This window comes from Nymphaea colorata, chromosome 9 (assembly GCF_008831285.2).
Source record: "Nymphaea colorata isolate Beijing-Zhang1983 chromosome 9, ASM883128v2, whole genome shotgun sequence".
In the NCBI taxonomy this organism is placed as follows: domain Eukaryota; kingdom Viridiplantae; phylum Streptophyta; class Magnoliopsida; order Nymphaeales; family Nymphaeaceae; genus Nymphaea; species Nymphaea colorata.
In genome coordinates, this window is record NC_045146.1 from 20,438,277 (window position 1) to 20,509,443 (window position 71,167).

General features: G+C 41.1%; 7 protein-coding genes across 8 annotated transcripts; 1 reads left to right on the forward strand and 6 right to left on the reverse strand.

Moving 5' to 3' along the window:
* Window positions 1-5,702: 5,702 nt before the first annotated feature.
* On the reverse strand, window positions 5,703-7,835 carry LOC116260982 (EIN3-binding F-box protein 2-like). Its single transcript, XM_031639539.2, has one exon. It carries the CDS (start codon window positions 7,726-7,728, stop codon window positions 5,989-5,991), a length of 1,740 nt encoding a protein of 579 aa, XP_031495399.1. The 5' UTR covers window positions 7,729-7,835; the 3' UTR covers window positions 5,703-5,988.
* A 10,694-nt stretch (window positions 7,836-18,529) lies between these two features.
* LOC116259948 (uncharacterized) lies at window positions 18,530-20,652 on the reverse strand. The gene is made up of 2 exons (XM_031637981.2): window positions 19,001-20,652; window positions 18,530-18,869 (listed from the first exon to the last, which is right to left on the reverse strand). The coding sequence occupies exon 1, from the start codon at window positions 20,408-20,410 to the stop codon at window positions 19,388-19,390; it is 1,023 nt and encodes a 340-aa protein (XP_031493841.1). The 5' UTR covers window positions 20,411-20,652; the 3' UTR covers window positions 18,530-18,869; window positions 19,001-19,387.
* A 3,576-nt stretch (window positions 20,653-24,228) lies between these two features.
* On the forward strand, window positions 24,229-25,203 carry LOC116259949 (auxin-responsive protein SAUR32-like). Its single transcript, XM_031637982.2, has one exon. It carries the CDS (start codon window positions 24,539-24,541, stop codon window positions 24,869-24,871), a length of 333 nt encoding a protein of 110 aa, XP_031493842.1. The 5' UTR covers window positions 24,229-24,538; the 3' UTR covers window positions 24,872-25,203.
* Window positions 25,204-31,698: 6,495 nt separating this feature from the next.
* Window positions 31,699-39,721, reverse strand: LOC116259819 (GRF1-interacting factor 2-like). Its single transcript, XM_031637758.2, has 6 exons — window positions 39,502-39,721; window positions 38,991-39,370; window positions 35,483-35,559; window positions 32,897-32,984; window positions 32,391-32,814; window positions 31,699-32,157 (listed from the first exon to the last, which is right to left on the reverse strand). Exons 2-6 carry the CDS (start codon window positions 39,264-39,266, stop codon window positions 32,141-32,143), a joined length of 882 nt encoding a protein of 293 aa, XP_031493618.1. The 5' UTR covers window positions 39,267-39,370; window positions 39,502-39,721; the 3' UTR covers window positions 31,699-32,140.
* A 3,028-nt stretch (window positions 39,722-42,749) lies between these two features.
* LOC116260009 (uncharacterized) lies at window positions 42,750-47,191 on the reverse strand. Its single transcript, XM_031638061.2, is given in 8 exon segments — window positions 42,750-43,605; window positions 43,801-43,871; window positions 43,968-44,087; window positions 44,228-44,348; window positions 46,436-46,557; window positions 46,560-46,592; window positions 46,763-46,852; window positions 46,944-47,191. Coding segments are annotated over 8 exon segments (915 nt in total). The 5' UTR covers window positions 47,061-47,191; the 3' UTR covers window positions 42,750-43,364.
* Window positions 47,192-49,043: 1,852 nt separating this feature from the next.
* On the reverse strand, window positions 49,044-53,170 carry LOC116260111 (transcription factor MYC1-like). Of its 2 annotated transcripts, none has more exons than XM_031638204.2 (2): window positions 51,357-53,169; window positions 49,044-49,355 (listed from the first exon to the last, which is right to left on the reverse strand). In XM_031638204.2, exon 1 carries the CDS (start codon window positions 52,829-52,831, stop codon window positions 51,374-51,376), a length of 1,458 nt encoding a protein of 485 aa, XP_031494064.1. In that variant the 5' UTR covers window positions 52,832-53,169; the 3' UTR covers window positions 49,044-49,355; window positions 51,357-51,373. The 2 variants fall into 2 exon arrangements, with proteins under 2 accessions (XP_031494064.1, XP_049935379.1); XM_050079422.1 differs by lacking the exon at window positions 49,044-49,355 and adding an exon at window positions 50,292-50,768 and having other exon boundaries at window positions 51,357-53,170.
* Window positions 53,171-57,408: 4,238 nt separating this feature from the next.
* On the reverse strand, window positions 57,409-63,304 carry LOC116260417 (rho GTPase-activating protein 4-like). The gene is made up of 6 exons (XM_031638753.2): window positions 63,038-63,304; window positions 62,484-62,942; window positions 59,101-59,221; window positions 58,865-58,984; window positions 58,305-58,535; window positions 57,409-58,212 (listed from the first exon to the last, which is right to left on the reverse strand). The coding sequence occupies exons 2-6, from the start codon at window positions 62,885-62,887 to the stop codon at window positions 57,646-57,648; spliced, it is 1,443 nt and encodes a 480-aa protein (XP_031494613.1). The 5' UTR covers window positions 62,888-62,942; window positions 63,038-63,304; the 3' UTR covers window positions 57,409-57,645.
* Window positions 63,305-71,167: the final 7,863 nt, after the last annotated feature.

The window sequence follows — 71,167 nt, forward strand, 5'->3', positions numbered from 1 at the left end:
ATTACTAAATTACATTTTCTCAAAGAAGATATTAGACAATTATGCTGCTGCTCCCGTTTCATAATTGTATAATATGTAGCAAGAATCAATACATAAATGAACTCAAAATGTATGCTGTATGTAAAGGTTATGCCAAACTGAAAGACCAAAAGTAAAGAGTCCAATGTCCTAAGAATTTGAAATAAATACATTGTAAATGAAGTTAAGCCTAATTAATCTTAACTTTTCATTTGTAATAATCTACAAATAAATTTAATAAATGAACAACAATTCTAAATTCTTATATTACAGTAAGTTAGAAGATTCATGCAAAAAATAAAGTAAGAAACAAACAAATAAATGACCTTATTAATGACAAAATACAAAGTATATTGCAGAGAACAAGCGAGTTTCAGCAAAAAAATGGGTCCCGCTACTGGGTGGAATTGGTAGAGGGCTGAAGCAACTGAGTCAATTTGAGTTGGCGAGTTTCTAAACATTGACTCAAGCTGGATAGATCCTCTGATCCACTGGGCATTCACATGAGGCTAGTGAGCAATTCCATGTGCACCAAACACACCTTAGGAGGATACTTAAGTTTAAAAATGCATTTCAGTTAGATGAATGTTAAAGCCTTCACGACTGGGCATATCATTTTCCTCGTTGTCTTTGCTACGGAAAGTAAAAAAAGGTGAAAAGATAACAACACTTCTCTCACACCAAACCGTCGCTGTTTCGAGCTTTTTTAGATTATAGGCAAAATAGTATTTTGTCGCTCACTTAACAACAAACTTGGCGAACGATTACTTGTAGATCTTTGTGCGTGATTAACCCTGAAAGAGGCTTATGTGGACCCTAAGCTTCTGTTGTTATCTTAAGAACAAACTTTACAACTTTCTAGTTTCCTCGGAATCTCACTGTTGCAGATAGCTAGCAAATAAAATTTAATTAAAAGCAAAACTAAATAATTCAGGGCGGCTCCAACCAAGAAGAGGAATAAAGATCTGCAAGAAAGCTAAGCCTCCATTTGAAACATGCATTGTACGTGAAGTACGATCACCTACAAAGATGCAAAAGGCCATGAATTTAAAAAGCAAGGTCTGAAAAAACAAAGCAATCGACAAGAAGGTCAAAGTACGGGGATGATCATATTATAATTATTTTAATCAGCAATGTATGATTGTTCTAATATTCAACACTTTAATCTTAAGTAATACGATTTCATTTGTGGCGACTGCGAGTTCGAGACGTTAATAGAAATAGGAAAATGCAAAATATTTTACAAAGAAAAATGAAAACGCCGGATCTTTAGTTAGTATTGAAAAAAATCGATCGCAATTTTCAACATTATATTTTTTATTAGCGCTTGCGAACGTGCGTGAAAGAATGAGATACTGGTTACATTTGATGAGATCATGAGCGAGAAAGCAAATAATTGACTTGTAACTTTGGCGGAAGAGGATATGGTATCCAATGGAGAGTTTAGTCCAAACATGAACTTTTGAAAATGATAATTTAATTAACGAATCAAATACACTAAAAAGCAAATGACGATACAAAAATATGCACATGGATTTTACTACCAATGCTAATATGCTAATTTGATGCATGCATCCATGCGAATTAACCTTAGCTGTGCCATCTAAGTCATGAATACCTTAATAATCATGGTTTTTATAAATTTCTTTATAAATAAAATATGTTGAAAGATTGCCCTTATTTGATCATCTTTATAAATATTTCTAGTGATGTGTTCATGGGAAACATCATCTTGAAATGTTACCTAGTAGAATTTCGAAAACCGCGCGCAAAGAAGTGTTTTCAGATCATATATAGTTCATGCATGTGTTTCCCTTAGTGTCATGACTTTTCGAGGAAATACGTTTCTTACCACTTTTGATGGGAATTTTAGGGTGATTAATGTTGAGGCCATTTTGTAAGCAACAAGTTTTTTTTTTAAGTTTCAATTGAACCGTCGTTTTTGTATACATCTGAATGACATTAAGGTTAGATGGAAGTGGTGATTACTAGTTGCATAATCTGACAACTAATTTTGCAAAGGACATGAGTTGTTTTGTCAATTCAGAATGGCTTACATGCTTCGAAAGTGGATTATGACAATGAAAAGCCTAAAAAATTCACAGAATAACAAAAATATGTTACTCGAATGTTGTAATTGCTCGCCTGGTTTATGTTTTTAATATATGTCAAACATAAAAGAGTGACTTACAGCTGAACTTTAAGAAGCATAATAGTTTTGCAACCCAATAGTTAAGCTGATACTTTCTATATGTATAAGGTATACAAGCATTTTTAATTAAAGTTACACTATAGATCATATGATAAAACAAAAGGGGGTTGTATCTTTGGTTAATTTGCATGGAAGTGCAAATATGTACGATTCAGTGCGTAGGGACAAGAAGTTAGTCATAAGTAGAGATAATGATTTTATCGAGGATGCTTTATAAAGTTGAACAAAAGGATGCAAAAAAGTATATTAATTCTGTTGCAACTGAGTTTTCAGAGAAGGAAAGATTAAAGAAATAAGAAAATAGTGTCAAATACTCTTTTTCATATGCTCCTAAAGTTCTTCCAAATTCAACTTGTATTGCTCAAAAATTACGAAGTCAGAGTTTCGATCAAGATATTTACTTAAAAATGGGTAACACTAACGATGAACATTTCTTAGTTTATTTTTGTGTGGGTTGTGAAGATTTAGGTGTTGACGAGTCATTCCTGAAGCAAGACGAAGGAAAGCTATTGACAAATTAATTAAAATAATTAATCATGAAGAATGACATGGACAAATTAAATAAAATTATATCAATTGGTACGAGTTGAATCTGCAAGGCTAAGAAAAAGTTAGAGCTTCTACAAACGGAAGGTCAAATCAATGTTTATGTTGTTAGTTTATAAGTCGTTCAGACTCGTTATTTTTTCTGACCACTCCAATTTCCGATATTGAAGTGAAAATTAACAATTCCGTCTGGGATATTTTTATAGCGTTAAAATGAAATTAGCGTTAAAATGAAATAACTTGATGTTGCCCGTTTTGCTTGTCGAAATATATCATATTTTAAAGTTCTCAAAAGTTCTTTTATGAAAAAATTGCAAGTTAGCAATAACTTGGGCCGAGCTCAAATTAAATAAATAATATCTTGTTGATTGATGAATCATCCAGCTTATTTCAAAAGCAAAGTTGGAAATGTTTGCAATTAAGTTCACTTGAACAAAGCTAGACTTTTCATTACCAGGTAATCCGTATATTAAAAACCCAAATCAACATCATTTGAAGGTGGTCATATCGCAATCAAAGTGGAAGTTCGTCATCAAGAACAATAATATAGTATTTCACGAATTTTTCATAAAGATTGAGTATTTCATGAATTTGTCCTAAAAATTGTGGCATATTAATAAAACATAAAAACATAATGTCACAAAATTAATTTTCCTCAGTTTTTGAAACATAGTTATGAAATAAGCCCCATACAGGTCCTACAATGTTATGGTTCATTCATCATTCAAGCTTCGTGAATTTTGTACTATTCATTAGAGACGCGGCATTGAAAATCAAAGAAATGATGCAAGTTAAGTATTCCAGGGCGGTTCTTACAATATTTAATTAGCGTTTAAATGTCAAAAACGGTTTTTACCAACAGTTGATTTTTTTCTTTTCCACTTGTGAATTCATCTTAATTGTAACCTTCCCACTTTTTAAAATCTAACACGGTAAATAAGAAATTTGAACAATGAATTCGGGGAAGGAAACATATATTTTTCCGTTAGTGACATGTATCATGTGCTCACCAGCATGTCACGCTCGTCAAAACTACTTGGTTAAAGAGAAGGGATACATTTTTACAGTCAAATGATCCACGGGCTCCCTTATTATATATATCCGAATGCTACACTGTTAAAGTTTACTTTCGTATTATTGATTATTGTGAGAAATCTTTAAAAATTTATAATTTTTTTTAAGTGATCGATTGTTTTGGTTCAGAGTATTTTTTTTTTTTTGGTGAAACCAAAACTTCTAGGAGATGGGTTTAGGTTTGTTGAATAGTTGCAGTGGTATCAGAGCTCATTCAACACTCAGACATCCCACATCCATGAATCTGTGTTTTTTATTGAAGAAGAATTGTAATGCTTCAAAAGTTTAGTCCTTTATTGAGAATTGTAAAAAATTTTGAGGGGCTTATAAGGTGAGTTGTTAAGTGATCAGTTGTTTTGGTTTCTAGCCTTTTCAATTTAAAACAAAGATTTTAACGGCGCGCACTCAGACCGGAGGCCTAAGTTTTGTATGATAGTGGGCCAAGTAGTGTGGCATAGAAAACTAAGGCTGTTTAGTGTGGGGGAGGCCAATGAAGATGATAGGAATGTGAGACTACTTGCAGACCAAACGTTGGGGTAGAAAGGGACACATGAGTCGACATATCTCACCCTATTTGTGGCTCTTCTCGATCTTAATAAATGAAGCGAAGGCCCTCCTACAATCCGCCAAACTTGAATTTCCGTCGTTTGGGGGACAATTGCGTGCACTCGGAATACACCAACTGGTTAAGTGTAGCTGTTTAAGAAATTTTTTGATCGTTTATATTTGAGAAAACAGTCGCCAAATGTTCCTGCGCTCCGTATTTTTCTTTCTGGGGATAGCTACGTGACACGAACCTCGCTTTTAAAATTTATCATTTCGTGATATGCGAGAATTTTCCGGAACTTTTAAAGAAAAATATCTGTTTGCTTTTGGGAAAAATGGTGCGCTCAATTTAATTGTCCGGCTTGATTGAGCTGGAAAAAAACCATATCTATTGTAATATACCGGACGATTATGAACCTGACATCCATCAACTAAAATTCTTTGCCTACATTATCTATCAAAGAAGTTTGCAGCAGTGAGAACGCATGCATGAATAACAGTACTTATCATCAGTATCGGTACAAGATCGGGTTTTCATGTCTAAGTTTTTCTTTTTCTTTTTGGAAACTTGTATTATTTTACACTAGGTTTTTACAGCTTTTCTGCATCGGAAAAATAAAAGAGGCCGAGTCAGCCTGAATTCAAGAGGACAGTTGATTTGCACTGGAAAGAATGTTCTCCTTAATTTGTTGGTTTGAAGTAGGTTCGATCTTAATTAACCAGGAAGGTGAGCTCATGATCTCCTTCAAACCTTTTGAAATGACTGAACCACCAATTTATCAGTTCTAAGTAGCCTCATCGGCGACGGATCGGTTGGTTTGGAACCAAGAAGTGGGAATGTACCCGCGGGCCTTAGGTAGTCTCCAGGATGAAATATGTAGTGCTGTAAGCCTTGGTCGGTGAAAGTACAAGTCTTGTGCGGATAACTCATCGTCTTCCCCCTCAACCGCAAGTTCAGAAAACTTCAAGTACAGGTTGCGTGCCGGGCTACGGGCCACGTAAAGCACTCATGTCCATTCAATGGTGTGGGGAAAAAGACAACAGATTTACAGGAAACTTTCTGCCGTTCTGCATCAACTTTCACTAGCCCCGAAGCAGTAGTTAAGTTGACAGTCCTGGTTCCCTGTCGTCTTTGGAGAACGAAGGAAGAAAAGCAGTAGGCCAGTTTAAGTGATGATGACCCCTTAATCCCGGCATACTTTGTGAAGAATGATTGTTTAAGCTAACGGCCTCGATATATATATATATATATTTTATAGGGAAACAAATGCAAGCCAATATTTTATGTGAGAGCGCAAAAGCAAATGCGGGTCTCTGTTTCCTCTCCACCGCTCCCAGCAAATGAGTATTGTATTTATAACTTTGTGCTCTGCATAGCAGGACCATCCTTAGGTCCACTGCGCAACCACAAATGTAAATGAAGGATTAAGCAGAAAAACAGCGAAGACCAACAGAAGTAGGAAACAAATGCGCAGAAATCCTTTTATGTCAATCCCGCATCAAGAAAAGGCTGCGGCTCCCTCTGTACATGAACTCATTCTACAACGTGACTGTACTTTGATTTCGTAAAGACTGCCACAATTACCAATCGTCTAACAAACTAGGTCGCATTCAAAATGGCTCAACTCGAAGGAGTCGATCGCCTTCTGGCTCAATCCGGGGCAGTTCCTTAGGTTCAACGTCGTCAGCCACAACATTTTGTGGAGATGAGCCAAGTCTGCATCCGTAATAGTGCCGCCTGAAACGTCTAAATCCCTTAACTCCGTGCAGTAGAAGGCAATCACCCGCAGACAATGGCCACTCAGCCTCGGGCAGTCACCAAGGCTTAGTGACTTCAGCTGTGGACCGAAGCAACGACATATCTCAGAAATGGAAGAATCAGTTAAGCCTGTACAGCCATTTAAGGTCACCCTCTCAATGGGGCGGACTTCCAGACCGGAGCCCATCATCAGTAGGCTGGCAAGACCTCGATCCGATACTTGCTCCAGGCCAATGAGCTCCACTTCGCGCAGGTTTGAGCAAACACTTCCTATCCAATCCAGGAAAGCGTCCCCTAGCAAAACGCAGCATCCCACCATTAGGGTTTCCAGTTTATTGCAGGAAGGTGGTGAGTTTAAACCTGCCCATGATCTGCTCGTCTCTACAATGGCGTTGCATCTTGTCAGCGAGAGGCTCTTGAGGTTTTTGGCATACCCAGAAAGGAACTCCACCAACCCACTGAAAGAAACCCGGTGGCACGCCTCCAGAGCAAACTTCTCCAATGCACCTACCCCTCGACCTATTGCCACAAGACCCTCATCGTTCAATGCCCAGCTCCCGCTAATGGATACGCTCTTCAGATTGGAGCACTCCATTCCGACGGGCCTAAACCTGGCCAAGCTCCGCAAGTCAGGAGAGTCGAGGAAAGCAACATCTTTGTTCTCCACGTCGGCGCCGCTGGCATTCTGGGTTGCAACGTCGAAGGAGTAACCTTCGAGAGAGAGCGAGGCGAGGGCCCTGCAGTGCCTCACTAAGGCCAGCACAGCGCGAAGATTCGCGCGAAGCTGTGCGAGCTTGAGCCTCTTGAGATTCGGTAGTCCTGCGAGAATCGCGAACACGCCTTCGTCGCCGACGAGCCGGCAGCCCTTCACGGAGATGGAATGGAGGGTGGGAGTGTAGGCCCCGAAAGCCTTGAGGCTGCTGTTCCCGATGTTTCTGCAGGACTCGACGCTTAGTGTGGTCAGCTTCCTCAGCCCTCTCGCCACCGCCACCATCCCCTCGTCCGTGATCAAGGGGCACTCGCACAGATCGAGTTTCTCCAAGAGAGCACAACCTCTGGACACGCAGACGAGCCCCCTGTTGGTTACGTAGAGACAACCCCAGAGGGCGAGCGACTTGAGGCAAGGGAAGCCGGAACCGACGATATCGAGGCCACAATCGGTCACCCCATGCGGCACTCGAGTCGAGTACGACGCCGCCTTCCGGACAAGGAAATCCCCCCTGATGCTCAGATCGCCGACGATCCCCTTCGCCCACTTGCAGACGGCCATGGCGGCCAGCCTCGTGTCCATGGCATGGCTCCCCTCTAAGCACCTCTTCATTCGGTCTCCCGCGCCGGACTGGTTGGCCGACTCCTTCACCTTGAAATCCGATATCTTCATGTGAGCTTGCAGTAGCAGAAACTTCTTGCACACGGCGGCACACAGCCATCGATCCGTAGGGTCGGGGTTGTAGCTGAATATCTCCGCGATGCACTCGTCCGGCAGACGATTAAATGGGTTCTCCCTGTCGTTACCTTCTCTCGGCAAACCCCTAGTCTTCTTCCTCCTCCTAACTTCTGCTGCCACCACCATTTCATAGACAAAGAGAGAGAGAGAGAGAGAATCGAGGTGTAGGGAGGCAGTAGATGTGGCTATATAGGGAAAAGGAATGGTGCAGGATTCATTATGAGCCAGGTGTGTGAGGGAGACTCCCGGGAGGGAAAAAAAGAAAAAAGAAAAAAGAAGAGAGAACAAAGACGGGGCTGGGAAGGGGGATTATAATTTCTGAAGATTTCAGAGAAACGTGGGGATCAGAACTGGCAAAAAAGCTAAACGTGGATGGTCATGAGCGCACGGTTTTCAAATTCATACCCCATCTTTGGCACATGCATTGAGTGCTCTCAGTAGCCTTGTCTTTTTGTTATCGTCTTTCCTTTTTCCTCTACCACAAGGTGAAAAAAATACAAGCATGATGAGATTATTCATCTCGCCCTGCGATCCATACAACTAACAAAGGATGGGCCTTCAATGTTCCGTTCCGGTTGCTTCCTGCTCTTGAATTCTGTCCAAATGAACAAGTACTTCGCCCCTTAACAAACACTTTTGACACATTAGAGTCCACAGGTCCCACTTGTTAGATGGCATTTCGGACGTCCTTTCGGCGCATTCCCGGCTCCACTCATCACGTTCTCCAAACTCAAAGTCAAGCGATCTCGGTCCACCCTCATCCTGACAACCCATCAGTCTCCTTCTCAAAGTTTTCAATCCATGCATCACGGGCCAAAAGTCTGTTATTTATTGCGAGTCCGAATAAAGAGCTTGCTGAGCGGCTGACGCAGTGTTATCCACACCAGCAGACGAACTCTTCACATATATAGCGAACACAAAAGCAGGGTCTAAACGCCTATCTACTCAAGCCTGCTCACAATTTATACCTATCAATGCTTGACAGCACTCGGTTTTAACTTAACGTGGCCTCGCCTGAGCTCCGTTCACGTCGCTCATGAAAAATGCGGGCGTCGAGTTCAGATCACACAGAGGATCAGCTGGCGCACTGATTCTGTGGGACGACCTAACTAGCTTTCCATCTACCTGCTGTCGAGAACCATTTTCCGCTTGGCTATATGGTATCTGTAATCATCTCTACAACGAATTACTCTCCGGCAGCCCGGGTAGATCCCCAAAACCGCGTGAATAGTGTCGGAAGGGACCGACCTGAGATGTTTGACCGAGACGATACAGCCCATCGGATTCTTCTTTTAGTTGTTATTTTAAAAGATTTTCCGGGCATGAGCCAACTTGAACAAGTGGATTTCATTATTCAAAGTGGTGTCGTCTCAAAAGAACCACTGGAAATGGCATTTCCTTCCCCCTTTCTTTTCGCAGATTGCAACTTGGAGGATTCCCTGTCGAGAATTATGGGAGGCTGGATAATAATGATCTATAGTAGGTAGATCTCGGAGAAAAAGAAATGGAAAAAGGAGAAAAGTATTGTGGGCATGAGAATTTCAAAACTAAGAGAAGGTTTAAGATAACAGAGATATCAACCAATCATTTGGGTCGGCAGATTTCATGGAGTTTCCAACAGTTTTCGTTCGTAGACAAGGTGCTTTTGATGAGTGAACCTGCGTTGGGCCAAGATTTAACGAAATGAGCACGGACTACAGTCGGTTTTTCTTCACACATAAATATATGTTTGGACCAATCTCGATACTTTCCAACTTCCAATGTCGTTTACGAAACATAAAACCGATTTGATGCATAAAATTCCAATTCTCATCCTTTTGAGATTAAAATGGTAATCTCTCTACAATGGAAAACAAAATATATAATTGGAAGGAGCGGAATTGTGTTTAATTGAACATCAAGCCGACACGGGGACCGGACTATATTTCTGTGTGTAGTCGGAAATTGGTCAGGAGAATTAAAACTTGATCAAGTTACATTTGGGCAATCTGCGTCTACCAAACTGGGTCTGGAGAGGATTGACTAGGCTTCTTCGCTTGAGCGGCACTGCGTTCCGGAGTAACGCTTCCGACTTCGCTTACTGCCTTTGATCGCATCGTCAGCATGTCAGCCGTCGCTCAAGATTCATGCAGCATAAGTACGACTACGGATACCAATGATCAGTACTCTCCTCTTCTTAATTCTGCCTACAAATTATTAATGTTGGACTTAACAGACTTGAACTAGTCGCTGCCTGGGTCAATCCACCGGTTTTTTTTTTTTCCTTTTCCTTTTGTTACATTATGCACTTGCCATAATTTTTTTTTGCCAATAACAAATGCATTTCGCTGAAGAATTTAGGGTTCGCCAAACATCGAGATTCTTGCCATTTCGATTTTATTCCCCTCCCTCCGATAAGCCTAATGAACGGCAGCCATTGAAGATTCAAAACTGAACAACAGGAGAGAATGGGATTGATGACATTTCTTCTTCTCTTCCCTCCATTTTCGTCTTATTCCGAGCCGGAACGCCCTTACAGCCACAGGCATCCTTCATTCTTAAAATAATATTATATTTTGTTGTTGTATTCCCTTATCACTCTGCACATACACTCGATTTGTCACAAAAGACAAAGCAGCATCCACGGCAAGGAAGTAAATGAGACTGACCGACTTCCGCGCATAAAGCTTCGATGCAGAGAGTCCTACAGTGGCACGCTGTTTGGCCGCGTGAAGGCCCCCGGCCAGAGCCCCAGCTACTCGATCAAGAACACCAATATTCTATCATCGCCTTTACGCCTTCCACCATCCCTCCTACATGCACTTGGCCCTTATGTGTGCTATTCTGCATTTATTGATAATTCTGCAACTTGGGAGACAAGCCAACTTTATTCGAGCTCTAGTTGGAAGAAAAGCATTTATTCAGTCCTCCTGTCGTCACATACTATTGATCCCTGTAAGAAAGATGAGTTTGGTTTAATTTCACCTTATTCTCGCTATCGAAATTAATAGCGTTTACTATTGTTATCATATGAAGTCAAGGCCAGGGTGAAACGACTGGCCTGCGAAATGTTCTCCTCATCACGCTGAAATCAGAGCTTGAGATGGTGCACGCAGATTATTTGATGCGCCTCAGAAAACTTTGTGAGAAGGTTGCCTGTCAGGAGAGGAAAGCTTCTCCTTCATCTTCTTCTTCTTCTTAGATATTATCTATATATACCACTTTGTGGAATATGATAAAGAAGATCTCCTTCATCTACATCGTATGTATATGCAGATCCGATCTTTGGCTTACCGAAGGTCTGAGATTTCCCCCCCGTATTGTTAGCATGATGGAATTACCAGAACTTTCAACTTTGTATCAAGATATGCAGTGTATCGACCTTCGAAATTCCAGGGTCGCCAATGGAGTACTCTGTGCCACTCACAAGTTGAACATACATCCTTACTGTCAAATAAATTTCAAAATTCCTGCTATTTGAGTCCATGAACTTGTGTTTTTTGTTATAAAAATTACCGCTGCTATTTTCCTTTTTTTCTTTTACCAAAAAAGTGAGTCTGTTTAGCAAAACTACCATTTTAATCATTATTTTTTGCGTCCTAACAACTTCATTTCACTTGTTGCTTCTAGTGCACTTCTCAGTTCTCATAAGACTTCAAAAGATCTTCTTCTCTTCCAACCACCCACTTATATATATATATATATATATATATATATATATATATATGAATCTCTAATTCGTAAGGACTTTCTGCTTGTCGGATGCGTCTCCTGTCCTTTTCTCATTTTTAATAATTTAAAATTAAGTAACGTCTGCATCTGCTCTCTAAAATCGACAATTTGCTGGTTTGTTTTCCTTCATTCTCTTACAAAATGACTGTAATCTGGGGTAATGTAACCTACCACAGTGCCGGTCTTGTCCTCACATGCTTGATCTGAAGGGGACCCATCTCTGATTAAATTGTCAATTTCAACTTCTAATTGATTGAGGGACGTGTATATACTTAGATATATATGCCCCTTCCTTCCAAACTGATGTGACAAGCCAATGTCGTCGACGACGAAAATGACCGAATTCATGGCCTGTGTTAAAGATGCATGTCTCACGACGTACCCCTCATACTTTATTCAAACACATCGTTTGGTGCATCTGAATATCGAGTGCAGCCTGTCGAACGGTAAGGGATCTTTGATAAATCTTGGAATACAGAAGTAAACCATAAAATTTTTAATTTCATAATTTTCTCTTGTCGTTAATTATTAGGATTTTTGTGACAAGGAGTTAGATCTCGAGAAACTCTTTACCTATTAATTCTTGCTAAAGAGTGGGGACAAGCATTTAAAATCAAGCCAGATTGCAGAGCTTTGTTTTGCAAAAATGAATAAAAAAAAGTGCAACTGAAGAAACAATTGTTTCTAATGATCAGTAAGTTACATGCTTATTTAAGAAGAAAGATTTTAGAAATACGACACGAGAGGGTAATTAGAACGCAAAGTCCCTTGTATAGGAATAATTGTGCTAGTTTGGAAGCAAGAAATTGAACGTAGTATATTAGAGCGAGGAGCATTATTTGAGGCCGCCTTCAAGAGTTGCCTTTTCTAACTGGACTTCACAATAGTGCCATAGATGCCCACAATGAAGATAAGTTTGGAGGCAAAAATTTCAGAACTGGAGTGTGTGGGACAGATCACTTGAAAACGAAACTCAAACATATCTACGGAATTCAAATTGTGCGTGTCCTTTGACAGCCAGTCCTTTTCATCCGGTGGCTACAAATTGTTCAAAGTGAGAATGAGCAAGGCAAGACGATGGGAATAATTAGCATAACTTTAATTCAAATAGCATACCCGTTCTATCACAGCCATCGATATTGATAGGCTTTGTTTATGTATACCATGCAAATTCATTACACAAATGTCCTTTTTATGTTCTTTAGATATAGAATTGTTGTTAATACCTTTATCTCCTTTTAGAAAATCAATCGCCTTGTCGATTGAGGCAATCTCTTAACTTCTTTTGCTGATAATGATTTCGCTTCTAACAGCAATGATCTTGCGCTTTTAAGCATTTCCTTCCCAATTACGATAATCTTGCCCCGCTTTTTACTTTTATCTCTCTCAATCTGGATGAAGAATTGTTAAGTCTTACCATTCTTTATGAGAGAAGATTGCTTTAGGCTCACTTGGCATTAGAATAATTCCTTCTCTCGTTAAAACAAGTTGCAATGATGCCTGCGAAATATTTCTTGAGACCGTGTAAATAGAAAAGGTGCAAAGTTAATGCACTCAAGGAGAAAATGTTCAAACAAAGGAGCAAAGCTGTCGTAGATAAAGGGAAAATCATTATCGACAAAAAAGGCAATAGATTGTCTCAATCATAAAGGAGATCGATATCCCAACTTGCAAAAAGAATCTAAGAAGCATTCGCATCAATTCCGTAATAGAAATGCAATCATATTTAAATATCTTTGTTGAATAGATTTGTATTATATAAATGAAGCCTATACTAAAACCAGCTAACAAGGTTGATAGCTATGGCCTTCCATGATGAAGGTCGAGATTTTCACCTGATTGTTAGGATCATCTTCCCCAAATTTTAGGGTCGTTTGAATTTGTAATTCTTTAATTTTGTGGCAATAAAATGGGATGGTAGACCACTCTTCCAGCAGGCTTGCATTCGAAGGTTGATAGATACGACCTTCTGAGGTGAAGATGAAGGTGGAGATAAAGATGAAGATGGAAATTTTACTGTTACCACATGAAACCCATTCTCTTTTCTAACTTGTTCTCATTTTTCATATGAATACGGAGCAGGGCACTTCCGAAGAAGATCTAAGTTGCAAATGGGTAGTCTGCAGATTCACCAATCCATGGATGTGAGGTTCATCGAAGGTAGCCTGTAGGGGGGCCGGAAAAGCGCATCACATACTGATTACGTTACGCCCAGGACAGGACAATTGGTGGCGTGCGTTGAATGTCACTAGGTTTGGTCATATTAAATATGACGAGATGACTTGTCAAACTTTATCCAGTACTTTTAGAAGCAACAGTTTTTAACTTTATGGATTGTCCGAACGTCGTTGGAATTGAAGTAATGGAATGGGATACTAAAAGGAAATCTGGGAATAGCCTGGAAATATAGATACTGGATAGCACCATCTCGCTTTTTCAAGTTTAACTATTTTAGAAAGTTTCTAAGCCGGCCACATGTTTACAAAAAACATGATTTGTGGAAAGTTGGTAAAAACCAGGTACAAAATCCAAGCCCATTAAGATTAGTTATTAAAATATTGTTTCTGCAATCTAAATAATCTTATAGATACTATCTTAAGGGTGATTTTAGTGAGAAACATATATTAAGTTAGTCGTTTTCATTTTTTTTTTACTTTAACAATTCCTTTAAATAATCGAGGAACGAGCTACCCTCTAACATCAAATTTTATTATACTAAAAAAGTCAAAAAAAATTATAACAATAACATGAACTAAAATATGATTTATATAGAATTAGTATTTAAAAACACGAGGAGGTTCATATTTTATTTAAAATATGTTTAACAAATTTAAGAGGTTTGGTTTTTATCCCTTTGATACTTACCAATTAGTCCAAGATTTGTACCCAAAGGTTGACTGTGAAATAAGTTGATAAAAAAAAAAATTGTTTCGATGTGACCATGTGACCCTGTCATCTGGCTCAGTCATCAGCCAACCAGAGACACACCAGGTAATAGGTGAGCCCGTACTACAATGACTTGGAAAAGACACGGGAACTTCACTTGAGGAATTTGCATTGGATCCGATTGACGGGCAGCTACATGGCAGAGTTAAAAAAATTATTTCAAATTGAAACATTTAAGCCAATGAAGCACTTTCAGGAGCAATCAAAGGAAGAATTCTTCCTAAGGACATTGCAGTTTGGGAAAACTCTATGTTGATCTTTCTTTTCCCCAATAAATTCTTTCATCCACCACCTTGACCATCGAGCGCAAGGGCGGCAGAAGGCATTTGGAGATGTTAATACCTAGCAGTAAACTTGTTCAACGCTTGAGATGTCATTAACTGTTATATTCCACACTTTGTCATAATCACAGTCACCCACATGCATGAAAATGACGTCGTCAGCTCTAAGATATTCCACATTCCTCAATTAGAATTGTGGCTAATGAAGGTAATAGAGGCAATAAACAATAAGTGCAGGAATGGTCATGTGATCATTTGCGGTTGTTTTTATTACCGTAATCGTTGATCTTCTTTATCTATCAATAATAGTAAGCTACATAACAATCTAATCATCTTCTGCGTATTTCAATGGTTATATATTTTAAATATGGAGCAAAAGATTAGGTTTGGGTTCTATGTATGGGAGTCATGATGAGCAGTACTGGGAGCCCACATGGTGATTGGGGAAAGCGAACATACCACGAAAGAGAAAGACGCCAAAACCGCCCGTTGTTTTACAGAATCCAGGGCCCTTTCTCTCGTCCCCCGTCGCGTCCTTATCCAGAGATACCGCGAAGTGCCTCCAACCCAAATGCGACGAGAAGCCCCCAAAAGATTTTGCACCTCAGGCTGGAGAGAACGATTTAATTATGTCCTCTGCCACTCTCATCCTCTGGTTCTCATGGCTGGGCCGCCGTTGTCGTCCGGGCCATCTTATATATGGCCGGCGAGTGTTTTGTCGCTTGGACAAAGAGTGGAGCCGGAGGGCAGACGCAGACGGGATGGGGGGTCGGCCTTTCCTTTCTTTCTCTTACGATCGTCACCACAACTGAGCCATTTGCAACTGCCTGCAGGCAAGTGGGTACAAGGGCAAGTGGTCTCCTGGACTCTTGCCTGCAGACTCCCTCTTCTTCAATCCCAAATCTCTCTCTCTCGCGCTCGTCATGCTTGTGTATCGCTGACGCAATCCACTTCACGGTCACCGTGGAAAGTAGCGCCTGCGCCGCCCTATAAACTCGATTTGGATCTATTATCCAGCACATCTGCTTCAACACATCAGCTCAGATAAGCAAAAATTGTCATCATGTTAAGAAATAGGATCCGATTCAGATTTAAGAAATGACAAATGGCTTGGATGGACTTAGTTTTAAATAAATATCTTATACCCAATGTTCATACATTTTGAAAGTCCGTTTAAACATATCATGATAATGTAGTTCAAATTCAGTTTGAAGGTCAGATTGGGATTCAGATGTGCATTTGAAAATCAGCTTTGGATCGAATTCAGATAGTGAATTTAAATTTGGATTCAGATAATCAAAGATATCATACAGCCCTCACAATATACTTAGACCGTGCCCTGTAGGACATATCTCAGGGATGCGTTATAAAGATGAAGATCATACATGATATACACATCCAATATAATGTATTTGAAAAAAAATGAAGTTTTAAATTATATTATTTGGACATAAAACATGAAGTGATATCTTTAAAAATCGGGACATTGCGAACCACTGACTTTTCTGCGTACAAATTACTGTCATTCACGCGATCTAAAACTTGTTCTCCGCTAAAATGTTTGTGAATCATATATAAAAAGTTGGATGAACTACCGATCTCATCATTTTTGAAAAGGTCATAAAACTTTTATCAGAAGGTATCGGCACTCCTAATAGCACCTTTTCCTTGCTATAGTGAAACTAGTTTTACCAATAAGTACTTTATGAAGCAATTTACAGAACTCGCTCTAATATTTCTCTTTTAATGAATATTCACTTCTGAACATTCCACAAAGAACAAGATTTTTTTTTAAAAAAAAAATCAAATATACTAAATCACATACTTTATGTAAAACAGAGTTTTTGATTAGTCTTTTTTTTGTATCCATGAGCTTAGGATGTCCTTTTAAAGAAGTCAGTTTAAATTCGACTAAAATATCTGAGAGATCATCTTACTCTTAACAATGCAATTGACATGAAATCGTAGACCAACTAATAGAGCTCATGTCTTTCTACTAAATTTCTTAATGATAAGCTCAATATATATGTGCTCTTTTAGGGTTGAATGATTGAATCATAAGCCAGACAAGTTCCTGATAATTGGATTTTTTACTTCCCACTATTCCCATTACTTACGACCAAACCAAGTTGTGAATGGACATATATATAAACTTAGACAAGCATGGATTGCAAGCCGAATCGTTCACCTCTACCATCGATACATGGAAATCGATCCAATATTTGGGAGTTGTACATGGATTCTGACCAACGTTCTTAAAGTTGCACTCGCATGTGCCACATACGAGCCCAAATCTTATTGGATAAACAGCTTCATATTTCTTGTGGACCTCTTCATGCATCGATTTGATCTATTTGTATCGGCAATGATACATGTGCCGGAGCACAATAATAATTGCTAGATTGATTGTAGTGAATCCTAGCAAAGTGGTTGTAAGCATGCAGCCGTTGGTGATAACATTAAGGGCTGGCTAACATGGAGATGACGGCCACACCTTTTGTGGGGAGAAACCCAAACGCGCGGAACACTTCCCCTCTAAGGAAATTCAACAAACACTTTGTATGCACATATAATAAACTCTTGAAGAAAGCACACGCCAAACATCCATCACCTCAATCGATGAGAATACAATACGAGACCAACAGCAAACCATAAAAGAGATCAAGCAAATGAAAGAGAAGAGAAATGAAATTAATGTGAAAACCTTCTTTGGAACAAGAGGGGAAAACCACAAGCTTACCGCAAGAAATGCACTGTGAAAAATGTGAACAATAGATCTTCTCAAGCCTTCAAACTTGAACAATCACCACTCTATTTGCAAGAGTTTCTCTTTCTCAGTCTCTCTCTCACGCCAACAAAGTCAAAAACTTCCAACCCCTTTCTAGGAAACAAAGATATATAAAGGAATTCACACGATATAGACAAGTTTAGAACACCTGAAATACGAAGATGACTCAATAGAAAATGGATCCTCGCAAACAAGGACGGACCCAAATCCAACATCCATGTGCCGTTCATAAGCCAACTCTTTACGAGCTGTTTTTCACGCATGGAACCTTCATGATAGATTTATACTATTAGTATCGCCTAAACATGGAAAGGGAAGAAAAGGGAAGAAAATTCAATTCGGAGGTGTGAATCAGATTCGGCCGATGTACAGAAAAATAAAACTTATGTTTGTCAGTTCATAAAATATGATTCCTTTTCGAAAAAACTAGCTACATTTTGCATAAAATTGTTGTCAAAATGGGATCCGTATATTTTCGAAATCCTCATAGACAAGGTATGTGGCAGATATATATCTATGTTGGCTAATTATTCTCGATTTTATTTACAGGTAATAGAAAACCATTTCAAGCTAAATAGGAATTAGATATTTTACGTACCATTTTAGACATTCAGCCTTGCTATGGATTTCCGGGAAACGAACAGAATTTTGGGAAAAAATTTATATGAAGTACAAAAACTGCGAACCAACCAGGCGACCATTATTAATTCCCACAGTATGGTATTCTGTCATAAAATATATATATGGTCTACCATTGTTTGCCGCTTTGCAGAATTTCGTGCGGTTTTGTCGATTTCAGTCATGAACTTTTGAATGCACAAATACGTAATCAGAAAAAAAATCATTGAACTCCAACTTATGAGTAAACTATTTGAGCCCCATGTTTTGTTAAATTTAAGTCAATGTAAAACGATTGTTTTGAAGCTTAATAAACCAATGCGTCATCAGATTTGAAACGTTTCTTTTCAGACAACCCACGATATGGACATGATAAATATCTGGTGCCAAATTCCTGAATCCTACACACACACACACACGATCCCGCCACCCACTTTGCTTATGCATAATTGCCGTTCCTGCTTGTCTTTTATTTTCAACTTCCTTTTTGTACAACAGTACACATGAATTCTTCATGCTTATAAGTTCGTACGGCTCCAGGAAGACATGAAATCTAATTTAATATGTGTATAGATAGAGGTGTGGTGCGGATGCGTTTTACGTACATAGCGTGTCACCATAAAGAAGTGCCAATAGCTTGGACATGATTTACTATTAGCTTTGATCCACGTATGGTGTTGGCAATAAAATGCAGGATATAATGTAAGTCCATTGCCCGTCAGTTGAGAACAACCTGATGCCTGTACAAATGGCGAACACTATGATAGGTGCTACTGAAAGTTATCTGGCAATTGGCATTTTGATTTTGAGCTGAACACTGGCTGTGCTAGTTGAAAAGACAGATTTTTGGGTGAACAAGGGGTATTAATTCCACCGCTCGAAAAAGGCCCGAAGGCTCCCCCATTCCTCCTGCCTCTGGGGTCCTGCAGCAATAGCAACGATGCACCCTTTAGCTTAGATGTCGCACCCTACCGCCGTTGAAAAGACAAGATTTGGAATAACTAGAGTTCATCTAGATTTCCATTTCAAACTACCAAACTAAAAAAAACTCTACCATTCATCAGATTGCAAATATAAGAAAGGTGATTGTCCGTCCAAGCTGATGCCGATGTTGGCGACGTCGGAAGGCAACAGTTGGGACGGTTGGAAGAGATGGAGAACCGCAACCAAAGTTTTTTCTTTGGACCCAAATCCAAACCCAGATAGGTTTGCAGACCCAGGGAATTAGGAACAGAGATACACCGTTTCTTCATACGCACCAAAGAATATTATTATACAGGACTGGAGCTCGCCAAAATCAAGCAAAAAATTGGTACTTGCTTGGGGATCCCGCCCCCCCCCCCCAACCCAAACCCTCAAACCGGATCCAAACTCGTGATCGGTCCACGACGGCTCTGGTGTTCGGTCTTTCTCCCACTTGGGGTGGGCGGGCCCCGCGAGATCATCCCTGAGTGGGTCCCAGCAAGAGCTCCTCCCCGTCGTCCTCGTCCTCGTCCTCCGGGGAGAGGCTGCCCATGTGGAGCACACAGGCGTGAGGCGGCTTCTTCTCCGTCCCATCGTCCGCAGGGATGAGGGAATCGACGGCCAGGGAGTCGGCGATGGGCATGATGACGAGGATGATCTGGGCGACGGCGGAGCAGACGCAGACGCTGAGGAAGCTCAGGAAGGCAAGGATCTGGAACTCGACGTCCTGCCCCTTCCAGAACACGGAGACGCCCATGGCGCAGACGTGGACCGCCGGAGAGATGAGGACCGTCAGCGAGAGACCGTACACCCGAACCCCCAGCCTTCTGTTGATGACCATGTCCATCATCCTCCAGCTGAGCGACAGAAAGTAGGGGACGAAGGCAATGCCGGAGGCGGCGGTTATGATGGTGCTCAGGAGCGGGAAGGAGCACCAGACGCCTGTGGTTCCCCCGCCGTGCCTCGGCCGGCCGAACGACTCCACGAAAAAGTGGTCGAGGTATCTCGGCCTTCTCAACTGCGGGAGGCCAAAGGCCACGAAGGAGTGCAGCGCGAGGGCCGGAAGGCACGAGGCCATCGTCAGGAATGCCGCCCACCGCCCGCTCCCCTTCCCGGCCTGCATCGATCCCCTGAGCAGCGATACGGCGGCCAGGAAGAAGCAGGGCTCGGCGAGGCCGAGCGACGCGGCGACGTGGAGCCTGCAGAGGCCGGCCTGCTGCGATGAGCCGAGCCGGTAGAAGAGCCAGCCGCGCTGGCGGAGGAGCGGGAGGCGGAACAGCTCAGAGAGGGCCCACAGGAAGGAGGAGCCCACGAGGATGATCCTGACTGGCCAGAGGGAGTTGAAGTCGCGGAGGGCGAGGAAGCGGCTGCGCTGGGCCTTGAACCGGAAGCGGAGGACGAAGGCGAGGGAGAGGAGGCCAAGGAGGAGGAGGGCGGAGGCGAGGAACAAGGTGACAAAGCCGAGGAGATGGGTCGCATCGGGCGGCTGGAGGAAGACCATCAATCCCTCGGCCTCCACCGCCGCCGGCGCCTCTTCCTTCTCTTCGGCCTTCTCCGCCACCGCGTGAGTATGGCCTGATGATTTTCATTACGAACCTCTCTCTTTCCTGTTATCTCTTCCCTTTCCTCCTCCTGTTATTTTTTTCCTTTTTGTGTCCCCTCTTCCTTTTTTTTCTCTCTTTTGGAGAGGGGTGAGGGGTGGTGTTTCTGCTAAATTTTCCTTCCCTATAGATGAGTAAGGAGCGTGGAACAACTGCTATTTCTGTGCTATGGTTCCAAAAGGAAGGCCGATTCCCCAGGAGTGGTTGGAACTCTGGCATCGTAATCGCCGCGGAATTTGCTCCTCCTTTTTTACGTTTTGTAGCGCGATCCTGGAAATAGGAAGCCCTCCACGCACGCTCTGCAATTCCTTCTGTCCTTTTGATCGTTCATGGTGAGAACAGAGAGGGAAGGTGGCTCGGATGCATGTATGGAACGCGTGAAACGTGGATCCAGGTGTAAGTCTTCTCATCCAACCGACCGACCTTCTTCTTTTTTCTAAAGCGCCGTGTGCTCGGCCCCTCGCAAGGTCATCCTATCCGGAGTATTTTGGTATCGGTAAAACTGTTTTCATAAAAAAACGGATCTGCTTCCAAATTATCTGGCAAAGAACGAATATATGCCAAAAATCATTCAGTAACACAGGGCAAGGCTTGCACAAACACCTGTATATTTTACTGTGTGGATGAAATCCGAGCACACTGTCAGGCAAATAACAAATTATAATGACAAGTTAAGTAAAACAACACCCATAAAGTTTAATAGTAAAAATGCTCAACTTGCTGCTGAAACTCTTTTGAATTTGAAACAAATGGGGCTACGGGAAAGGTCAGATTACATGAATTCAGATTTCATGTGCACCACTCGCTAGGAAAGCCAAAACGGGCATAGGATGTTGGCAAGGATATTTTCCATGCAGATGTTGGCCACGGGGTTTTCTTTACTAGGGCCTCACCTTAATTCAGAGCGTGGCTTCCTCATCTCTAGGGCCCAAGCAAGAACATGGATTGGATGTAGTTCGGCATTTAAGAATCTAAATGAACATCCAGTTAGTGTAAGATTTCCTTACTAGAAAACAGGAACATTTTTTGGGAGATTTAGTTCATCGTCTATATGTCATCAGCGAATATGAAAAGATTGCTCAAGTTTTTTCAAGAATAATCACTAGGGATCGATCCGCAGGAACAAGTTTAATTAATTTGTTTGTTTTTTTCAATTTCGTAAATCCCTTCCGCAGCCAGCCCCACTAAGATGATCTTCAAAGATAAACGAAACGATCACCAACTCCCAGCCACTGTACTTAACGAGGACCATGCCTTGCTCATATTTCGTTGTCATGACAAGTTTCGTTGCACACTCTGTTCAATGTATTCATACATACATGTGTGCCCGTTTCCTTTTCAACATACATAACTCAAAAGTCACGTTGCAGTGAAAGGAACGTCAAATTAATGATGGAACAGATTACATGTTTTTCAGATTGCTGAGAGATTTTTTTTATTTTCAGAAGTCTTCAACTTCCAAATGTGCAAATTTAATTAGGATTTGAATTTTTCCAACTTTTCTTTGACGGGTTGTTTGGGTATCGTATGAAACGATAGATGATGAGTCCGATGGATGATACCTTCCGTCTTCTCTGTAGGTTGTTTCTGTTGGTATATTATATACTCTCCTGATTTAGTTTAGAAGTTTGCTAAAAACTAGTGTGTGATTTTGATCTTCTTACTGGATGTTTCAGACCCTCAAAAGATTGAGAGAAAAAATAATTTAACGATGATGAGGTTCTGAAAAGGGAACAACGTAGTGCAAAATGGTCAGTATTGGGAACATGACAGGCAACAGGTGCTGAAGTTCTTCTGCCCTGCAGCCCTCCGAGGTTTTATTTCAGCCTTTTGTATAAATATGACAAAGTAAAGTCGCCATCTGACTTAGCCTGAAGAGAAGCAGTCGCATAACAGGTGGACTCTGTGCAACTCCATCCATTGCATCTTCCTTGCAGGGAAACCGGGATGAGGTAATTGTGTTTGCTATGAGAATTACGTTTCATTTTTCGGCCAAAAAGCAGAACATGGACAAAGTTTACAAGGATTTATGCCATGAGCATGTGAAGCTGATATTGCATACAGATGCACAAAGGAGCGAAGTTTTAAACTACTTGAAATTTGAATGCCAGCGGTGGCTACATAAGAACATCAACCATTAGTCTTCTTTTTCCATGTCCTCATGGAACATTTCTAAAAATAACGAACCTTCTGCTATTCCACTTCTTGTGTTCGCACCGTTTTAATTTATCTGAAAAAATGGAAGCCGCTGAGGTTTATCAAAGGCTAATACTGTTACAAGAAAACGAATATATAGCACATTGGAAATTTCTCGCAATCCCCGACATCTCTCGTTCTTGCTTTTCGATTCACAAATTGATCAATGCCACGGATGTGAGAATATGCCGCCCGCAAATTACTATTTTCCAAAGAGGAATAGAAACCGCACCAGGAAAATCACGCATGCAAATACGGTGGCATCTCTCCCGGAAAACCTTGCCGTTTCTCATCCCCCGTCATTTTAGTTTCCCAACTCATGATCATCATCAACCTTCCTCGAGCTTGAAACCCGAAGGTGTGTAATGTATAGGAAAAAGAAAAAAGATGATGCAAAGGCAATCGATAAGGGCCACGTGCAATGCAGATTACGTTACGGCCGCCAGCTCAAGCTCATAATATATACAGTAGCATCGCACTTGTGCCGGAGGGCCTGTGGGGGGAGAGAACTTCTTCATATTTTCAATATTTAGAGCTTCTGGACTTGGCATTACTTGGGGATTCCGATTCAAGTTGGGAGACCACACATACATATCTGCTCCTTGTGTCAGTGGCCTGCTGGCATAGTACTGGACAACCACCAGGCACTATGCCACAGTGAGGGCCAAAAATTACTTATAATAATAACGAACCTGAATCTCCTAGGGCGTACTAACGTCTACGTATTGTCGTTCATAAACTATATCCACGCTTTTGCAAACACAATATTCTTTCACACAGAGAGAAATGAACAGATTGGCTCAATTTTAATGGGGTCGTGATCAATTCCGCAAAATGACGCACCTTTCTGTCTCACAGAAAAGGCTATGCGGTCACTGATTTTCTTGGTTAATATCAGAGAATTCTGTACTGCGCATACCATAATAATGATTCATGTATATGGTGATCCATCCTTACGAAATTAACAAAAACGATGCCACATCAATTTGTGGGGTCGATTTCTTGAAATAAGACAGAATGATGAGATCATGGATGACTAGCTAACGCTTACAACGGATCGGATGCTAGTTTGGATTCAAGTGTGATTGCTTAGGGGAGGAAAGAATCCCAATCTGACCAGGATGATCAAAGGACATTTTGAATTTAAAAACCTTACCATGCACGAAATCTAACGATTTGGAAATGAGACTTTGCACCTATCTATCCCCATACCCTCGGATCCAGGCTCGAGTTGGTAGGAGATGATCGGATCATGTCAGCTGAATCTCAACGGAGAGCCCAGCGAAACATCCTGACGTCTCTCACTGAGCTCATGCAACGTGGCAAGTGGACTCAGCCACTTGAAGCCCCCACACACAACTTCCTGAGAGGCGTTCCGTTCGAAAAAGACCTTCAAAGAAGCCACAACATCGCAGACGCCGCTCTGGAGACCCCGTTTGTGGTCGCGTTCCCGTCCATCACAATAAAAGGCAATTTAAAAATCATTCCTTGTAAAATGAGGCAATTGCTCGGGTACAAACTACTATAAGGGATGGGAAGGAAGACGCAGTTACCCCTCACCTATTCCAGGAAGAGATAACAATCCCCTCTTCGCTCTCTCTCTCTCTCTCGCTCATGCGAATCTATATTCTTGGAGATTATCAAATCTCAGACGCCATTTATCATGACTACCATCTTCAACTCCTTGAGTGACTCTTGTTCCAACCTTTTCGTTCTACAGATCTCAGGTTTTCAGCCCTCGTTTATGTCCGTTCTTCTCCTTTAATAGGACCTCCTCCTTCTTCTTTTGTTCTAGTTGTGTGTTTGGTTTCGTTCTTCTTGCTTGTTGTTTGATGGGTCGCGAGGGAAACATGACCGGGTTTCATCTTCATTTACCCCACCTCCACCACGGGAAGAAGAACGAGGCGCTGTATAAGGACATCCCCAAGGGATGCTTCGCCGTGCTGGTGGGTCAGGGGGAGGAGCAGCAGAGGTTCGTGGTGCCCATCATATATCTCAGTCACCCTCTGTTCATGCAACTCCTCAAGGAGGCGGAAGACGAGTACGGGTTTGATCAAAAGGGCACCATCACCATCCCTTGCCATGTAGCCGAGTTTCGCTACGTTCAGGGATTGATCGACAAGGAGAAGCAGCAGCCTCACCATGTCGGCTGTTTCAGAGCCTGATTGATTGATGGCGAATGATGACGACGACGGCGACGAAGACGATAATCCCACCCTTCAGCTCTCCGCTCTAAGAGAGAGAGAGAGAGAGAGAGAGAGAGAGGTGAATTTTAGAGCTTATCTTCTTCTTTTTCCTCCTTTCCTACCGCCGCTACTACGTTTAGGCGAATGAAATTTGAAGAGGAGTAAAAACTCGATCGATGAAGTTATGAAGGAAATGAAAGGATGGTGATATTCGATTTCTTGTTTTATTTGCTAATATGTGGGCGTGTGTGGTTTGGTGGTCGTGTGAGTTTTGAAGGAAAATGAAGGCTGGATTTTTTGTTCAATTCCTTTGGTTTCTTTTAGCTGCCTCTACATACACGTTCGCAGAAGAAGATGTGGATGCAGTACACGGTTTGGTGTTTAGCCGTGGGAGTGACGGCAACGCAGAAGGGAGGGGACAAAGTGGAGGTGGCGGGTGAAGGGCCATGTGGACATTAGCGGCCATGGAGGGCCACCCTTGCCCTTGCTTGCTAGCCATTAACACACACTCTCTCTCTCTTTCCAGGCTCTCTCTAGAAGAGATGACCTCCGCCTGCCATTTCCCTTGGGAAGAAGGTCGGCCTCCTATAATAATAATGCCATTAACAAAGTCTTGACAAATCCAACCAACCGAAAATTACATGTTTGTTCTCACCTCTGTCGTGGCACCGGAGTTGTTGAGACTTCCGTGTGAGTTTGGAACAAGTGAAGTAATTTTCGGAAAGCTGCTTATATTGTTGGATTTTCATGAAAAATCTACATGTCCATGTCCTTTCCGCCGGAAGAACTGAACTAGCGGACATTTTCTCGTCGTGGCTGTCAAAAGAACAAGGTGATGGCTCCAATGTTACACACGATTAAACAAGAAAAAACGGAAGATTTTTTTCTTTTTCTTTTTTTATAAGGTCATTATGACCCAATGGAAGCCAAACAATTTCATACCCACACCCACATAGTTAGTATAGCTAGCACACAGCACGATCTCTTGTTCTAACAGTTCATGTTTATCTATTGATAAAGACAGTACTTTATACACATGTCGGAAAGCCATGGCTCTCAGATCAAAGTTTCAAACAACTGGTGGGATGTACATATATTAGTAACTTCTGTTTCCAAGGACTCAATTGGGTACTCTTACCATGGACATAGGTTGCTATAGCTGAGAGGGGGGAGGGGAGGTAGCTTCGACACATATGTAGAGTTCGTTTGCTGGGTCTGCTTGTTTCGACCCAAGGTTCAATTAAGTAGAGTCAAAGTTCTTGTTGACAGCACAGGTTCAACCCCCTTAGTTATTGGATTGAGTCTAATCGTCAACTTTATGTCAATCAAATACTCGCCCCGATGTATTTAAAATCATTGGCATGTCCATTCTTGTTTGAAATCATTGGCGTTTCCTTTTCTAATACCTTGCAAACCAATCTACCGAGAGCTTAAATTTTCTTAAGAGAGAGAGAGAGAGAGAAAGTGAGTTTCCATACGAAGACGAACGACGATTAAGAAAGGAAGCTGGGTAGCTGACTGGCCGTCAAGTATTTAGTCCGTTGCCCATCCTTGCTTGATGGAAATGGTGGGCTAAGTTTAAAAACATGGGCTTAAACTTAGTGCTATGACATGAACGCATCAGCGTTTCAAACAGTTTTTTTTTTTTTTTTCCTAAATGTTGCGTCTAATTCTCCCAATGAAGCCTTGTGATAACAGCGCAATGCATCAGATTTATATGAAGATCAAGGTCTTCCCACATTAATGAGTCCCTTTGCTTTATGTTCCATCGACATATTCATGCCTTCCCTTGCCTTAAAGCTACTGGTGAATCCATTCTACCTTACGTGTTTTCAATTAGTTCATGAAGTTGGTAGAAACTATAAACTCATTCTGTCAACAGCATGACTATAAAGCGAGGCAGCCAGCTCTAGTGAAAACAACAAAAAATGAGTTTGTTTAAACAGTGCAAACGTGGAAAAGGGACTTGCCAAGTATAATAAGGAACCAGTAATATCATCTTCGATGACGGCAGCCCATATATTGCAATCTATACCACCACAAAGTTAGTGGACTAATATACTTTGAGTTCAAATCCCAAAGAGAGTGCCGCTCGCCTTTAAGCTATATTGAGTTTTTATCGATTCGAACGTAAAATGCTATTTGGACTAAGCATCGTGCTTGTCTTACAAGACGAATGTAGATCTGCGCTAGATTTATGAAACAGTTTGTTACTGTTCTAAAGGGCTCCAAAAAATTGCCCATCCATACTTCCATTTGCTTAACCAAAAAGTGTAGTCTTCATTATTGCATATAATAGGATCTGAAAGAGAGTTTAAAAATCTGAGGGTCCCAACTTTTCTAGCTCATTATGGGGAAAATGATTTTTTTATAAACCTTGCCTTGTCAGCCTTTCCCTTTCCTAGGGATATTAATAAATCCAACTTGGATATGATATTAGACCCAACCGCATAAAAAATTCAGATATATGATAAAATTTTGATATTTTTGTTTAGAATTTGGATCGGATTTCAATCTAAGAAATGTCATCCTATCGGATTTGGATTTCGATTCAGATTTAAGTAAATATTGACGGGATATTGATTGGGATCAGATATGGTTTATAAATAAATATCATACAATCAATTATGTCTATAATGTAGTTTGGACTCAGTTTAAAGGTCGGATTCGGATTTGGATGTTAATCTAAAAGCCAGAATCGGATCGGATTCTAATTATGAATTCAGATTTTGAACTTAGATATGGTATAATTTTTTTTCTCCCAAGTTCGAATTGGAATCCAAATATATAATATCAAAACAATTTATATTACAAAATAGACATTCTATTCGAACAAATATGATCGGTTGACATCCCTACTACTACTCCCTCTTTCATTTATTTTCTTTTTGTTTTTCTTTCCCTCCCTCCACCACGTACCCTCAGTGATGGGGAGAGGGCACGTGGGTGGGGGAAAGAGAGAACAGAAAAGTCGAGTCGAACAAATGAACTTAGTCTTAACCTGCAAGTATGAGCTCCACTTGAAGCTTCAACAAAAATATCTCCTTCTCTACCAACCCTAGCGGAGCTGAATTTAATCGAAAAAAGGTTGGATTGGATTGATGAAAGCTTTCCGCAGTCGATTTTCACAATTGGTGATCATCGAAACTACATCACGTAAACATTTTTTGGTAAATATTAAAAAGACACGAACCCCAGGGGTTGGAAAAAGAAAGCATCTTTCTTTAATTCGGACGAAGTTTCTTAGGCAACCGCGATTGTAAATAAGAAGTTGCAATAGTTGTTGCCCCCTGACATAAGCTGCTTGATTAATTGCAGTAAAAAATTAAGAGAAAAGCTGTTGTTCATCTAAAGGGGATGGCTCCAAAAGTGGCTGTCCTCACTTTGAAGTTGATATATGTTCTAAAAAAATATGCGGGTGGCTTTCCTTCCCTTCTTGCTAACCTTTTCTTCTTCTTCTTTCTTTTGTCATTAACTAGATGTTATGGACGAAGCCAGAAAGGTTTTGATTTCACTCAATTTTAGTGAACCTACACATCTCTCTCTCTCTCCTGTGCTTTATAGGAGAACGTATATTAATTGATAATCATAAGTGAGAATTCATCTGTAGAATTCCTCCAACACCTCCCTCATCTTATCAATATATTGTCATATACTCCCTGGTTAGTGGCAAAAGTTTAAAGCTTTATACGGAAGAATTTCGCGAGGTACAAAGAAAAGAAAAGGAACCGTTATGTCTTGTCGGCCAATAGATTCATACAATTTACAGTAATATTTTTGAAATAAATTAAGAATTTAGACGAAAAGGAAATCGACAAGTCATCTCAATTTATTTTTTCAATCATTTCTTCAGGTTAAATAATTTGATATACTAAACATACGAAATCATAGGCATTGTTGTTTCTCTATTGCTTGACAAGTTGAGACAATTATATATTTGTACTATATTATTCACCTGATTTTGGCCTCCATGCATATTTATTCATTATTGTCCATGTCTTAATTTACGTACTGCATGCTGCTTAATTTCACCAAGTTCCAGGCGCAGCAGTTCACAGCTCAAATTGGCTGAGTTCGACAGAACTGATCACTTGAATCTAAGCTGAAAATCAACTGCTACCGTCAATACACCTTTTGTGACAATTTTTAGTAACACAAAATAAAATTAAAAAAAACACACACACACACACACACTGTAGCTAATTTCAAATTATGTGTATATAAAGTGATATTTATTAGTATTCTTTCGTGTGGCATGAGAATCCTGACTGGAAGATATTTGGTGGGACCCGGATATCACAAAAGGGATTCATACCCCTTCAAAATCAAACCATCACCTATTTTTAGGTCCAAAAAAATGAGCTCCTCATCCATAATGATACCAACACCTTCCCGTCACCTTATATTTTCTTTTTCCTTCTTTCCGGATAGGCATGTCTGATGGTCCACCTAGTTAAGAGCCGTGTGATCAGAGAAATTTAAGTTTGAATCTATTCGGCCAGGATGCAAATTCAGTGGATCAACTGATTCAGCGGAATTAAAAAAAATCACATATACCCTTTATTATAATTAAAATAAATATAAAAAATAAAAAATATACCTCTCGCATGCACTAGAGAGTAACTTGTTTTTCTATGACCAACGGAGCTTTTCCCTTTTTTTCTCCCCCTCTTTTTGACCGTCAAAAAGCCACCTAAGTGCTAGAATTCATAGATGACATGTACAACCCCCTTGCTTGCTTAAGTCACTTCTGCTTTACTTTATTCTTTTTTTTTTTTTTTGGGTTGTTTTTCATAAGCATTATTGTTTGTAAACATATCTTGCCTCCCACCTCTCAATGTTTGCGGCTTTTTCTCCAGATTCTGCTTCCTGTTGCTGCCTCTCGTACTCATTTGGCACTCGCAACTTTTCATGACTTTTTTTCTTTTTCCTGAATACCATCTCGCTTAAACATCCGAACCTCTTGATTTTGAGGCAACGACCAGCCTTAAATATGCAAATTGACCCACTGCCTCGTTGTCGTTGGAGGCAGGAGATGACAGGAAGCGGCACCCCCTTTCATCCACATGTCGTGACCACAGTGGCGGAGCCAGAAAAATCGGGGCAGTTATATGTAATATGCCTAGAGAAATTTTAAGGAACGGCCGACCTTAAATATGCAAATCTGACCATGTGGCTGCGTGACCTGAACGATCTAAAATCATTCGCCCTAAGTAGCCCTTTAAAGTAACGTTTGCATACATGGTACTAAATATCTCAGTGCTATGCAAGCTGTAACTGCGAGAAAAATATTAAGATACTAAGTCTGGGTGGCTCTCAAGATGATGACCCTGGAACCTTTGTTCTAGGCATTTTAGTTTTATGTATGTTTGTGTATGGAAGTTTTCTTATGCACATCTTGATGTACAAACAGAGATGAAAAGCAACGGTTAACGAATTTTACCTGGGCTTAAAGTTTCACTTGTTTAGGTGAAACTTATTCCTAGTACTAAAGTTCTAAAGCCTGTTAAAAAGTTATGGCGCATGAAACCTTCCACAAAATCTGAATTAAAGTTCCACCTCTACACTGGAATACAACATATTCAATAAATGCAAGTGCAGCGAAAAGATATCAATGATTAATAATCCAAGTCTATATATATATATTCCGTCTGTCCTAAAAAAAAAAAAGCATAAAGCATTGCATATATGCAAGAAATGCATCTCCAAGTGGTCACTCGGGCACCCCTGCCCCCTTTTCCCAGAGAGAGAGAAAGTGGGCTTGGTGGTCGTGCCTACCCAAGGGCATTCTCATCACTTGATCCCTCTCCCTCCGTCTGTGTCGTATTGTCTTCTCCCGACAAAAGCCGCTTTTAATATGCAAAGCGTTTCCTCGACAGGCATCCAAGCAGAAGGCTTTCCTATTAGATTTAATATTTCTACCTACCAAACCGAAAGATATATATCCACAATAAAATTGTAAAACTTACTAATGGAAGTTTTCCGTTTCTGCAATCTAATAATGTTTTGATTTAATATAACAGTGCCAAAGTGGATATGCTCGACATGATAAAAAAAGAAAAACCTATATTTATTTTTTATGCTAAAAATACGCTTTATTAAACGTAATTTTTTTTTTTATAAGCTTTCAGCTGATGATTTTTGGATCCTCCAAAACACCTTGACACAAGCTTCATCTCCACCGAACCAGCCCCACGGATCACATATATAAGGGTGGATTTAAGAGAGAACTATAACAAGTTTACAAAGCATTAGTGTAATGGTCACTAGGCAATAGCCATATTATGCATTATTTCATGACATGTTCTAACCATGGTGTGAGGACCAACCGGGACGATAGCGTGCCTAGTAGGAAACGACAGACAGAAGCTCCCTAGTTCAGCATGGGGATAATCACACAGAACAAAAAAATTACGGAAGGATGAGAGAGTTCGGCCTCGAGAACCAGTCCAACCCAAGGCTGAGTATTCTCGACGGAAGCCTTTCTGAAATGAACACTTAACCATCGCCGTCCTAGCACGGTTGAACACTGTTGATAGACTTGGACATTTTATACCTGGTGCAATCCTGATGCTCCTCACCGGAAGAAGCGGATGTTCAATGACTTGCTCAGAAACACATTTTGGACGAAACTTCCTACTCAGAAAGAGCGCAACAGAGGCTCCCCACCTGGCCCTGTTAGAAATCTAGTTGCTACCTAAGCAAGGAGACGGATATATACTAGATAGTCCTGTGCATTGCTGATATACCCAACTGAAACCTCGAGATTTGACATCACACACACAAGAAATGTACCTGACGTCACCTTAAGAATCAATGTGGCGGGATCCTCTCTGTCATTTAGAAGGTAACCCTCTCATAAGTTAACAAACTTGAATCTGTCAATCGTGCAATTATGATGACCATGAGAATCGTACTTCCAAAATGAATCAAGTGAAGCAGCCGGCTTACATCGTACATGTGTTCATGGAGGCTTGTTCATACATATATGCATTTACATGAACAAGAAAAGAACCTGCAAGTAGGTAGAAGAGATAACCCATACTGCCTTGTCAAACTCCACTAACGCCAGCACTTTTTGTCCATTCCCGCCATATGTGCCCATAGTTAGAAATACGGAGGGATGGTGGGAAGGAAAGATCCATAAAGGTGATGGTACAAATTCATGCAATGGATGGATCATTAGTTTAGCAAAAGGAAAGTACGACTGAAAAGAGTTGAAGTTGGAGGCATGAACTTCACGATCTGTTAGTGAACGATTGCACCTTCAGGGAAAGAATGTCGTTGTCAGTGGTAGCACTTGTGGTCTAAATATCAAAATAAATGCCCTACAGATTTTTCAGTCAAGGACACCAGGCAAGAACATATTACCTGATGGGTTTTTTTATTTGTAAAAAGGTTCATGAGAACAGTTGGTTTTTAGGTACGCTTCCCTAGAACCCATTTCCAGACTATGCTTTAGAATCTATTCCACTAGTTGAACTCCTAGGACCATTACCTGATTGGTTATCAGAGCCAGTTGCACCTGCTTCTTGTTTATTACCCTGTGCATCACCAGTCAATCCGCCTGCCATTTGCATGTTCTCCATTGGGTTGCTGGAGGATGATCCTACAAGCATTGTTCCAGCAGATAATTGCTGTGCTGCACTACTTGCCCCCAACGCAACTTCTGGACGAACCCCATTGCTAGACCCAGGCCTCATGCCAAAGGGACTCTGAGCAAACTGTTGTTGCTGATGCAACATTTGTTGTTGGATGTGTTGCTGGTGATGTTGATGCTCCTGCATTTGTTGTGGACTGCTAAACTGCATTGGCACCCTAGGAGGAAATGGATGTTGCTGTGTTGCACCCATTGCCTGTGAATGCTGCATAAAATGCCCTTCACCAGCTTGAGTTGCTGAATGTGGTAACCCCTGTTGCATCTGCCATGGTGAAGCTCAAACATTAAAATTTGATACTGGAAAATGAAGCGCAAAAAAAAAACATCTGATCACAAGTGAGTACCTGAGCAAGCTGCAGAGCTTGCAATTGTGGCTGTGCGTCAGCAATGGCAGCCAGATAAATAAGATTCTGCTGAAGCCTGTTCTGCAACCTAAATCATCCAATGGCAGACAGAACAAATGCATAAATATCAATCTTGAACCGTAATTTCATATGGTTATCAGATGCTGGTACATGCATGCAATGCAATGTGCAGTCATCCTAGCAAAAAATAAGAACAGAGCAGCAACTTCAGACCCTTGTCATGCATAAAGGCCAGTCTCGGATCATGCACAAAGGTCACTTAAAGATGCTCTATTATTGTAATTCACAGCCCAGAATGCTTCAAATTCATGGCAGCTCCATTTTGAGAAAATATCAACCCCACATAAAATGGATAGAAGCTCAATAATAACACAAGCCTGATCTCAATTTCTTGACCTTTGGAAAAACAAAGGAGATGGATCCTAGTCCCAATGCTATCTCATGTTGATATTGCATGAAAAATAACACACCAATCCTGTATGAGAAATGAGTGCAATTCAGGAATTGAATGGGGAATACACAAACCAGTTCTTGAGTTTTACATAGCCATAGCTCTACAAGGTTTCTATAAGTTTTGAAATCTCTAGATCTCATATAGGCTTGTCGGTACTTCGGACATTTCAGGTTATGTCAAAACTTCAAAGTTCAAAATCATGAGTGACACATTTTTAAGAAAGATTATCATTGCCAACATCAATATAAAATAAAATCTCAGGAATAACAAAGTTGGTACATAGTCCAAAGAATGCTGGCAGGACCACAGGTTGCATTGATACTGCCAACTGCCAAGTGACGCAAAATGATAGGAGGAGAGGCAACATCCATAGACAAGAACCATTCTGTAGCAGGAGCTCTGATCTGTTCCACAGAATGCATTAAAGTAGAGGATCTGGCATAACCGCAGGAAATCACAAACAAGCTTGCCTTAACCAGATACCGATGCAGATCCAGAAAGAGAAAAACATCTTCAAGTCTACTATACAGTATAAACCATAGCTGCAACATCGTTTGTTGAGGTTTTAAATGGCAAGGTTTTATGGGGTATAATACGGTAGAGTTGGTTTTCTTGTGAAAACCTTGGCAAACTTTAAAATAATTAAAAAAATCCTAAAAATAAAAGGCAAAAAAGGTAAAAATAAAACTGTGGTAATAGAAAATGTAAAAAACGAAATGAAAAAAGTGCAAAAAACAAACAAAATGCGAAAAACTGGGCTTTTCACGTTTTTTCCTTCTAGCGTCTTTTTCAAAAACACATGTTTTTTCCTGTTTTTCAGCTGACTTGTTCTTAACACGTTTTTTCCAAAAATACACATTTTCTGTGACTATGCTAGTTTAAACAAATAAACTTAAATTTCTGTTGCCAATCCTCTAAAACAGATAGCAGCAAGGTTTTATTGAAGACTGGTACTAGCCTGGGCTAATTGGATGTCAGATGGTTCCCAACTTCAACTTTACTGCACAATGTTTTTCCCCTTTTCATTTTTATTTACTTACTCCCTTCACTTTGTAATCATGATTCCTCTCCATAAGATGACTATAAAGGTAAAACTGCATATCGGCATTGCACTTCCTGTCAAATAGATGATGCATTTAGCAAATACAATGCCCATCAACAACATAGATCCTGGATGATTCATGACACATTAGGCACATGGTTAAACCAATAGTGCACATTGTCAATGCATGTCATTAGCTTTACCAATTTTCCTTTATGACCTTGATTGCCTTTTTCTATGCCATTAGAATAAAAATCTATTCTCAGATGTATTTGGCTTTCAGCTTCAACTTAACTTAACAATTTTACGCTTCTTCTCTAGATGTAGAATTTAATAATTTTATGCTTTCACCTCTATAAAAATAGAACTATTGTTCAAGAATCTGTCCATGACAAGATATTAACAGTTTGTAGCTCAACGTTAAAGATTATATTTGCATCAGTAGTAAAGTTCCTACATACTAAGCTGAGAACTGCCATGATCAACAGCACAAGATCCTATTCCCTCATCCACGTCCTTGCAAAACTTGTTTTTCTTTACCTTCACAACGATGTAATGGCATCAAGAAGAAACCACTCCATGAACATTCCAATTAATGCGCCAATGATAAACTAACTGAAGATATTGGAACTTGCAGGTGGAAGTAACCATGTCAAGGACTAAATATTTTTCAAAAAAACATATCAAATTTGGATGTGTCGTGAAGTAAAGTCATTCATTCACAAATAGTCAACATTGTGTAGTGTTAGAATGATGTTTAGAATCTAAGTAGGACAATCAATAGGAAATCTAACATGAAATATGCATAACTATTGACATCAAGATTTACACCATCAATTACAGATATTATTCCCCGTTTACACCCTGTGGTTAACGATACCACAGAATTTTAAAATAACAAGGATTCTACAGAAAAGCCATAGGGACACCTAGAAGCCAAGACATGACCCAACATGAGTGTCACCATTAACAACGTGCAAGTATTCATCATCCAAATAGACATATATAGAATCAAATCATGCACACTAGTTAGAAAAAGAAAAAGGTCCAAGATTCAATAATTACTTACTGAGCAACGTCAGCCACCTTGCCAAGGTTCTGATTTTCCAAGATTGCCAGAATCAATTGCTTGTTTTCATCTAAACACTGCCAATGAAGTGAACATATCAAAAGATATTCCACTATCATATCTATGAAAAATAAATTCACTGTACAGAAAAGAAGCCATTGACTAACAACATTTCAAAAACAGACACAAATTAACTGAATTAAAAAAAAAGCAAACAATAGAACTTATGGACAAAGTAATATGTTCGTTATCCATAAAAGCAAAAAACAGTACGTAAAGAAGCATTTAAGTCACATGGATGGGGGAACGGATTCGGGTATGGGGATGCGAGTACGGGCACAGTAATTTTAGAAAATGTGGGTATGGGTTACGACAGGGTTATATTTGTGTATATGTGTGTGTGTGTGTGTGTGTGTGTGTGTGTGTGTGTGTGTGTTGTATGCATATATATCATTTGTAATATAATTATTCAACTGTTTAGTAGCCTTATTTATTTATATTTACATATAATTTTTTTGTATTAGAGCAAGTTTAGTCAGGTGTGCATTTAAAATGGTCAGTTTTGGCCTGATTTAGCTGACCACAACAGACTTGTGTCGGAGAAGCACCAGCACCAGTATCGACATGGGGTGCAGCAGCCGTTTAGCAGCACCCATGTGACATAGCTAGAGAACATCGCAAATGGTGTGCTCCATCGCTAAAACTGTAGCCAAGCAAGTGCTATCACAAATGCATCTTTTGTGATGGTTTTTAGTAACACAAATAGGAAAAATGACCATCCGGCCACATAGGTAGCTGGCTGGTTTCAATTCCTTTGTAGTTTGTACATACATACATACATACACACACACACACACACACACACACACATATATATATATATATAACAAAAAATATTAAAATGTACCAAAAAGGTACAAAAATTTAAACTGATGTGTCCTGTAACTGCACACGTGTTGGGCCGTGTTGACCAGAGTACTTCTGCCTTTTAAAAGTGTTTTGTGTGACTTAGACTCCAATACATGCTTCTTGGACAGACATCTGGCCATGCATGTCTGACCATGTCGATAAAAGTGCAACTGCTCAGTATCCTTTTCCACTTCACATAGACAATATAGTGCACAGCACGATGCTCAATGGTAAAGGTGTCGTTGTATACAAGCTAAGCAATCATGACACTTGGATTTGAACGTGCTTTGTGGATCAACATGATACAACACTAGAAACTTGTAATCAATAATCCCTAAGTTTCAATTTTTCTTCCTCTTGTCTCAATTGTTTATCTCATATCATCTGCACAATGCTGAATAGAAGAACAAAAACTGTTGGATCTATAACTGAGCCATCTTAGAGATTGCCCAAGACTGAGGTTATGTAGCTAAATTGTCATTCTGGGCCCTGCCAGTAATGTTTCATGAGGAAATTGACACATAAAGGTAAAATGAACTCAAAAGCATCATGCACCCACTGGAACGAAGTTGATCCATTGAATGGCGGATCGACTTCGCACTGTAAAAGAATGGTTGACATTTCAAAAGTCCATAGAAATGAGGCATCTCTTATATGCATCAATACTGGTATCTCTTAGACAAGAGATAAATGATTTTGGAGACTGATTAAACAAAAAATCAATGAAAAAATTGGCAACATTTTTCAAGGACATGAACATCGACTACCTAATTTTGACAATCTTGGTGGTGATGAACTTAGTAATTCCCTAAGGGAGCTTCATAATATACAACTTATCAGATGAGATCTTGCATTCTAGAGATGTATAATCAAGATAACTGTTTATTCTAGCGATGAAAGAAGAGGTTCAAGCTCCAAAAAGTTCTTTCAGAGTAGATGATGACAGTCTTTTAAATGGAAATCCCTATACCATTACTAAATGCTGGAATTAAACTTCAGGAATCTTGGACATAAAGGATGTGTTAGTTTCAGTACTCTTGGAAACTTAGGAAACCTCATTAATAATGTCCTCTTTCACTCTTAATAAATTATTTTCTCATTTTACTTTTTTTTTTTAATTTCATCATCCTACAAATTAAATGGCAATGGGTATTGTGTCCCAATTACCAAGACATCCCATAACCACACATCATGGAAGCAAGGCAACGCAACATACCAACAATGTGTGTAACCGATCTCAGAACAGACAAGGATAGGCCCCAGCTGACATAGGTCCAGGAACTGGTAGAAGGAACAACATGGATATTTGGAAGAAAGGAAGTCTGTGTATAAACACATAAGAGTATGCAAAATATTTATAAAAAAATGCACAACTAAGCTCACTGCAAAAAATATATGCCAAACATTGTCTTAATGGAGATGGAGGAATGTCATAAAGGGTCTCTGAGCAGGCCTCCCCTAAGAGGCAGAACATGTATTACGAAGGGCACTGAACACAATTCTATGGAACTTTCATGAAAAAGTCAGATGTACAATTGCCAGTTGTACAGAACGAGATGTTTCTATGACTCCATGCTTTATTTAAGGGAGCAAATTTTGATCCGAACATGGAAATATGTATCTCATAATATGATATAACTATGTTTTTGTGTACAAATTAAGTTGATTAACCAACAAAAACCAAAGGTTAACATGATACCTAGGCACACAAGGCAGATTTCGACCAACTTATTTCTCTCTGTCTCCCTCTAAATGACAATCTGCTACTCACCACAAAAACCGGAGATAGATGGACGATGATTACAATCAAAACGAAATCATTCTAATAAAGTGAGTATGTCCTATACACAAAAACGTAACAAACAGAGACAGAAGAGCTCATCAGTGATATATGCAAGATAATATCATTCTCGCCAGAGTGCCTAGCATCTAAAATTGGAAAAAGGAAAATTCCTCGATTAGTATTCCTTCTAACGTGCACTTCATAATCTGTCGTACTACGTCATTAACCCACAATCATATATCTATCAGGATTAGACGTTTAATCCTGGCTTGATCCCTTTAATTATTAAGAAGTCATAGTACTCAGCTAGGTCAGCGAGATGGATGGTCACAATAGCCATGGGGAAAAACGCACAAAAGCCACTAAAAAGATAGCCGCTTAACGAAAGCAGGTCATGAATTAAATCTACGTCATTATATCAGCAGTTTCATGTTGAATCCTTCGTAATTTGCGGGTATTACTTGTCACAACGAGAAGCCACTAACATCGGAATAAATGCAGCAAAAAAAATTGTCTTAGATAGCATTCTCTAGCACATTTCGACAGAGGTCACGTTCACGAACAAAAAAAATCGAAGACTATATAAAAAGAAACACTTTTTCCACAAATAAAACAAAAAGAAGGAAAAGAAAGAAAGGAATGTGATGAACAGTAACACCAGAACAAGAACAACTCCCCAGTCACTGGTATTACTCACTTGGAATCTCATTTATCAGACGAAGCAATCACAGACTCGTTTTAAAGGCAAAAAAGGGGGTTGGGAGAAGAAGCAGAATAGAGACGGAGGAGGGCGATTATTGGAGGGGCGTGGCATACCAATTGGATGTGCTCAGTAGAAACCATAGCAGCGGCGAGGTGAGGAGGCACCATTGGTTGCATTCCCTGCTGCTGCTGCTGCTGCTGCTGCTGTTGCTGGAGCGGAGGCGGCCGCTGCGGCAAGTGCTGCTGCATCGGGTGCATCTGCTGCTGCATCGGATGCATGGCGTGCTGTTGCATTTGGTGCATCGCATGCATCTGCTGCGCCTGCTGCTGCTGCTGTTGCTGCTGTGATGGTTGCTGCTGCATTGGGTGCATCGCTTGTTGCTGCTGCATCTCTCACAAAGGGGAAAGGAGCAGGTGAAAACGGAGGGGAGAGGAACGGGCAGGCGTATCTTCCCCTCCCTGATAACAGTAGAGCCTTCAATCCTGCATGTCCCCTTCTCGGAAGATCACCACATCCACCGCCAACGAACCAACCAGAGAATCCAACTGGTTACTCTTATCTGGCTTCCTCGCCAAAAAAGGAAAGAAAAGAAAGGAAACAAGGAAAGAAGAGATGAGCCTGCACCTGCAGCAGCCCCCTGCCGCCTACCCGACGCTTCTTTCCTTGCTGGGCCGCCTACCCCTATGATAAGTAATAAAGAGGAAAAAGGCCACTCTGAATTCGTCCGTCTGGACTCGCACCCGCCTGACCCCTGACCACAACGGGGACCCAGGACTTCCGAGAGCTCTCTCTCTCTCCCCCCTCCCTTTCGGCCTCGACGCCTCTCTTCGCCTGCCTTTCCCCTCTTCAACGCCGCATTACCGTCGGCCTCGCATCGGTCGACTCCCCCGTGCTGGGGCCGGCCAGCCAACTTGGTACAAACGTTCCTTGGTCAAACAGATCGATAGCACAACCTCCTGGCCCTGGTTCAAAAGACGCGTCTTTTCATATAGGCCTTAACCCTGGTTTGGGTAGTGTCACGGGCTGAGTTTCTTGAGCCTGTGCGGTGTTAAAGGTGTTCTCCAAAGCCTTCGACCAGTCGATTTTCTCTTAAACTAGCGTAAGCATTCATCTTTTCTTCGAGACTGTAGACTAGACGAGGAGTGCTAAGCACTCTGCACACCATCACTCAAGTTTATCCCATTGTCGGCTATCGGCAAGTCGTGGCCATGAAGTCCTGTCAGAACGTCACCATTCCTTCAAGTGTCTATCTACATTCAGGCGAAATCTGGGTGGGGGTAGACTTTCCTTGGGAGGAAGTTTTCAACTGAAGCCAGTTGACGACTATATGTCATTAAGTAAGGCGGCCGACCATCGCCCTACTCAACGATGAACATTTACTTGCTCACTCCTGCGTGACTCTACGCGGTTGTGGTACGCAACATATGCGTCTACTGGGGGAATTGCTCCTAACCCATGCACACCCCTTTGTGCATCCAAACACTACGCGTGGGGAACCCACTGGATTCTCCAACGACGAACTTGCACTTTAAAGGGACTGTTCACCTTGATGCATTGATTCGCTTCGTCACTGCACCACCGCGATGCACATTCCACGTTTGCTTGACTTAGTGTCCGATTAATCCTACTTGCTTTCCGACTGACCAAGTAACATATCCTTCTACTAGCTTGATCGGCCCGACATGCCTGTTTTTTCAACAAACCTTTCTGGTGAGAAGGTGGGGTACCCACATCTCTACGGCCGCCGCCTTCTTTGTCGTCAGAACGCTTGTCGAGGACCTGGTCCTTGGTCGCTTGCTCGACTTATCAAGCAATTAGTCGCAGGGATGCAAAATGTTGACGGATCGTTCGGATAATAATACATTGAGAACCCTAGTTCGATACAGTGGCAAAAGTCAACAGCCGTTTACCTTAGCATACGTAGTTGGATGTGAGAACTGATCAATGAGAAGAACTAAAAGTTGCATTAGGATGAAAGAGGCAAACGTGTAGAGCACATCGTTTTATGAAAATTTTAATTTAGAAATGAACGGTAGTAAGACAAAAATGTGAAGGGTATGAAGTTGAAGACCCAAAAACCAAATACATTTAATTTATATTTATATTTATATATTTGTACCGCTATCAATTTTTATTTGAGTGATGAACTTTGTGCACTTGGCCTTACTGTCTTCTTCATTTGAACAACACGTCATCTAAATTCTAAATACTATTTGCCAAAGGCGTTACCCTTTTTGACAACCCAAAAGATATAACCACGTGTAGCATTTTCCTTTAGTTTACAAACACCCAATCTGTTGTATTATACTTGATGGCTTGATTTATAAGTTATTCTTTTGTTCCATGCCGCATCCCCAGTTCTTTGCTTACCCAATCCATCCCAAATTTAGGAACCTTCATCTTGATACATGGACTAGCAAATTAAGTGGCTCTACACTTCTCTGTTTGCAAATCATATATGATCGAATCTAACGATGATTTGCTACATATTTTTAGGGATGTTAAGAGAGACCTCAAATGTTGTACCAAATGAAGCCCCAGCAAATATCCTGTTGCCTGTTACTTAGACTGGCTTCACTCTCAAAACCCTGTTTACTGAGGCCTACGTCATGGAGATGCAAAAGAGATGGGTGCATATGTGGAAGGATACATATACATTCCTCATGCAGCCGGATTAGCCCTACACCTGGCTGGCGGCTGCAAGCGTGAGAGGCAGGACGAAACTGATGGCATATATATAAGTGTGTGGATCTCTCTGGCCATCCGAATGCTTCGGCGGCCCGGCCTCTCACAGCATGCAGTCTGACATTGGACTGCCTATGTGAGAGGCTGGATGCCCATAGGACTTCAGCTCCTCTGTATATATAACCCTCGAATAAGAAAAATAATAATTGACAAGCTGCGGATTTGTCCATTAATGGTTAACAAGCTACCCATTGTCGTACCTGACCACCCCTTCCTTAGGTATCGAATGGCACACCATCCACCCCTTGCATTATAAGAGAGTTAACAGTTTTCAGGTTAATGAAATACTAAGACGAACGGCTGTAGCCTCCTCTTATCTTTTCGATGGTACGCAACTGGGTTAAGCATGTTGCCGATAAAAATGGAGAACGAAGTCGCACTCGTGATATTCAGAAGCTCAACGGGGAATTCGACTCTTGATCTTCCCCCTAGTAAGTTTTTCCCACCCCACGTTGGGTACTTACAACCTCACTTCTGACCCTACACCAAAACAAAGTTCCGATTGGAAATTCCATGCTTAGCCGATCACCGAGTGGGCAAGCTGACTCCAAACAAACTCATTTTACCTACCCGCAGCAAATTATATTGGCCCTATTCAGTAAAGACTCCGAATTGTAACACATTCAATTCATCAAGGACGATCAGTCACGCCATGAAGGCAAGTACAGATTTGGTTGACAACGTCAGCGTTTGGTGGTATCTGCCATGACGTAGAGCTGACCAACGTACACCAAGAGCATGAACTCTTGAACCAACCATCGCGACCTGCTCAAAAGTTGTAGCTGTGTGCGCATGGAAAATCATATATCTGCTGTTGCCAGTTGGATGTAGCCGGGCACAACCTGCGGCAACGTTGAAAGGATCCGCTGGACGTCATCAAGGACTACTAATCCAAGCAGCGTATGCACTCTGAGTTTTTTCTGATCTGCAGAAAACGTAAATTCCTACATATTTTTCCTAATTTCTCGCATGTCACGATCGCAGGCTTTTCTACAGAAATTTTGTCTCCAGAGCAAAAGTATATTTCTCTTAACCTGGAGTACTCTACAGTGGACAAACACAGCGGACACTTTAAGTGCATAATTTTTTCGTTTAACTCTAATATAGATACACAATCTCCAGAAACATACAGAAGCACTGAACCATTACCCATCTGCGCAATATTTTGTAACTCCTGAACATGGTAGAATGGACAATCTCCAGAACATCATACAAAAGCACTGAACAATTACCCATCGCCACAATATCTTTGTAACTCCTTAACATGGTAGAATGCAAAATGTTGTCCACAACACGCACCCACAAAGAGGAACCTATGCAAGCTTCCAATGCCCAAGCTTCAGAGTTCTTGAGCAAGCTCAGATGTTAAAGGGCAAATAAAGGAGGTTGATCACATAATTTCCCAATATGAATGATGTATCGGCATGACTGAAGTTTCTTATTATGTTAACACCAATAAATTCTGGACGCTTTACCAGAACCTGTAAAGCAAAACTGTGTATCCAAACTTGCTTCGAAAAGTCTCCCAATATACTCCAGCTTGACCAAATCTACTCATCATCAGGTAGACTCTAACTCTTCGTCATTTCTAAAAGCAATGATGTACACTAAGCTTAGATTGGATCTTCTACAAGAAAAATTTTCTTAGCATCAACCAAAACTGTCTTAAACGAACTCAAACACCATACCAGAAAGAGTATCTCATTGTCATTGAGAAAGATAAGCAGGCATCTGTTATCCAATTAGCCAGCTTCAGTGTCGACATCTTCTTCAGGTTTGACATAAAACTCAATATAGGCAATGCGTCCAACTTGCTGACATCCTACAGGATCACCATGAGCATGTCCTTGTCTTACAACAGAAACTAGATGCTGGACCTTCAAAATCCCACCTCTTCCTATGGTCAATCTGCTAGCACGATTGTCCTTTATGACACTAGCAGGAATATTGGAAGTTGTTGCGTGTAGAAACTTGTACTTGTACCTGTGGATTGCTAGAACACCGTATTTAGGAATCAAAGAAAATTTTCATCCACTGTAATATGGTATTCCAGAAAGAAAAGAACTAATGTGTTTCTGAAGCAAACACCCAGTATGCACAACAATATTTAAACAGGCACATTGCAGATAAGCATTGTTTTGATAGGAGAAAAGGTTGCATATGCCAGAGAATAAGTACCTGTAGGAGACCTGGTGATCACATTGAAATGAGTTCAGAAGATCAGTACTTGCATAATATAAGAAGTCAATCTGTAGAGAATTTATACAACTTTCAGTCAAAAGTCAAAGAAAGTTATGACTTTTACATCTTACAAAGATGATTGCAACGATGAGAACAGCACCCACCTGTAAATCTCCATGACCTTCACCTCTCAATGTAACAGAAGGTGGATCAGGGTTAAGCACTATCTGAATACCTGAACCTGGCCACTCAAGGTCATCTATTGCTTCCTTCAGAACTGCAGACTGAACTCTTTCTAATTAGTTAACAGTATGAATCATCGACACACATGGACAAGCCTTACAAGACCATATTGATGAAAGGAACTCTGTGACAAGTGATAGCATTGATATCACTACCAGATAATAAAAAATTGACCAGTTACCTTAACAGTAAAACATATTGGAGCATTGCCTGCTGTTTCAAAGTCATGATCCCATGAGAATGTTTCTGGGATCCTTGTGCGAATTTCAGCATAGATACACATATCAGGTGAATCAACCGCCCTAGTAAAAAGTGTACGTAATTTAATGAGGGAGCACTTTCTTCTAGTTTGGTCATTACAAGAACTTCAACAAAATCAAGCTTAAACAAATGAAATGAGAAGCAAAAGGGACAACTAAATGATCAAGCCCATTAATGACCAAATATTAGTGTAGCCACCAACCAATAAAAGAAATAGCAAATAAGACCACATGAGGAGGATACTGCAAGAGAAATGGTAACAATGCAGCAAGAAATGATGCATATAAACAAGGGGGATAAAAGTGAAGTTGGCAGCAACTTTAAGCTAAACTAAACAAAGCATTGGTTTGATGAAAGTAAGCCCCTTAAGTTGATACATCCAGGAATGTCATCTGGTGTTTTAGATAGCAAATACTTGTAAACCCAAAAGGTAAACACATATTAACAAAAGAAATAGCAGTGAAACACCTAAATTATCAACCCCCAAATTTTAAAAGTCTAGTAGAAAAACACCTGGAAGTTGTTACTTACTATAATAATGTGTGTGCATCTCTAGATAAAACATGGTTATGTATTATTTTCCATCATTTAGCTATCTGATTTACACACAAAATAATGGATCAAATTAATGAAGATGAACCCCAATTGTGTTTCTGAGTGTGTTTTGTAAATCTGTCAAATAAGTTGACCGTTGTTCAAAACAGTAGAAATGTCAAGTCACAGTAGAAATGTCAAGTCCAACTATATATGTTATCATTAAGAAAGACAACGCTGAGCTAACATAGGCAACTCTCAGAGAGAAATTCAAGCCAGAAATTCAATCTTGAATAACTGAAGCAATTGACGCTTAAGAACTGACACAAATCAAGTTTTATTTTTGTTTATACAATGCACAAGTTAACTTATCAAATATGATGTGCATGAGCAATTCATGAAGACCACCAACTTAAGAATGTAACTATATAAGCAGTTATAGTATGCTGAAGTTGAAAATGAACTCTTTTATATAGTTAATGATATGTTAGGTCCATCCTTGCTGGGGTGGCTGTACTTCTTGAATTCTCTTGCAAGCTCAAATGTGTAGCTTTACATCATAGACCTGAAGATATATATATAAGCAGTTATAGTATGCTGAAGTTGAAAATGAACTCTTTTATATAGTTAATGATATGTTAGGTCCATCCTTGCTGGGGTGGCTGTACTTCTTGAATTCTCTTGCAAGCTCAAATGTGTAGCTTTACATCATAGATCTGAAGATATATCTTGTGCTGGTACCATATATATTGAACCTTAGAGCTTGCCGTCTTCTACTCTTTGTGATGAGAGACAGAGATACAAGAGAGTTGATTTCTGAGGACACTGGGTGTATGAGTGCATGTGTGTATGTGTGTGTGTGTGCATGAGAGAGAGAGAGAGAGAGAGAGAGAGAGAGAGAGAGATGATCTCTTTAATCAAGATATACAAAAAGGGCCTTTCTCATATGCAAGGAAACCAGAGCCTCAAGCTTATAAAGGAGCTCAAATACTGAAAGAAATCAGAGCCTCAAGCTTATATAGGAGATCAAATACTGAAACCTGAATTCAACAAAGTGGATTTTTGAGTTGTCTACTTATTCTTCCTCTCCTCTTTTGGCTGGGTTCCCATGTAAAAACAGTGTAATACTGTAATCTTCCCTTTATTGGCTTCTTCTGTGCTTTCTAGTTCAATTGCAGTAGGTTTACATTTACGCTGGCGCTGGCAGTAAGATTAAATTTTAAAATTTGATGTAATTGCAGTTAATTTGAATATTGATGTAAGTGCAGTTCTATATGATCGTGGCCATAAAGTACTTGTCGAACATGCTATGAACCAAAGATCTCCTTTCGACTTCTTGCTACCATACTCAACGTTCCTTTCCAACTCCAAGTACATAAAGGCCATACGATACTCGTAAACCATCAGATGCTCACCATTTCAGGCCTGTTCATACAGAATAACTCCAGGCAGAGTCTAACCATGGACATAATAAGCCATTAATCAAAGAGAGATCATTAAGTTTATGTACCAACGGTAATGCGAGTAAATTCAGGACGTAGAAAAAGGAAAGAAATAGAATGAGTTAGTAGGAGACTGAGAAGTGGAGTTCTACTTGATCATGAGCTGCATATCGGGCCCCGGATAGCGAATCTCGATATCAAATGAGCCCCCAGGGACAGTAAAAGAATTGAGGCAATCAACAAAGAGGCCCAATCCAAGCCCAAATCTAGTACGTTGCCCCTAGCGCCATAATCATAGACATAGAAGAGCTGGGAATGCAACAGAGAAGAAAAATAAGAAAAGGAAGAAACATCAAAACGACAAATTCGATCACAAACTACTTCCAATGGTAGAAAATCATCATTGAAAAACATAAAAGGGAAAGTTGACTACAAAATCGAGCAAGACGGAATTGGGTTGTTGGCTACACGCTTCTGACCTCCTTTTTAAGGTAGACCTTGGCCTGGAGGCATCCCGATTCTTCGACAACGAGAACGATTCCGTGTTCCGATATCTCGACTAGCGCATCCTGCAACAAGTACTACGACTTACCAATCAGGGAACCCCGCACACACACACACACACACACAGAGAAAAGGAGACAGAGAGAGAGAACCCACCTGGTGCTTCTTCCACCGAACAGAGGTGAGTGTATCTACAATTCCTTGGGCATTTTCCAAGCGGCAAACCAAGTCTGGCAGCTCGCTCCCACCATCCACCGGTTCCGAGGAACTCATCACTCTCTCTCCCGCCAAAACGGCAGGGATGGAACAACAACGAAGACGCTGGGCCTTGCAAGGTTTAAAATGCTTTTTCAATATATAACTCCAAAAAAAGGAGAAAATGCGTTTCTAACAATGGGTCTTCAGTTCACCGGTGCTCTTCGGCCAAGGTGCAGATGAAACTGCGTGCGGGATTGTACTCAAAGGTAAAAATTAAAAAAGCGGTTAGTACCCAAAGCTTCTAATAAAATAAGTTTTATTACATAAGAGAAATTAGTACTTGGAAATTTGTGGAGCGATAATTTTAAAGGAACCTAATGCAGAAATAGTTTATTTGGTAAGGTTCAAATCAAATCTCTTGAGTTCGGGTATTACTACTTCGAAAGGCCAACAATATTCTTACGTGGTAACGTAAAAATTGATAATATGTATCATTTGGCAACACTGTACCGCTTCTTTTGGAGCTGACTTTTTGTTTTCAAATACAAAATCGATTGTGGTTCCTTTTCATTCTTCTCGACAAAACCTAATAGCTTAGTCTTTAAGGCCATAGATACAAGGCTTCTCGGTTCACTTTCCTCTCTCAACTTTCTTCCAAGTATTATTATGCAACATTTTCCAATGCAATGCATCAGCTGACGCACCCATTTGAGTAGTTGGTAATATAATTACAGTTGAAATATCACGAACATGCAGGAGGTCAGGGCTCAATAATTAGGTGGCGAAATGCACGATTAATTTCAATGTTTCCAAAGTAAAAACGTGCGCCCTCCTCTCGTTTTTACCCATATCATTCTTTTGCATGACTGTGTTGACATCTGGAAGAAAATTACGCTTAAGAGTATGATATTTCTGAAATTATGAACAATAACCTACGATTCTCATACTGCCACAGTTATTAAACATTGTGCAACTAAACTTAAAGAGCAGATTCTTGCCTGTTGATCAGAGAAAGAAATGTACTATCATTGAGAAAATTAATGTTCAATTTCGTGCGTTAAACCTTCCAACTTTCCAAAGCTTAAAGTATGCAGGAAATATTCATCACCCAGCCCTGAGCTACATAATATTGGCACTCGGTTTTAGCTGTGCATATGATGATGCATGCCTGCTGTCAAGGCACGCTTCCTCATGCATGCATCTCTTCACTGTCCTCGGCTACATGGATAGGTTCAACATGTATGACCGCAGTTAATCCACGCCTCGTGAACATAAGCTTACCTGTCTTCCAAATTAAAAATAAGCAAATTTTGATGCGGATCTCGTTTCCAGATAGCATAATATGGCCAAGTTCCACCCAAGGAAGCAGGACCGCTTTATTATTTTATCGTTTTCTACGAAGCCTTGAATCTGCAAATTACTATGAAAATATGAAATCGACATGTACGCTATGTAGATCTAATACCAATGTAAAAACTACTTTTGCCTAGGAAACTGATGTATCAATCTATATATGCAAGTACACGCGTGCATATGCTCATGCATGTGCGAGTGTAAGATAGCATGCTGCAGGGTGTCTAGAAAGCGAATTGGTGTGTGTGTGTGGCTAGAATTAAGACCCTGCACTAATATGGAGTACAAAGTTGTACAATTCACTAACGTTTCCTGTTCTTGAACTTGAGAGTACTGTGTTCAGGATCAACTCAAGTAACGAGAACACCTGCTACAGATCGAATCCCGAAGATCCTGACCAAGCCTCCTCTCGCTGCCCACGTGTTTCCTGGCGCTTGTCTTACTTCGCAAACGTGCTGCAACACCATTTTTCTTCAGGGAGCATCTCTCAACGAATACACACACGCACAGCGCAAAACAGGATACGGATGCCCGTATCCAGGAGGAAGGAAAGATGACGGAGAATCCAACTGATCAGCTCGATAAGGAAGCAGGTACGCCGGCGTTTATATGAGAAAGGATTCACAGAAGAGACGAAGATTATAAGGCCAGTAAAAGAAGAGACTGTGTCATGATGGTGATTGCTTGTTTGTGGTGCACCATGCAGAAACAGAAACCAACGAAAATTTGACCACAATGGTGGCTGTTGCCCATTGCAGATTGCAATTCATCAAGATTTCAAAAGGAGAAATCGGAAAGAAATTTGCGTACACTATTTTAAGGTGTACAGACATACGCAAATAACAGTCTCCACTCTCGAAATGACAGAGAGCGCGAGAAATGCTTCCCAGTCGTCCCTTGAGATTCAAGCTGGAGTGCCCAGTCCCTCGCAATTGCCTTCTGCTTTAAGAACTTCAAGGATGAAGCCTTTATTGGAACGAGACAAACTCCTGCTGGATCCTTCATTAGCACAAGTAACTGCCAACAAAAAGGCACCAAGAAAGTAAATAGGAGATCGTCAACGTATTCATGCAACTACACCATTCGACTAATCTACCAGCATAGTTGGTAATTAAGAACAGTGTTGCCCAAAGCAATTACTATGTTTTCAACTCGTACTTTTGAGCCAAATAAAGTAGTGGATTAATGTTCTACCAAATCTAATTATTCAGAGGCCACCTCAATACTCCCTCTCTTATCAACATGGAAGTCATGTTACGCAGAGATAAAAACACTAAGAAGGGTATATAATTGGTTGAGAAGATAACGTTAAGAACTTCAAGGGAAAAATATCATTCATTCGAACCAAAAAAACGACCCCACCCTGCTGGGATCCCTTATTATAATAAATAACTTATGTCAACAAAAAGCATGGGAAAAGGAAATAAGGGATCGTCAAGTAGGCCTTCAATGGTAGAAGAGACAGGAACTTAGACTTTCCATAATCAATTTTTATTTCCCAAAATCGGTTAGCTGAAGGCTTTCAGGGTAACCGGAGTTCATGTATTCATGCAACCAATCCGGAGTTCCATAATTAATATCAAGAACATGCTGGCCAAAGCAATTACTATATTTTGAACTTGTACTCATAATACAAGTGGGCCGAATAGAATGGTGGGTGGTTACATCAATGCTAACTATTTCAGTAAAGCAATCAAATCAATGCAGACCATGTCAATGCACACACTCTCTTTCTATCAACCTGGAAGCATAATGCACAATTGAGTAACACAACTTAAAAGCATCAAGCAGGGCAGCGAAACCTAGTTACTAAATCAATTGGCTGAGAAGATAAAATTGTTTTCTGCTCTAAGACCTTCATCTGTATATCTTTTATTAGAACGAGGCGTAGGCTCTCCTTCTCGGATCCTTTTATTAGAACAAATAACTGCCAATAAAAAAGCGCGGAGAAAGTAAATAAGAGATTCCCAATTAGTGCTTCAATCGTAAAAGGAAACAGTCCTCCATGTCCATATAGTTGGTACCAAAAACATTGTTGCCCAAATCAATTCCTATGTTTTTCAACTCGTACATATACACGCGATCGAGTTAAAGAAACCGGTCGTTTGTTCTACCAAATGTAACTAATGCAGATCATCATGATTTTTTCTCGCTGCCGCTCCCTAACAAATGCAGCACTCTTTGATGAATTTGGCTCTTCTACTTCTGGTGGAATCTCCCAGTGGATAGGAATATGCTCGTCCCCTTGGACGAGCTAAGAAGGAGACTGCTAACACTGAGTAAGCCTCCTGCAGGTGCAGCTGGGGCTTTCAGATGTTGGATGAGTTGCAATGGCTCCTTACTCCGTCAACTTCCTCTGCTATTTTCTTGCTACTTTACTTCAGTATTTTTTTCTTGCTTTGTGATTTCGGTTCAACTCTCCGCTGGACCCTACGCAACCGAGTCACTAAATCAATCGGCTGAAACAATAATTTTATGGCACTGGAAAAACTAATCTTCGTGTGCTAGGAGTGAATTAGTGGTGACAAATACATAGCGCCGTAATGCATAGATAAATTATTTCGTTATACCGAAATTTCTCAGCTTTCCATTCATTAAATGAAAAGACACAAATGGCATGCCTGATCAATATCGCACTAAGTTTGTTCATATGTCCACGTGTATCAAGACAGAAAAGAGAGTCTTCAGTGTCTGTGTTCCGAAGAATTGTACAAATCCTGATATAAAAACCAATACTTATTATATAAATATTTAACAACGCCCTAGAGCTAAAAAAATATGATCTTTTTAAAGTAATATTATCTTGACCATGTACTGTAAAGATGCCAGAAGTGCCTTTTCTCTTTGCTGCTCATATGATTTCAGAAAAGAAAGAGAAATAGCGACTAATTTCTTCCTAACAGCGAGCAGGCTGATGGCGATTGATGGCAGCGATAATAGTACTCTATAATATGACGGAGTATTAGGTGCTGCAATTTTCAGGTCCAGAGAGAGAGAGAGAGAGAGAGGATAGCTTACTCCGGAGCTTTGAGGCTTTATTGCTTCACCATCCTCCTATATAGAGCGGTCCTCAGACTCTCGGCGGTCTCCAACTCGTCGGAGGTCTTCACCACCACATTCTGAAGCATCACATCTCCCACCGTAGTCACGCTGGCGTGGTGAACCGCCAGCTTCATTTCCTCCAACGCCTTCATTAAGGCAGTCGCCGGATAGTTCCTGTTCTCGCTCTGGACCTTGATCATGGCATCAGCCCCTAATATCGTCACCTCAATCTCCGTATCCCCATAACCAAGACCCCCTTGATCATCAGCGTCCCCACGCTCAAACTCAAGTTTATCGCCATTACGATCTTCACAAGCACTAGCAGCGGCACCAGCATCGTTATTGTTATTATTGCGGCTGCCTTTACCACTAGGCTCGACCTTCACGCCTTCCCCTCTTTCCGCCCCTCCCAGCGCCTTCTCCAACGTCTCCACCTTCTCCTTCAGCTCCTTGATGTACGAGACTGCGTCCTCCAAGAGGGAGGCCTTGTCCATCCGCGACACGTTCGGGACGACGGCGCGCAGAGCGTAGAATCGGCAGTTGAGCTTCTCCCTCCGCTGCCGCTCCGCCTCGACGTGGTTGAGCGGCACTTCCCGGCCGTCCGCCGGCTTCCTCCCTCTCTTCTTTGTTCGCATCGCTACCTCTACCACTATCGCCTCTTCCGCCTCGTCCGAGTGTTCCGAGTCAACGCAGGAGGAGATCATCGTGGGATGGGAGCTCTCCCCGATCTTGTGGCTCGCATCTGCCGCCCCGTTTCCGTTGCCTCCGGCCGTGGAGCAGGCACCGGTCTGACCACCAGAAAGAGCGGCGCTAGAAGCCCTGCCGTCGTGTCCGTTCTCCAGCTGGAACAGCACGGCGATGGTCTGGAGAAGGGCGGGGTTCTCCGGAATGATGTCCGAGGAGCCGACCTCGAGCACTTGGCCACCAAAGGGAACGAGGACGAGGGTCTGAATGCCGTGGAGGAGCGCTTGGCGAGTGCGCTCACAGGCATAGGCGTGGAGCCGCTGGCGGCCGGCGAGCCAGATGCAACTCCCCGAGGCGTAAGCGTCGAAGACGACCCCATCGGAGGAGGAGAAAGTGCGGGCAAGGGACAGGACGTAGAACCACTCGGCGTCTGTGACCTCGCCGTCCATGGATCCGTCGATGTCCGGGTTGGCCATGATGAGCTCCTGGATGTCGCGCAGCGCCCGGAGTCGTTCGTCGGAGAGGGCTCCAGGCGGCCTGGACCGGAGGCCGGCAAGCTCCTCACGAGGTCCACGGTAGTGGCCGTCGCCCCAGGCAAGCAGCATCCTGCCGGCCCGGTCTGGTGAGGGCTGCCAGGAGAGGGCGTAAGCCCACCACTCGGGCCTGGTCTGGACTAGGATCTGCAGCCGGTGCTGCAAGGAAAATGGGCGAGAAGGAGGAGGTGGAGGTGGGTACTGAAATGGTGAAGAGAAAGAAGAAGGGTCCATAGAGAGGATTCTCTCGGCGTTATTCTTCTTCTTCCTCGTCTTCCTCCTCTTGCTTTGCTGCTGCTCCCCCCCTTCTTAGGGGTAGGGTTGAGGTTATTTGGTGGATCTCGGATATGTGAGGAGGGGCCCGATGGAGCTGAGGCCGAATCTCGGCCTACCAAGTTCTTCTATGCTATGGCGGTGCGGTCCTCGTGGGATGTGGGGAATTTCGGCACTCAAATCACGTGCTCGAAAAGGGCAGGACAGTGCGGGCCATGTTCACTGGGACTTTGAGTTACTGGGCCGCCGGCCTCTGGCTGTGCCTGTGAGTGAGGTGGTCGGTCGGTGAGGTGACGACCCCCTCGAGCTCCGTGAACGTTACCCATCTGCTTCCCTCCACAACCCACTCCCTCCTTCCCACCCAAAATAATGATACATACTTACCAAACAAACAGCTCAGCTGCCCCATTTTATTTGATTTGATTTGATTTGATGGCGATGTGTATGTATCCCTCATCCCCTCCTCCGTCCACCGTCCACCGTCCACCTCAGATAGCCACTGAATTCGATTAGAAAAGTCCGGTACATTATTGCCTGTATCGGGTCCGGTTTATAAAATTTTGTTATCCAACAACTTGAATTCAATTCAGGTCCAAATAAAAAGAAATTATTAACGACTGTCCTGATCTCTTGTTAATTAGGAGAAGGGTAGGACGGAGCTTTGATTGCATAATAGATGCTCAAAGCACGTGCCCTTAGTATTTGCTCTAAAAAGGCCTGCATGGAGGCTCTCAAAAGGTCTTCAACAGCCACGACGCCATTGTTACTTGTTAGGGAAAATAAAATAATAATAAACTATCTTCCTCAACAACCAAAATTTTAATCTCATCAAACCAGGCTGTTATAAAATTTTAACATCCCTAGATAGTGAGCAGTTTGCCAACAAACTGTAAGTCTTTACCGACGAATGGAATGTTGTCACCTTCAACGATGAATGAAGTTCGTCGAAATATCTTCTTTTAGGGTGGTGATGCCGCTACCTACCATGCACTGAGTAAAGACCTGCCCTTGGCCTGTAAGGGGACGTCACTTTTTCAATTTCCCTAAACGCAGTCTTATTAATTCGCAGTAGAACAATTACTGACTGCAAACTAGCGTATTTGTTTCCAGGAGGCCTCGCAGGGGCAGTGCTTGAAAATCTTAGGGTCTGAATTTGAACTTTACGGTAAGTTGGGACGGCACTTGAACAATATCTGCTCTCCGACGGCGACATCCCTGTCGGCTCTTCAAATTCTTTCTTATCTACGAACGAGAGGGAGGAGAGGAACCCTTTTATCATTTTAAGGGGCGATGTATTCTCTTGAAGCCTCTGTTATTTTTATTTATGTATAGATGCTCCTTATGGTTTAATTAAGTTCTCATTTCTTAGTGTCATTTAGTCAAAAATTCATGGCTCCACCACCGTTTATGCACAAGGGCCCCTCAAGCAAGGTGGTGACTGCTCTTAATTGTCATCTATTAGTTTTTTTTTTTTTTTCATTTTTTATTCAGGTGGTGTGTTGTAAGAGGCTGGAAGATTTCTTCATCTAAAGAAGAAATCCATATATATATATATATATATATATATATATATATATGTTGAACATATGCATACAACAGTAGTACAAGTGCTTCGTAAATCTATTTTAACTTTTGAGGCAGTAACACTCGCATAGTGTTTTCGTTGTCAAACTGCGGTTAAAGTTCTGTAGGTGGTGTAAACTAAAAAGATGCATGGCTTCCACATGATCTCAACAACTGACATGAGATCCACATATTTGATGCTAGATATCAGCTTTTGATCTTAAATGGGAACTGAAGATCTGGCCGCATCAGATCTTATCTAAGGTCTATCAGCCAACGCGGACAGGTGGATCCAACATGTCTAAAAACTTAGATATGAAAGAATCGTGTCTTTTTCATGTGTACATCTCACTTTAAATTTTAAAAGAAACTCGAACCATTGTTTTATGAACCAACCACCTATAACATCCGGTCTATATAATGGAAGGACGTCATAATTTTCTCTTTTGACTTGCACTTTTGGAGAAACGGAACCCCCAGATACTATTAGTTGTTAAAATAACAAAGCTGTGGAACCTCCCAAAATAACTGGTGTTTTTGCACAGCCTGCTCATTTTTATTTGTGATTTGGCGGACGGATTTTTCAATGTTTTCTCATGGCATGATGTGTTTTGAAGAAAAGCCTTTCCACAACACATACGCAGTATGAATGATCTATAAGTTAAATTCGAGTTCATGGCTATAAATGATGTTTCGGTAATTTATGAAGTTAATTCAATTAATTAAATAATTTTTTTTTGTTATGAAACTTATCATTTGTAAAGCTCGCGAAATACTCTGCGAGCAATTAAAACTTATGTATAAGCTCAAGCAAATTTTAATTAATGGCATTAATTTGATTTTTTCTTCCTAAATATATATGCTTTGACTTAGAGTTAAATGGCAAATGCTGAAATAAGGTATGACTTTTCTTCCTCGTCTCCCTTTCTCCAATCCATTTACTCATTCATTCGCATACCGCACGATTTTACACAATCAAATCCTGCATGATTCGTTTTTATTTTGGGAAAAAGATTTCAATTGTTACAAGCTTATTATCCAATATAATGACTGATTCCCTGGTCTTGGATGGTTATCAACTTAAATTCTGTTAGGTAGGATCAAATTATTTTTTAATCCCACCAAGTCAAACTAAGCATAGCAATTCGGTCATATCAAAATAAAATTTGAGTTTTCCTTCGCAGTTGTCAGTACAATTGAGGCCCATTGCAATATATATATATATATATATATATATATATATATATATTTGACTCAAGGTTTTCAAGGGAGAGGCGTGAAGGCTAATAAAAAGAGACAGCGACTCCAAGGAAAAGCCAAAAAGAGACGGCGTCTCCGAAAACAATTCGTTCAGATTTTCGGGCGGAGAGACGAGCAAGTTCCTGTTGCTTCTGCTGCTCCCCGTAACCTCGGCATCACCCTGCAATGAAATGAACTGATGGTGCCCACAGCTTCCCTTTAGTGGTAATGGAAGTAACTACAGCGTCTCCTTTGCTTCTGCTTCGCTTATCCCTTTCACTAATTACCAGCTACTTGCGCGGATGGAATAAACAAAGCTACTTGCAATTACGGCCGCGAAGACGACATCCCTTTTCTCCGTGACATCCTTTTCACCTGTTTTTCCTTGCTTTTCATTTGCTCGTAGCGCTGTGGCCGTGAACTCAAAGTTACTCTCCGGACACTGAGTCACCCCAAAAAATTATTCACGGGCCAGCAGAAGATTTTTGTAGGGGGACAAGAAAAGTACTTTACTCTACTGAGCACGCGCGTGTTTGCAAGCACCTATGGGCAGGATGGTGCATGTGCTCCTTGGACCAGCGAAATGAGATATCGAATGAGTGCCGCTGATTGCCTGATTCATAACGAACAGGGAAAAAAATATGACTATATTGAAAAGTAAAATGAATTAAAAATTAGAAAACCTCGATTGGAAGTATATAGAAATAATAAAAAGAAGAAAGACAATTCGATTGAAACTGGTGTCTAAAAAATTAAATTATATTCAGTTTGTGTTTTGGTAGTGTAAATCTTTGAGCGCAATGTGTGTTGGCGATGCGCGTTGCCTTGGGCCGCGTCCTCTAACATCGGCCATAAAAAATTAACCTTTTATTATATATAAAGCCTATACAATAGCTTGGGCAACATAGATTCTCTGATAAACACCACGACGTTTGTTAACAAAAAATCTTAAAAGAGTATGTATGACAAAAGTGTGCATCTCACACCGGCATTAAAGCATTACATGAAAGCACATAAAAGGGTCCCAAACCAGACCCACCAACACTTGACCATAGAAAAAAACGTTATTGCTACTTAGAAACAGGAGGACACTTACTCATTCCAACGTTCAGTCAAGTGTGGTGGGAATAAAAGTAAAAAGCATCTGCCTTGGAAAGCGGAGGCCCATGCCATTATGCAGCGCTCAGCATCAGGCCAGCACGGCTCGATTCAATGTTAGGCTCAAGTTGGTCCGGTGCATGTACCAAGAGCCTGGGTCTGGCCTCACCTTGGCTGCGTACCAAAAGCCTACGAGGTACTTGGCCCGACACCCACTCTCACTGCCATGTACATCAGCAACATATATGTTGTGTACTAGCCCCTACATGTTGTCCATATTAGTAGCCACAATGTGCTGAGTATACAGCAGCTTGTATTAAGGGAAGGACAAAAAAGTAGAAAGATTCAAACTTGCAATTTAGTAGTTACCTTACATGGGTGTAGATGTAGGTGGAGGTGCAGATACAAATGCAAAGCATTTTTGAAAAGATAAAAAAAATGGAGGCCATCACAGTAAACACAACGGCATATAGCGGAGTAGACATTGCAAATTCCTGGAAAAAATTGCAGGCTTAGTAGCGTATAATTTTCTGATGAAGAAAGGGAGGGAGCTAGTCTTTTATCAGAGAGAGAGAGAGAGAGAGAGGAGGAGGAGGGGCTATTTTATTCGATCTCCATGATGGAATCTAATATCAAACTGCCAGTCACTAAGATTCACGTTCCATTAACATGCGTGGAATAAAGAATACATCATACAGGGGATCGTTGAACCGCCAAACACCAGTCCATGGTTTTGCATTTATTTGCCGGACTGGGGTCCTCATGAATCCAACCACAGGTTACAAACACAGTAAAATACAGGAACAGGACGCACAAACGTAACACCCCCACAACAAATAAATATACAGAAACCACATTCCCTCTCACATTGCGGCTCAAGCCCACCACGCTTCTTCTCTTCCCACCTTCGTTGAGTCTACAATTCCAAATGCACTGCCTTTTTTTTCTGCCTTGCTCATGTTAAATGCAGGACGCATACAAATTTTTCTCACCCCCTTTCTCAGATTCAGTCTATCTAACAAGCTTTCCACATCTCTGTTACTAAATCTGCCAGTGCGTCCACCATCGATGGCTGATACCTGAGATCTTCTAGGTGATCCTTCTGTGGACATGAGGCCACTTTCGTCATCAGCATCATACTTCTCCGGGAAGCTCCCAAAACTATCATCAGCATCACTCGAACATCCACAGTCAGTGCTTCTTAAGAACATGTCCAAAACAGATTCATCATGAAAACGACTATCAGTAGATGCTCCCCCTGTTACAGTCATTGGTCTTGATGAACCACAACAGTCTGTACCACTCGGGGACTCTGGGTGGAAGGATAACTCCCTCTCTTTTGCAGCAGATTCCTCCCTTTCCTGGATAGTTTTCAGTATAAGGGTCTTGAGGAAGTTCATCACTTGCACAGCATGGATCAGTGCAGTTAAAGGGTCAGCCATCTGCAAGAGTTATTAATGACGTTCGGGTCCATCAAGATAGGCCATCAGGATCAAAAGGAACCAACACAGCCTTTGAGCTGCTTTTTTATTACCTGAGTCATGTTGGGTGCAAATACCATTGCTATGTTCCTCGCATTCATCTTGTTGTGATGTTCGTTCTCCACAACATCAGCCATCAGATTGATGGCCCAATCGAGAAGTGCTGCTTCTGTTGGTGGCAATAACTGGACAAGTCGGCTGCAGTCTGCTTCGGTATTGCAATGCATCACCTGGTCCGGTGAAAGGGTGTCTAATACGCCCGTTGGAAGTTCCCTAAACCAAGCCTGCACAAGGCCTCAAGATATTATAACTGGAGATACTGGCTAAGTAGAAGCTCGACATCAAAAGGTAATAACCATGGCCAACATCATTTTATTGGCCCTAGCATCATAAGTGGTATATTTCATAGCTCAAGTTTATTAAAGAAGTCCCATTTTGGTTTATACACTAGAACCACCATTTAGATTTCAAGTTAAACACAACCTCTTCAGGTTGGAGGTAACAGACGCATGTTCTTCAGAAATAAATTGCAAACTTCACCCAACGGGGAAAAAAAACAAGACAAAATGATTAGTCTACTGTAATAAAAAATTTCAGCTACTGTAAAGACTACCTTTATCAAACCAGCAAGGCAGTGCACATCAACATTATATGGTACGATTCCCCGGTTTAATTGGTCTCTGACATATTCCTCCTGACCATTCTCTGCATTGATTCTAAAGATACCTTCTGCCTTCAAGTGTGAATGCAGAAATAAAAACAGAAAAAGAGAAGGAAAGAACAGGGAAGTCAATAAATCCCATTGAAATGCTGTGAAATCCAAACAACAGTTAGATACAGAAAACCTACTTGAAGCCCTCCTTGTGAATATAAACGCCTTTGCATCATTAATAGAATTGTTGGGACGCTGTTCCCCCTCGCATCATAAGAACATTGCATCGACTCTGCAGAAACCCCGAACACACTGGCACTGCAATAACCGCATTGTTGTCAACTATGAGAATCATGAGTTTTTCCACCACCTAGCCCAAGACACTAGCTCTAAAACATGGGGAAAAAACAGTTAAATTGCAGAAATAGTCAAATCATGACAAACCTGTCGTAAATCAACTGAGTCAGGCAAAATGCATCTGGCATCCCAAGAAGCCACGGTTCTAAGAATAACATATAAATAATTGCCCAAAAACCACAGCATAGCAATAGTAACTGGTAAAGCCGAGAACTGATGATAAAATAAGCGTGAAATGAAAAGGAGCCACTATTTTATTTGCCATGCTTACAAACCACTCACATGATAATGACCCTTGAGATATGCATCAATCAGTGTGCAACAAGTAGAATACTTGAGCTTCAATGAAACATAAAAAGAGATTATTTTCAGCAGTTGAAAGGACATCATGAAGCAGATAACTCAATTTCACATCCAAGATATTTCAGCAGAAACGAACTCAATTGTCTTCATCTTATCAGCTAAAATATTTACAGTTTTTTCCAATAGCCCAAAGTTGTGGGTACGCTATGTTCAAAACCTGGTCCTCTATGGCTCTATCCTTGAAATGAAATATGTCCCTCACTTTCATTATACTATATTTCTTTGTTTGTTTGAAAACCCAATACCTGTTCAGAGCATCCTCAGAAGATTTTTAACTTATACAACAGATGCAGAGAGTCAGGGTGCCACATATATGCCACCCTTGACCTGAATGTTTTCAACCGATTTGTGCCAACCCTCCCACAAACATGAATTACCTAATGGGTAGAAAAGGAATAACAAAAGTAATGCCTTACCCTATTGGCACCCAGTTACCACCCTCCAATGTTTTTACTTCCATTGATGACAATGAGCACTGATGCATTTTTTTGATGAGTTTGCTACAGCTCGGAATAACTTTGATCTTTAAGCATAATTTCAAATCAGTCTATAAATATTTCCTAATGATCATCTATTAGAAGTTCAATTCAGTTTAGTAACCACATTCGTACATTACCATGCATTTTAGCCTATTGCTGGCTCCGCCATTGCATGCACTATCAGCATTTACAGCTTTTACCAAACAATCATGCCTAGGATATTAATAAAGTTCAACATATATGTAGTCCAAATAACTAGCTATTGCACACACTTGGCATTAGCTACAGAAGTACACCCAAGTGCAAGACTGATGAATGCTGTCATCTTTCTGAACAGTGTGCATGCAAAGTTGGGACCAGGATTCTGAAGAGAACATACTAACATATTAACAGAGAGATTGTCAGGGCCAGGATACAAGCTAAAGTTGGCTTTGCATGAAAACATGTGCAATTATGAGAAGGTTGAAAAACATCTACAGTTAAGCTGCAGCATTATCTCAGAGGAAGTGAAGCTAAGAACACAAATGCAGCTAGTCAAGTAGCAAATGCGCAAAGAGAGGTGTTTGCTCTAACCGATGACATAAAAACATCAAACTGATATGCAACTTACAGGGCCAGGCCGCACCTCAAGTTTGCCAAACTAGCTGAAATTTCACTTTGCCATATACTTTTCGAGAACTTATAGCATCAGTTTTAGTCCTTCTTTCAAGTGCAAAAAGCTTTCAACCGTGGAAGCTAACCAGTGGAATAATAGTCAACGAACAGTACAAATTTTAATAAAGGCCGTTTGGTGGTAAGTGGAGCATGTTTGACTCCCATTCAGGGAACTTGCTGAATGGGAATGCCCTGTTCCATGTTTCTGTGCATTCCAGAAAGAAAGCATTTAGAATTCAGACATCGCACGGTGCCCTGTCCTGCAATATTGTTTCCACAACCTACGCAGGGCAAAATGGATACCCCATAATCTGTTCTTCTGCATACAGCCAAAATGGCAGAATGTGCAAAATGCACTCCAATGGAAGTGCAGAGCTCGTGTCGGCATGTCCTGCATTTGCATTGTGCACACTGCACAGGCCTCACCATTCTACAGAATGCAATCAAACAAGCTCCAAAGGCTCTGTCGATAATAAGAAGGTTAAAGTTTTCTTCTCTTACATAGAATTTATGCAACCAGATAATTCCAATAAAAAATTGGATTTCACTTTCTGACCAACAGTAGTGGTACCCAGTATAACTCAGATTTTTGTGTCCTAACAAATAAAAGGAAAGCTCTAGAATGGTTTTCCAGTCCAAAAGCTCAAGTGAAAAATTGGAAACGCCTCCTAACTTGAATTTGTTTTATGAGAACATCTCATCTTGTTGTTTGCAATAATACACTGTTCACAACCATATCGACCAACTGTCACGGACTCGCATTTTTTGCATTAAACAAAGCCAAAATAAAAGGAAGAGGAGCTAAAAGTACCAAACTACGATGCCAAAATCCCAGCATGGAGAAAGAGAGATAGTGAATACATCAGGCATGCATATCCCACAATTATTTACACCTCCGTTAGAGAGGAAGGTTGGACAAACGAAGTGGAATTAGAGAAACCCATTAGTGGCTAGTGAAGCATGATCTTCTCAAGGACACCAGGACAAGTATGAATTACACGACCAAAAAGGATGTACCTAACCAACTAACCCAATTTCCGTGATAAATGAAGGCAACGAAAACCACTTCTCAGGGAACAGGAGAAAGCAAGAATGGTTACCGACGTAAAGAAAGCAAAGCACATGGAAACCTGAATATTGGAAAAGTAAGCTGCAGTTTTATGCTTTTCCAGCAAAGAAAAACCGAATGGCGATGGTCGCGCGGCACTCATGTCAAAGTGTATAATTCAAAGCACAGAGACTCGAACATAAAAGAAACATGACAAATGTCGCAAGCAATTCAAGGAACAAAGAACAAAACATTAGTCCTCAAGACATCGATCAACCAAAAAAGAACCTAAACAAGCAAATAAAAGTACGAAAAGAGCAATATCCAAAGAGGGGTTTCATGTAGCGAGTGAGAATGCCAGTCAGAGCACCTCCCAACAAAGCAACAAGGCAAAAATGAACCACACCCATAGCAGTAAAAGGGGACAAAGGTATACGACTGGGTGCCATCTTCTCCATCCGTATTGTCAACTATTTATTCTTCGCCTTTACCCCTTCTGTCCCCTTATCTAGACGTTGATCTGCTTCTGAAGACAATTGCCCGAATACGCAAATTCATGACATTTCTCGAGCAGATAACACCAACAACGCCACCAAAGTCTCAGAAAAGTTCAGAATAGTACCACCAATTCAAGAACCCCAAAGAATGGGAAAAGAGAAAAGTAAAGCAGAGGTGGGACCTGGCACTGGGGACTCTCCAGGGGACTTCGGGCTCGAACTCCACCGGGAGGCCGAGGAACCCGTTGAACCGGTCGAAGGTCACGTGCGAGACGTGCCGGACGTCCGTTGGCCGACCGATGTCCAGTGCGCAGGCCTCCTCCGGTTCGACGCTGCAGATCACCACCGACTTCCTGAGAGCAGCTACGAGTATGGCCACAATGGGCAGCTGCAACCGACCGCGCCCCTGAATCTCGCCACCTGACGCTGATGCCGCCGCCAACGACATCCCCGCCGGAGATGACGACGGTGGCTCCTCACAGGACTGCAGGAGTGTGAAGGGCGACCGCTGGCTAACAAGCTCCTCGTCCTCCTCTTCCACTGCCGACTCGAACTCGACACTTCCCACCGTTCGGGCATCCGCCATATCCGAACCACGAGAGAGAGAGAGAGAGAGATACTTGATTACGCAGCAGGGTGCCCTGCGCGGGGAGGAAGGCTGTGAGAGGAAGTCGACGGGGATGGGAAAAGTGCGAAAGGGAAGGAGGAGCGAGGTCTGCAAATGAATGGTACCCACTTCTTTTCTTCTGGTTCTTCTTCTCCCTCTGGTGTTTTTCTTTCTTTTTTCCGCAAATGGCAACAGTTACTTCTTTCCAGTTCCACCACTTCCCTCCCCTTTCTTCCCTCCACACTTTGCGCTGGCTCCTCCGGATAACCACATGGACGCCCTGGCACTCGGCCGCGCTCCTCCTACCATACTATGTATCTTGCCGTTCCTCTTCTACAAGAGGGCACCCTTCACGGCTTGCTTAGATTTCAGGAACTCGGTCACGTTTTGGCTTCTACTCCTGGGCCCAAAGAAAAGCAAAATTACCCGACAGTGCTCCCTTTCTATATTTACCGGCTTCCTATCACGGGAAGCCAATCTGAGCAGCAAGCAGAAAGTGTATATTAAAGTACAGACGGAGCTTGTTCCCCGATTGGTGTAGTGTGAAAATCAGGAAAATGCTACATGTCAAACTTCAAGAACAAAAAATAAAAATTAATTTACCTCAAGTCGGACAACTTCGATCATGGTGGTACCGAAGTCGAAGTTGTTTCCTGTGTGAAGCTTGAGAAGTTGAAGCTTTTTCTAACATGATTGAGATGTTTCAATTCAGTTAAAATTTTCAAACTCTTTCCCGATCTTGGTGTTCTGTACAGATCTAAGTACGAAGGAATCTAACCAAATCATATGTGTTACTAAACTAAGAATGTGGCATTTACATGTAATTGGCCTCGAATCGGATTCGAAAGCAGATCAGATAACTATTGACTAATTGCATACCCAAATGAAATCCTAGCTCCAAAGTGCATCGTTTCAATTGCATGTGCCACACAGTGGTGAGCCCTCTCTATTCTGCTGTTGCGTCAGGTGGGGGATGCATCGATGGCGATAACTCTTTGCTGCTAGCTTTTGACGTAGGAAGAGCTGGTGCACCAAAGTCGCCGCTTTCCACTGTACCAGAGATTGAGCAGGTAACGAGAGCCAAACGGTTTCTTGCATAACGACGAGGAAGGATCAAGTTCACGAACTTGTTCGCGAGTCGAGTGATTTTGGGATGGGAACTTTCGCTTGCTTTTTTGAGATGCTGACCTAGCTAGTGATTGCCCTGATAATATTATGAGATATAAAGGGGGAACGTGCCACAAACACGTAGAAGTCCATTTCTTTCCATATTTTCGATGCAAACGGAAAAGATCCTTCAAGTACAAACCTCTCCGCGCATCTCGCAAAAAAGGTGGCGCTGCGCAGAGAAAAAGGGTTGCGGTTGGCTTTCCATGTCAACCGAACCGAAAAGAATTAGACGAGACTTGACTGAAAAGGCAGCTGACCCACCAACTGACTCTGCCCAGTGCAGCCTGACGCGAGCCAACTAATCCACCAGGCTCCAGCCGTTGACCGCTCCAATCGCGTTACATTTTTATGAGTTTGCTTGCAAGACATAATAAGTTTATGAAAGGTCAACCCATGTCGAAAGGGAGAGCATGCTAAAGCTAATAATCGAAAAGTACAGGTGGATTTTATAAATAGCCAAGTTTTTCTCTTCTTCTCTTTCTTCACACAAAAGGGAGGGAGGGACCATAACTTAAGGTGGGGACAGAGGGCAGGCCATTATAACTTAATAGCCCGTCTTCCTAATCCAAACCCAGCCCCCCCAAAAACAAAAAAAAAAAGAAAAAAGAAAATAAGAGTGTTTTTGTTCTCGTGGAAACAAAACCTCATGCACTTTGACGCGATGATTGATGATTGAATTTGAGTCGGTACTGCACTCAACCTTTCTTCCTCCCATTTGCTGATAAATGAGACAAAAAAAAGATATGGGTACCCGTGATGCAAGAGTTCAAATGAAAATAAAGAAAAGGACCTACCGTTAAGCATTTGCTTTCCACTGAACCCACAAGTTTTCTCGTGAATATTTGATATGAATTCGTGCTTACAGTTGCTATATGATGTGATATGTATGAGATTCGAATCCATGTCCATGGTTCTCAAATTTGGTTTAGGCTTGGATACAAATCTTTTCTCCTCCTATGCCTGATGTTCAACTACAGCGAACTGCCCAGGTAGAGTCCAGATGAGATATGAATTTGTTTTCTCTCTCTCTCTCTCTCTCTCTCCTGACCATCACATGAATAGAGGCCCGCAGCAGGTGGTGGAACTGGACCCCATGGAATGTTGCCATGTGAAAAAGATAGCTATAAATAAAGGCGTACAGCCTCAGCAGCTTCGTTATACAAGATGGGTATGTGTGTAAAGATTGCCATGTTTGCATTTAATGATTTTAGGATTGTATTTACCATGGAGTTATTGCAAGGAATATCACCAGGGGAGAGAAAAAATAAATCTCTCTCTCTCTCTCTCTCTCTCTCCCTCACACGTGAGATCCAGCGGTTTCTTGTCATTCTGTGATCATATTAGCCTGTGAATTATCCATATTTAAGCAGCTCCAGCTTTTTTATGTGTTGAACAGTTGAACGAACCAGCTTTTTCGACTTATGAAGCTTCTAAAAGCACGCAAATGGAGATCGGTCCCAATACTTTTTTGTTGCTAATAGCGTGTGTGCATATACATATGTGTGTGTGTGTGTGTGTATCTCTCTCTGTATGTGTGTATGTGTCAGGCTACCCGATGTGCAGAGTGCTACCTCTCCTTCTGAACACACTTTGTTTTTCCTTACAAGCTAAAATGGGTTGTTCATTCACTGTTCCATCAAAAGGTCGCGCTTGGGAGGAGCTCTCGCATCCTTTATTGCACAACAAATGACATCAACAGAGGATATCTACAAAGAATTGAAGAGAGAAAGGCTACAGCAATGCACCAGAAAAGAAGATCAAATAGGATGACCCACAGCTAAACACCAACACAGCAGAACCTAACCACTAAAAACCCTCTACATTAGCTGAAATTGAAATTGCTCATTCACTATTCACTCTTGTAATTAAGCTGTGGGGAAGACACATTTGGGCCGGTGTGTGGAATTACTCACACCAGCCCCAATGCAGATGGAAATATTTATAAATAAATATGTCAATAACTTTTACCTATTTATGTAAGGGTACCCCTTCAAGATTCAAATTAGTACCACTTAACCAGAAATTTTTTACTCCACTACTGTAATTAAGGTGTAACCATGGGATCTAGGTAACGTCATCCTACCAAGATGTGAAAGAAAGAAAAATATCATGAACTATTTGGATTAATTTGCCATTGGACGAGGGTTTTTAATCGTAATATTAATTAACTGCTCCCATTCGTTGGATTATCTTTCATCTTTAAAGCGAATACAACGCTTTGGTTCATTGCGCAAGCAGGATATCATGAGAACAATAATATTGCCTAGCATTAATAGGAAAGGGGTATTGCCCTTCCAATTTTTAGTCCTTCAGGGAGTGTTTGATTACTTCAAATTTAAAATCTGTGGATCTGACGCGGGGTCTGATGTAGCATGATTTTGCTAATGTGGCAAAAGATTCATGATAAATTAAATCCATAGTTGATCAAATTATGGATCTTAGGTCAGACCTAAGATCCATACTTGAAACCCTTGTTTTGTTTTGTTTTTTTTTTACGTTGAGAAAAGTCGAATTTAAGATTGGAGGAGGAAGGGTCTGATCTTAAATTTACTGTTGTCAAATATTAATGATTTTAGATCAAGGGCAATCAAATGCCCCTTAGTGATTAATTGAAAAAGAAAAAGTTGACTCATTAAATGAAAGTAGATGCAAAAGCTAGAGGTACATGCATGAATTAACCTGAGCATGTGGTTATCATTTACTTCTAACAACTAAGATTGCTGTTCATTTTCGGTTGAGTAGGAGGAGGATCTCATCCTACTGCCCAGTTGAAGCCCTCACCCCTTTCCCTGTCTCACAACGTATTCTCTGCTACTTTAAATTATTATTTATCTTAGAAACTAAACTATATATATATTTATATTGCCTGCTCCATTCCCTTGGTCATGGCCTGGACTGAGTTTGTACTCTTGACCTCTTTCAACTACAAGGTCTTAAACTAACCAGTCTCCCTAAACCAAGGGAATGGAGCTGGTGACGGCAGAAATAAAGTATTAAAGTGACACACTGCATATGCATGCGCGCATTCTTTGTTGAACGTTTGTGGGGCTACTGCACATAAATGTGTGGATTTCGACTGTGTTACCAGGCATGGTGCCGTTATAATGAATTCATTCCTCTCCTCCTGTCCATATGCATGTTTTTCGCATGAATTTGTACTGGGGACAGTATATCCCTCAGCACTGCACATCATCATTTGCTGCAGGAATTCACATGTGAGCAGCAAGGGTGGTCGAAGATTTAGTTCCGAATTGTGTTTACAGTAAACTTGACCCCGAATCAAATCTGATCAACCTTACTAACCATTCTGTACTCTTTCATGGCAACCTGCTGACTAACCACGCGAAACACAGCTAACTTGGTTACATGCATCGTAGTATGGTTATGACAAAAATACCTTCAGTTCACGCAGGGAAAAAAAAAATATTTTGTTGAAGATAAAAGTAAAAATAAAAAAAAAACCATAAAGAAAAAAAAGTTACCAAAAACATGCTTCTGATTCTCTGAACGTAAGGCCCGCAGAATGAGCCTGGAGGATTCCCAAAAACAAAAATGAGAGAACTACGGATATTTTCCTAATAACAGGGAAAATGCACTTACAACTTGAATTTTGAGGACCAAGCAGTAAAGCATATAATGGAACAGCCAAACAAACTGGGTCCGAGATTTCCTCTTCCCTGAATAGAAAACTGACTCGGAACAAAAGTGCCATATTACTACACGTTTCATGGCAAAAAATCTTTCTGTTAGGCTTTCTCTTTCCATGGGCTTGACTAGATCTCTCATATTGAAAATCGTTTTACTATTTGGGTTCGGTTTGAACCAGTGGAATCGAAACGATTCATACGTCATTCACATGCACACGCACCTTGATTCTTTTCCTCCACATGAGTAATGGAACACAAGCAAGTGGAAGACAAGAATCCCATTCCAAGTGGAGAACCTCATGCATGCAAGGTTCCTAGCTAATTCCTGCCTTTGCAATATCAAAGAAGAGTCCATAAAAGAGGAAGTCCGTAGCTATCTAGATGGATCTAAACATTGATCATCATGGTAGAGGGGATCCACGATAGTGACGATGCCACTGTGCTTTTGCGATTGTCCCCATGCACTTCCTCCTCTCCCCTCCATCTGCTAAAGAACAAGCGCAGGAAGATGCTCTTATCTCCCTCTATTTGTTGTAACATGTTGATAGTAACTTTGCCGTAAGCGATTGAGTTACTAGTAAAAGTTAACCCATCTTCTTCCGTCATAATAATGTAAGGATGCCAACCACTCGCTGTGTTGTGGATGGTTACTTTAGTTCAGGGGCTCACTGACAAATGCATAGGGGTCATTGGCATTCACTTTAGATGACAGTAGTGATACTGTACCAGCAAAGGAGCGATTGCTTCTGTTTGTCCTCATGGGCCTTTGCTTCTGATCTTTCATAACACGCTCTCTCTTGGGCATAACTTAGCCCCATTGTTTTGATCCCAGCAGAAGAAGGAAGCTGTCTGGCCCAGTGCCAGGCTCCATCACTATCGCTTGTTAAAGCTGAAGAGGGCAGCTTCCTTTACCTATTCACACGAAACTGGATCAGCTGCTTCCTTCAGCTTAGTGTATGAATGTGTTGTCCCTTTCATCAACAACAAGGCCAAAACGTTTGAGTCCCCATTATATAGGCTAAGTATATACTTTTGGACACACAGGCATCTGTCAAGTTCATGAACTCCATCAGTTCCGGTCCTCTCTCTCTCTCTCTCTCTCTCTCTGTCTCGCTCTCTTTATACGTGAAACACATTCCAACCGACAAACTCTTTTGTTTCTCTTATCTCGAAGCTTTCAGAAAGATCAGAACAGTTGCTTAGTTTTTCACAGAGAAAGTATTTTGGACGATGCACAAAGATTTCCTGTCATTCATTCTGGGAAACTCTGCATTTTCAGTTTTCATCGACAGAACTAAGATTCTCGTATTCTCTATAATGTTTCCTGTACAATGTTCAGAAATCAAGTAGAAATGCACACCAGAATGGTTCGACATGCTTAAAAAAAAAAAAAGGAAAATTCCGAAATGATACGAACGCTCTTGAATCAGTTCACTTGTAACAATCTAATCAACTCTCCCTCTAACTGCCTCTTATCTTTTCTTTTACTCCGCACACATAATTAAAATTGAAAAGGATACTGAAGGTTGGGAGTCAACCAAACCCGGCCTTTATCGGTTTCACCAACATTGCACTCGAATTTTGAAAAAACATCTTATTGTTGTTAAGAATTTTCAATATGAAATCAACTAAGTTTAATTTTTTTAATTATTTTTTCTTAAAATACACGATGAGGAACAGTGGAAGACCCCAACCACTTAAATAGGTACTGCTCTTTACAAGAGAACCTCAGCTAAATCCCAACCACTAAAGATAAAACACTCTGCAATATTAAGCAGAAATGTCTTTCCACCAACTATATGTAACCGCAACAAAATGTGGCACCAACGCGCCGGGTATCATGCAGCTAGCTACCTGCTTTAACTCCCCAACAAAACTCACCTAATTCCTGTTAAATAAAATGGAAACAACTTCTTGAGAACTCAAAGTTTCTGTGGATTGCATATAGCAAGCCCAATCAACGGGGCAAATGCATCTATGTGGCTGTTGTGCATGAACATGTCGAATTGTGCAGATACGGTTTGGAGTTTGGGCCAACTAATGCTACCTTTCTCCTATCCCGACGCTTGATCCATGCAGAGTTTCCCACTTGGGAAAGCGCATGGTTTTTCACCTATTGGAAGGACTTGTATCTGTGAGAGGTTGGGGTAGGCATATACTCTGGAAATATTGCTGAAAAAGGGCTCGTATCAAAAGAGTCAAAATATCGCGATTGTTATTTTTACGATGCTTTACATATTGGCTTATTAAGTATATTAACAAAGTCGATTTATGTTGCTCCACTTTTTTTTTTTTTTTGTTTTACACATTTTATTATATCTTCTCAATTTGTTTCTTTCCTTCCTGCTCGTATTTGTTAAAACGAAAGAAACTGAGGGTCTTCATTTTTTCATGGAATGTGCTGGTTGGGTCCACAACCTTTTACCGAACCCAACCAAATGCTTTAGGTTAGGTCATATGTCCAACACCAAATGCAAGCAACCACTTATGTCCCTCCATAAAGGGTTCAGGAAATTACGGACTCTGTCTCTCCCACATCCAGGAGTAAAACTAGCCAGGGCCTTCCCTTTCTCTCATCCAACGCTTGGACCTAGACCTTCAGTAGTCGTCGTTATCATTTTTCTAATTAAATTCATCGACACTGATTGCTACAAAAGCCACGAGTTATAATACTCTATTGCCTCTTTGATTTCGAGTCCGTTTAACTGGATGTAGTAAAAAAGAAAAAGGATCCGACTACTGCTCGGGTTCATATTCAATACAGATGAATCCAAATATGAGTTATAACTTTAATATGGGACCGAGGTTCAATAATGACTCAACCTTATCAGATATAAATCTCGGATCTTGTGCTAAAGTCGGTATAGATAAAATTCAGAGCTCCGATTAAATTGAGTTCAAGAAAAGATGAATCCAACCCCCAAAACAAACCAAAATTGACGGTACAAAATCGCTCCTTTCCTCTCTAACTGTATGCTTCACACACTTCTCCAGCCTTTTTTTTTTTTTTTCTTTCTTTTCAACACAAACACAAACAGAGGTCTCTAGTTGGCACACAAACAGAATAGTGCAAGACATGGACAGCGCACCTGCTTGTTGCATGCATTAATCATGTGGGTACACGGAATATGTGCCTCATGTGCATTAATTTAATATTTCTCATAAAAAGGAAGGTGCAGGATTACCATCTCATTCATGTCATATTTATGGCCACCTGCACACCCAAACCAGTAACGGGTTTCAAAGAGAAATTAAAATTTCAAACCCGGAAACAGCCAGGGGTTTGCAATTTCCAATTTTTTTTTCTTTTCTTTCCAGTTGACCTGCGAAGTTTTATGCATTATTTCATATACCCACCTAAGTTTTGGCCATTTTCTTCGCCGAACTTTAGGTTTTAAACTTGTATTGTAATCTGACAATGGTTATCCTGGATAGGAGGAAG

What these genes read in the sequence shown, in the direction of transcription:
- LOC116259819 (XM_031637758.2), bottom strand. Translation starts at nt 39,266, where the DNA reads ATGCAGCAGCAACAAGCGATGCACCCAATGCAGCAGCAACCATCACAG. An exon ending in CTACTGAGCACATCCAATTG is followed by an intron (nt 35,560 to 38,990) that starts GTATGCCACGCC and finishes CTTCATTGGCAG; the next exon opens with TGTTTAGATGAAAACAAGCA. An exon ending in AAGCTCTGCAGCTTGCTCAG is followed by an intron (nt 32,815 to 32,896) that starts GTACTCACTTGT and finishes TCACCATGGCAG; the next exon opens with ATGCAACAGGGGTTACCACA.
- LOC116260982 (XM_031639539.2), bottom strand. Translation starts at nt 7,728, where the DNA reads ATGGTGGTGGCAGCAGAAGTTAGGAGGAGGAAGAAGACTAGGGGTTTG.
- LOC116259949 (XM_031637982.2), top strand. Translation starts at nt 24,539, where the DNA reads ATGGGTCGCGAGGGAAACATGACCGGGTTTCATCTTCATTTACCCCAC.
- LOC116259948 (XM_031637981.2), bottom strand. Translation starts at nt 20,410, where the DNA reads ATGGTCTTCCTCCAGCCGCCCGATGCGACCCATCTCCTCGGCTTTGTC.
- LOC116260111 (XM_031638204.2), bottom strand. Translation starts at nt 52,831, where the DNA reads ATGGACCCTTCTTCTTTCTCTTCACCATTTCAGTACCCACCTCCACCT.
- LOC116260417 (XM_031638753.2), bottom strand. Translation starts at nt 62,887, where the DNA reads ATGGCGGATGCCCGAACGGTGGGAAGTGTCGAGTTCGAGTCGGCAGTG. An exon ending in TGGAGAGTCCCCAGTGCCAG is followed by an intron (nt 59,222 to 62,483) that starts GTCCCACCTCTG and finishes CGGTTATTGCAG; the next exon opens with TGCCAGTGTGTTCGGGGTTT. An exon ending in TTGCACCCAACATGACTCAG is followed by an intron (nt 58,213 to 58,304) that starts GTAATAAAAAAG and finishes TAACTCTTGCAG; the next exon opens with ATGGCTGACCCTTTAACTGC.